Source organism: Bombus bifarius, unplaced genomic scaffold, assembly GCF_011952205.1.
Source record: "Bombus bifarius isolate JDL3187 unplaced genomic scaffold, Bbif_JDL3187 scf7180000009243, whole genome shotgun sequence".
In the NCBI taxonomy this organism is placed as follows: domain Eukaryota; kingdom Metazoa; phylum Arthropoda; class Insecta; order Hymenoptera; family Apidae; genus Bombus; species Bombus bifarius.
Genome location: NW_022884989.1, coordinates 168,063 through 240,151, shown reverse-complemented (window position 1 = coordinate 240,151; position 72,089 = coordinate 168,063). Strand labels below are relative to the sequence as shown.

At 37.4% G+C, this 72,089-nt stretch overlaps 5 protein-coding genes across 5 annotated transcripts; 2 read left to right on the top strand and 3 right to left on the bottom strand.

Moving 5' to 3' along the window:
* Positions 1-29,578: 29,578 nt before the first annotated feature.
* LOC117214778 (trypsin-1-like) lies at positions 29,579-32,399 on the bottom strand. Its single transcript, XM_033461100.1, has 7 exons — positions 32,300-32,399; positions 31,523-31,629; positions 31,344-31,453; positions 31,091-31,229; positions 30,338-30,451; positions 30,080-30,263; positions 29,579-29,883 (listed from the first exon to the last, which is right to left on the bottom strand). Exons 1-7 carry the CDS (start codon positions 32,382-32,384, stop codon positions 29,780-29,782), a joined length of 843 nt encoding a protein of 280 aa, XP_033316991.1. The 5' UTR covers positions 32,385-32,399; the 3' UTR covers positions 29,579-29,779.
* Positions 32,400-39,934: 7,535 nt separating this feature from the next.
* LOC117214746 (trypsin-7-like) lies at positions 39,935-42,281 on the top strand. Its single transcript, XM_033461053.1, has 6 exons — positions 39,935-40,166; positions 40,241-40,329; positions 40,450-40,591; positions 41,374-41,487; positions 41,690-41,839; positions 42,041-42,281. Exons 1-6 carry the CDS (start codon positions 39,981-39,983, stop codon positions 42,188-42,190), a joined length of 831 nt encoding a protein of 276 aa, XP_033316944.1. The 5' UTR covers positions 39,935-39,980; the 3' UTR covers positions 42,191-42,281.
* A 3,859-nt stretch (positions 42,282-46,140) lies between these two features.
* Positions 46,141-51,655, top strand: LOC117214739 (trypsin-4-like). Its single transcript, XM_033461034.1, has 5 exons — positions 46,141-46,170; positions 48,817-48,905; positions 49,036-49,237; positions 50,081-50,344; positions 51,361-51,655. Exons 1-5 carry the CDS (start codon positions 46,141-46,143, stop codon positions 51,505-51,507), a joined length of 732 nt encoding a protein of 243 aa, XP_033316925.1. The 3' UTR covers positions 51,508-51,655.
* An 878-nt stretch (positions 51,656-52,533) lies between these two features.
* On the bottom strand, positions 52,534-61,108 carry LOC117214750 (trypsin-4-like). Its single transcript, XM_033461055.1, has 7 exons — positions 60,660-61,108; positions 60,131-60,183; positions 59,574-59,662; positions 59,343-59,481; positions 58,578-58,694; positions 57,426-57,572; positions 52,534-52,905 (listed from the first exon to the last, which is right to left on the bottom strand). Exons 1-7 carry the CDS (start codon positions 60,703-60,705, stop codon positions 52,750-52,752), a joined length of 747 nt encoding a protein of 248 aa, XP_033316946.1. The 5' UTR covers positions 60,706-61,108; the 3' UTR covers positions 52,534-52,749.
* Positions 61,109-62,764: 1,656 nt separating this feature from the next.
* LOC117214756 (trypsin-2-like) lies at positions 62,765-67,452 on the bottom strand. The gene is made up of 5 exons (XM_033461065.1): positions 67,320-67,452; positions 66,179-66,347; positions 64,738-64,873; positions 63,841-63,948; positions 62,765-63,076 (listed from the first exon to the last, which is right to left on the bottom strand). Exons 1-5 carry the CDS (start codon positions 67,363-67,365, stop codon positions 62,780-62,782), a joined length of 756 nt encoding a protein of 251 aa, XP_033316956.1. The 5' UTR covers positions 67,366-67,452; the 3' UTR covers positions 62,765-62,779.
* Between the last annotated feature and the right edge of the window lie 4,637 nt (positions 67,453-72,089).

Here is a 72,089-nt window from a genome sequence, read left to right as displayed (position 1 = left end):
ATAACTTGTATGATTTAGAATTTCAAGATTCAAATATTATTCTCAATGCGAGAATTGATCGTAGATATCAATAAATAAAAAAGAAAAAGGAAAAAAAGGATTCAAATATTTCAACGTATCTTGAAAAACGAAGAAACGTTAGTCTTCTTTAGCCTTTTCCCCGATAAAAATCTCAACGAGAGAAAATAACTCGATCAAGACTCGAAACGTAATCAAATACACGTACCTTAATCCACGCATTGTACGCGACAACCGTTCAATTTTTCTCGAAGAACAAACTCCGTATAAATGTATTTATACGACCGCCGTGGGCGAAGAAAAAAGAAAAGGGAGATTCGTTTCGCAACACGAACGTTACGGCGACAAACGTTTATGGCATATACGAGCGACTAGAAAGATTTGATTGGAACGCTGTGGCAAGACTGCGCGAACGGGTAAACGAACGAACGAAAACATTGAATATTCAGGTGGACGACAGATGAACCGAACGGATCTGCCGGTGAATATTCAAAACGACCGAGGCAACGATAAAAATTATTCTAACTAGAGAAAACGTCGTGTCTCAAAGATCACCGTCACCAAGATACTGATTCGACATGGCACTGATTGCGTGATGAATTCCAAATGACTCGGTCGTGTAAAGATTTTCAAACTGAAACGATTCATAAATAGAATAGTTGACTGATGAGGGAAAAATGCATCATTCAATGGTTCATGCTCCTGTTCCATATTCTATAACTGTATTCATCCTTACATCTGTTAAAAAGTCATCCAAATGGAGAGCTAAGTATTTAATCCTCTTATACGGAGAATAAAGCATCGATTAAACAGTTAATTGAACATCGTGGGATTTCGAGAGATGGAAACGTGTATAGAAACAGGTGTATTGCAGTTTCACGTGGAAATATTGTTTTGGAATTATTCAGAATAATTTGTCGATACATTTACACGCTGTTGGGGAACAATTTTTTAATTTACCAGATGTACAATAAATGAAAAGATTTAATAGTTTCACGTGTGTAATTATATAGTCACCATGAATAATCAGAATATTTGTATTGCTTTCTTCTATCAACTTATACTCTGAAATGATATAAAAATTGCTGGAACAATTTTTTATTGCAGCGATTATTCTATTGAAAAGAACTGTTATTCTGAAGTAAATAACTGATATTTTGAAGAAACTACGTTTGCGGTTAAAATTTCAATTGTAAAATACGTTTCATATCCGCCAACCTAATAATAACTAATTATCAAAATAAACAATATCTCCACGTCAGCCTTCGTATTTGAATTATCTTCGCGAAAGCTCTCTAGAAAAAAAAAAAAAAAAAATAACCGAGAACTTCTTGTTCAAACGAAAACGACGAAACAGTGTCAATTTCACGGGGGAATAGAGCGAAAACGTCGAAGTAAAGGCGCCGATATTTTTTCTGTTAACCGAGCGTGATCGATGCTGAAGAACTTAGGAGTCCCAAGCGTAGAGCGAGTCTCGTTGAATGTTCGTGCAAACACCTTAAGGGCATTTCGCTATTGGCAACGGCGGGATTAGGGTGTTCGAGCCGTAAGGGAAGCCATACTCGTGGGTCGACGTAATCAACTGAATGAGCAAGTGACTCTAGAGAACCGCGTAAGCCCGTCGCTAGCTACGAGGTTGGTCCTCTCCAGTGTGGTCATCTGAATAAACCATGAGTGCTGCCTTAATGACGGAATCGAAGCTACAAACGGTCTTGCCGTGCTTGAATCGCCCGTGCTGGACGACATAGGTGGCAGAGATAAATTGCGGTACGTTCTACGACGTGTTAGTGTCGAGAAAGCCAAGCTTACATCCAGTCTTGATGCAACGCTTAAGCGTGACTGCTTCGATTCGCGTGACACCATGAGAATTATCGTACGTGGCTCGCTTCATGGCGAGATCGCCATTTTCGTTGCGTACTGGGTGCGTGTTAAAGAACCGATCATTAAGGATCGTTAGAAATTTACCTCGGCGGGAACTTGAGATTACGTGAACTTGATGCTTAAGCTGACGCCATTTTATGGCCGGCAGGAAAATAATAGCGTAATTGAGCAGCCAGTATATATAAAATTGAAGGAGTTACTTCTTATTTAAGAAAAAATTGCTGCAGATTTTATTACATGGCAGCGGATTTCCGTTTGGTTGTGTAACAATTTGTTGATATGTTATATAGTTATAAATGTGACACGTATACCGTTGGTCGTAAGTATTAAGACTCATATTCCTCGTATTTATTGAGAAAAGAATGTGATAAATTGTACGTTATTTGATACTTTATATCGTAAAACACGTATGATGAAAGGAAAGGCTGTGAAAACAGTACCAAACAGTACTGAAATGACTGCTTTTAAAAGGGACTCGAACACCGAAATATTTAGATTCGATTTCTCTCTCGATCGTTTTTCTTCTCGTGGGAAAACACGCGATTCTAAATTACATCGCGTCGAAGATACAGGTAAACAAAGCAACAGCAGCAGGACAAAAAATCCTCATTTAAATAGATTTCTTTCGCGATACACACATGCCAGTCTGTTCAGCCAGTTGTAATTAATTGCCGGCCGTGCGATCCTCATTAACTGCAAAAGTTCATATTGCTTAAATTACCGGCTTAATTGTCTTACACCAGTCCGCTTTGAAGCATCAACGCCCAGAGTTCACTAAAGCGACGATTTGTTCGAAAACTTCCACCCCCTCCCTGTTTTCCCCACTCTCTAGCTACGAAATAATTAAAATACTTCAATTAGTCGGTTGCCTATTTTCCTGACTAAAGTTCGTTTCCTTCGGGTGGAGGCACGCGTTCCATCGCACCGAGAAAAACTTACTCTAAAAATCGATTTGTTCGTCTCTATTCGCGTGCTACGTCGTGAGAACGGACCAAATATAATCCGTTTACACGGACACGCTTCGCTGTGTTCGACAATTGTTCATATATGAACAACGATGATCTGATTTTCTGTCAGTAGGGAGTGCGAGCTAAATCGAATTAGAACTAGCTCATGAAAGTAGTCAAACACTACTACAATGATTTATACGAATGTGTTAGTTATGTTATTAATATTATATTCATCATTAATGATCATTGTCAATCAACCGTAGACTTCATTTCTTAATCTTCAGCGGTATATTTATAACGTGATGCTTGTCAGGTACTATGTAAATGTCAATTTTCTAGATGAGGATAGTATTTTAATTTCTCTGCTAACTTTGAACGACCGAACGAGGATCTTCTGTCAAGTGGCGCAGGAATTGAAATATAAAATGATGAAAAGTACGGTTGAGCGAAACAGGATCGAGCGGATTAAAAACACGTGAATAAGTACTTGACGAATAATTGATGGAAACCATTAACAAGTTGAACGTTGAATGAATTGCTTTGGCTCTTCATTAAACGAACGTCACTATAAATTTACCTGGAATAATTCTATCAATTTTAACAGAGACTTGATTTATATCTCAGTTATATTAGCTGTATTACATCAGATTGTAGTTAAATATTATGTCATTTATCTTCCAATATATCTTTGCTAATTCTTCGATCAATGATTCGTAACTGAATTCTATTGCATATTACTCGAACAATATATGTGCTTTGTAAAAGTAGGCAAAAAATATATAGTAACAAAAATGAGACAATCTCGCGAGCAGCCTACCAACTTCCTCGAGTTTTGCTAGTCCAACCATCGACATCTTCAGATTCATTCACGTCTTTAACTATAACCGGGTGTCTTTTGCTCCCATGTCACGATACAATTAACAGTCGTCGCTCGGATTTTGCGACGGGGTTACGTTTCCCGTGGTATACGTCGGACTTGCGGGCGCGAGCGTATATTACGGGCCAAACTCAAACATAATATCCCGGGAAACACTCGTAACTCCATTCCGCGGGGGCCACCGTGGAACTCATACATTGGCTGCCCTGACTCGATCCGACTTACCCCCGAATCAACCCTGCTGCCGGTTCATCCCTCTCTACCCCTCTTGGCTGCAACAGTTTGACAGGTGTTTAATATTACTTGAAAGTTTTGAGCTGCGCCCATGCACGGACGATACTCGCACTTGTCCGTGACGAATGCGCCGCAACTATATATAGTACGCGGAGACGCTTCGACAGAGCACAGTCAACCAACGAAGGGGAAAAACATTTGAGGCAAGGGAGGCGATCTGTTTGACCATGCGGCCAGCAAACTCTGAGGCTGAATATTTTGCAGACACGCGTCACCGAGACTTTCGCGCGACCGATTTAAGCCGGTCGTCTTCCTTCCCTTGGATTCCCGGTTCGTGGTTTTTGTCGCACGCTGGCCTCCGATCCGTGGTTTTCGTTGTTCGTTGGCCCCCGATCCATCTAATCGCCGCTTAACCCGTGAATTATGTTACGCGATGGAACGAAATTCTTGCGCAACTTTTCATTAATGCCTCTATCCTAGCTTTAGCGTGCATGGACAATGTATTTGGAAATGGATAAAGTTGTGTTGGTTTGTGACTGTTGTTTAGAATTTAATCTCGAAATTAAGATCAATAATCTGTGGAAGACACAATGTTTATGCTGAAATAATATTATGTGATATTTGTTAAACAAAATTACAGAAAATACAAGTGAGTGTTATGGAATGTTGACAGTTGGCTAGTTATTCTCAGACTGATTGACTTAGTGACCCATAGTTCCTGAAAAGATTTTGAACCCCACTCTCTATACGGTAATGAGTGTGACCTGTGTAAATGCCCTGTTCAAATGCCTGTGTAGATGCCGTGTGGCGGCACGTGCCACGGAACCTTCCAGCAGCTTCGCGATACAAAGCGCTACACCGACGCGCTTTATCCATATCCTTACGCTTCTTCCGCCGAATTCTCGGAAGAGCATACACGCGCCAGCCGCCGCGGTACATCTAATGAACGCACGCTAGTGGGGATATCGAAGAGCAACGAAGGAAAGAATCCGTTCGATCGATCACCTCGTCTGTATAAGATTAATATCGTTGTATTCCAACAGTGACCGTCGAAGAATCGGTTAGATGTTGGTCGTGTAATTAGTAAAGTACGTTTGAGATGAGCTTTTTCGAAGATTAGTTATGACATGCTATGGTGATTGCTGTGTGTGTTGATAATGGCTATACTGGTGACTATGATGGATATGGTGAGTGATGAGAGTTATGAGAGATGATTGTTTTGATTATATTGGTAAATGTTGAAATTAATCTATTAATTAATCGATTAAGATAATCATATGGATGATTACAGTGCTATTAACATTTCAAAATATTCTTTTTTTTTCAGTGTTGAAACATTTTGATGAAGGTATATTTGTTGATCTTTATTTATCTTCAAATAATCGTAGAAACGTGTAATTCGTTGCTCTGGAAAAAATCGTATTTGCGTTTTGATTTCCCAGTGCTACAAAATTATCGATCCTCTTAATTGTCATGTGCGCAAAATGCACAAATTTCATCGTACTCTTCCGATATTCGAGCGTACCAAAGTGTTGACGTGAAAATTTACGTTGGTCACTATACCATAGTGAGTTCGCAGTTATATAACGTGTTTACGAATTTACATATTTTGTCGATGTAACGGGACGAACGTAACGCAGAGGCAGATAATTTTAAAGTAAATAGAGGTGTTCTGAATGTTGCTTCCGCAACAGAAATCTGCCACAGGAGAGTGTTTCTCTTGGTGTTGAGACAGCGTTTGTGTTGCGTTTAATTGCAAAAGTAATTGACGTTTCCATAATTTTAATATAAATCTTTTGTGAATAAAAATAAAAAAATTGAAATGCTTCGAAGAGATCGAAAAATATTGAAGTAGATTGGAAGAGCTACAGATTAATGTAAAAAGTGTAGATAACGTAAAAGCTAGATTTTTGTATCGAAATTTTTATCAAAGAGATATTCTCGAAATATGTAAATAAAATAATAGCTCGTTTTTAATACATTTAACGAGTCCAGTAGGTTTTCCAGGCTTTCTTCTATTATTTATTGCAAGCCACCATTTATGGATAATTATAAACAAGTATTTTCGTTTGTATTTACAATAACTTGAATTTATGACATAGTTACGATATATTCTTATATTTCAATTTACAAATATTACCAGAAATCTTGGTTACTCTCAATCGTAATAATGTACACATGTACGTACACACGTATATATGTTATTATTAAAATATTCATCTTATATATTACCTTACTGTCGATAATGCGTTAAGCGTAAAGAACTGAAAATAAAATTTAAAAAATGTCAATAACTGTAACATCTAATCTTTCGTGATTCTCATTAACCATGATTTTCGCCGATCACGTCGCCGTGTTTAATCTTTCCTGAACGTAGCGTGTCGATACGCGATAAATATAATTAAACAACTGCTATATTTATCGAAGTATTGAACGAGAGAGAGAAAGAGAGAGAGAGAGAGTGAGAGAGACTGAGAGGAAGACTCGACGACTTCAAATTATCTCGTATAAATAACATGAAACGGAGTTCGTAACTTTCAGACTTCTGATGTCAAACTGTAGTGTAATCTAATTAAAACTAATGCACAATTAGCGAAAATAATTTGCTTTCGAATACGATACGAAAATAACAAAGAAAGAAACAATTAGATAGAAAGTAATTTCGCAAATTAATCATGAATTTTTACGAAGTAATGAAAAATGTTCTAACGTATTTCCTATCGTTCGTTGTAAATTCCTACCGTTTATACAGACTGCTGCTGTCGATATCTATCGTCTCCAATTCCAACGAGTATAAAAAACACTTGTAAAAAAACATGAAATATCAGTGAACTGAAAAAATTGAAATTTTTACTTAAGATTAGTTCCTCGGATTATTTTTGAGTCTCATTTAAAAAATCAGCAATTCAGAAATGGAGAGGCTGCAGAAACAATATCAAAGAAGTTTTTTAATTCTGAAAACAACCATTTATATAAACGTAGGTAATTATTTGCATAAATAAATTATTTTCCCTCTACAGTATTCCCGTATTTCTTTTTCAACGTTACCGACGTTAGAACTGCTTGGTTTTCTAATAATTTGTATTCTAGTTATTTGTTCAACAAACATATTTTACGAATTGCAAAGCTCAAAAGAAATCGTTTGTTAAATTATGTCGATCATGGGAGGTATGTACGTAAACCATGTCAGCGAACATACAGGATCAATAAACTTGCATCGCTGAGGTAGAATACTTAATTTTTCCAAAATCGACGAGAGAACAGCTTACGAGATTATTTACGAGATTATTTATTATAATCGATAACAGAAGTTAATTTGAACCTATTTAAGCTTATCAATGATAATCTAACAATTGAAGCTTCAACGTTGCTTCGAATCCTGTGCATTTCGTGTCTACCAAAGTTTACATTCTAACTTAAGAGAGTTTTCATTGTCAGCCAGCCGTACATATATATCTTGTTTTATTTATGGTTACAGAACATTCTGCGCTTGAGAGTTTACTTGCAAACATAATATTAAGTATAAAATTAATTATGGCAAACTTTTGAGTAAATACTAAACAAATGTTTCAAGTTAAATCATCGCGAAAGTTGTTGTTCGTAAAAGATGAAATTCTAAGGCAACATGTTCAAACGTGGCATAATTTAATTAAATATGTATTCCTTGCTTAGGAAATTTATTATATGATAAATGATAATAACTTATTATCATATGATGAATAGATTAGATACGCTAGTGTAGCTTTTAAACTACTGTGGTATTTTACCTTCACTACTAAATTAACATTCTTTGCTAATTCGTTATTAAAATAAAATATTTTATAATTTTTACAATACTATTAAATACGTGTATTACTGTTCATTTATTTCTAATTGCGAATAAAAAATTAATATATTTAAACAAGCTTGAAATATATAAGATATAAACAGAATTCTGTAACGTTACTGCGCTTGATAAAAAGACTTCTACGAAAAAGCGGAATTAACTTACTAAATTTGGCACAATTGCGGTAGAATTACAGTAGGATGCCAAAATTTAAGAAGCGTCCCACCATATCCCGCTTCAAGCTTCTTTTCGTCATAACCTTCCGAGTAATTCTTCCCACACATCGACGAAGAATAGGCAGAAAATATATATTGAATGATAGTTGGAACGTTTAATCCTATCTATCTCACTCGCCATACATAGCATCATCAAACTATCATTTAGTGTAGTCTTTGTGAAATTTTTTTCTATAATAAGAAGCTCGATACTTTAAACTCTAGAAGTTTGCGAAAATTACTTCAGATAATTCATCGTTCAAAATAATAAACTTTTAGGAAGAACGATCGTGAAATTACTCGATGTATGGGAAAAGATAGCTACAAAAGATGTGCACACATCGTTTTATAAAATTCTGATTCTACGAGAATATACTGGCCCAAAATTTGTCTTAAATTTCGATACGAACCTTCGGAATAACTCAATAATCGTAGATTGTACATTATGTTTTGAAAACACGTCGTTTTTCGTCAACCATACTCCGAAAGCGATTCGGATTCATCAGCCGTGGTAACACCCAGGCTTATCCAGTGCAATCGACTTAACCTGAGCTCGATGGAACTTTCACGAAGTAGATTATCTTAGCTGGTACTGGGCGAGACTCGCGTACTGTGTCCTAGGCAACACGATCTTCAAATCGAGGAATGGGAACTCCAAATTAACACGGTATTGTCTGTCTACGAAGTTTTGTTATTTTACGACGGCGCAACAGTTTTGATTCGATTCGATCAACAATCCCATCATTCGCTAATTCTTGCGTCCGAAATAATAGTAACGAAATTACCTGCTATCCTCATAACTTGAGATCAATAATTTTTTAATACTTAAATGACTACTGAAACGAGGAAAGAATTTTGTTTTACGGGTTGTTTTGTAATTATCAAATTCATTTAAATTGTTAAAGTTCTTACTAGGCAGAATAAAGTTCTTCTTAGGCAGAATAATGTCCAAATGACTTTTGTAATCGTATACTTTTTTATTTTATATCATTTTAGAATATATCACAAGTTTTTTAGTATAGTGTCGTATATTGAACTATGTAACAGAAATGCTTTTTACGAGAATCTGAATTTCGAGGGTGAATATGATTAAACAGGTTGTTACATGATTTTGTACGAAAAAATAAAGTATATGTGAAATAATACCGAATTTTAGGTAGTTAGTATCCTGTTAGAAACCTTTTTACATGATTAAGTTAAAGGATCATTATCGAAAGTCGAGTAAAAATCGAAAAGTAAATAGTATCGAATTTGTTCTTTCTCCAACGACAATCCATCGTATATTATTTCATTAATATTTAACATGGTTACTCGCGAAATGGAGAAAAACATACGTTTTAGTGGAACAATGGAGAACTTGGATAGATATGCTGCAACCTAGGGACTATCAATAGGAAACGATGTTTCTTTGGTAAACTTTAGTAAATGTTATTGTGGCGGAAACTCTGTTTGACGTCGAAACATTAAAATAACGACGATATTGTTATTACGAAGATATATACGACATCGAAAATATACGGATTTTGTAAACAGTACATTGAAGAAAACAACGATAATAAATCTGGTATTGATTTGATTTCGTACGGCGTACTACACGCTGTATTTTATGTGTGTGTGTTTCTCGGTCTTTGGCGATATAATACATTATATTCCGTACCTAAATAAAAACAATATTTCGATTTCATATAATCCTTTGAAACTGTATTTTAATTTTAGATGTGTCTCATAGAATTTTGTTGAAATTTAGGTATCTCCAGGAACTTTTCTCTCCATAGGAAGACTTTAGGGTCATTTGTGAGTCAAAGAAACTTGTAGCGTATCACAGATAAATGAATAAAAAAAAAATATTCAAATAAACTCCAATTGTCAGAAAATTCGTGAGTTTTATATTTTAAGTCTTAGAGTCAATCGATTATTTGATGTTTATGAATTAATACTGCAGACGATATAATATTGATAGGTATCATTGGTATGCTAGAATGACATTGTCTCTAAAAGTGTATTTTCTCTCAAGATAACAGTGCTATAATTATCCGAAACAGTTCTAGTTAACGAGAAGGACTATTTTGAAAAAACTCTTCTGTATAATTATAACGAATACAAGTAAACAATATTCTGTGAGAGATTCTTAAAACTGAAAAAATATTATCCAGATCGTAAAAGAGAAAAAAGAAAAATCTTCTATTTCAAACCAATTTGCCGGAAAGTCTTTTAGCAAGCCGTCGACGTGTAAATTTATAAACGTAAAAGGGTGAAAAAGTCTTTTATAAATTTATTTAAAGCGTAATATATTATACCAAACAGGTACAACATCAAAATAAGCAACCTGATGAAACTATCTTCCAATATATCAAGGCACATTTACATTCCGTCCAACGTATTTCGTAGTCTAGCAATTTGCAAGTTGCTAAATCAACGTAAGTATAATCAGAGCGTGCGATATAAAGCACGAGCTATTAATTACAGCAGCGACGACGTACTCTTCTTAATCTTAAGGTAACTGTAATTCCTAATCACCGTCTGAGACGATTAAAACCTCTCTGGCTACGTTTTGCTGGCACGTTCGGCGGGTTGGGTGGAGGAAACAAATAATTCGAGAATTGCTGCACGGAAGCATTGAGACGAGAGGGAGTGAAGGGGCTGAAGTAGAGGATAAGGGAAGAGACAAGCGGCGACAAGGGGAGACGTGTGTGCTTCTGGCGTTCCACGTCACAGAAGTTTCGTCTTTGCCTTTAACGGCGTTCCGCGATGCATTATGCAGGGTGGCAAGACCCCAAGAAAACGAGAGAGACAGAGATACAGATTCCCGTGGTTCTGTCCTCGTTCCGACGATCGTCGGACTGATTCGCGTCGCTTTCAACGTTGGAGAAAGTTGTTTCGGTCCTCCGTGCTTGGAATCGACGGAGGTATGCATAATGATTCAAAGTGTCGGGGACCAAGATCAAACAGGAATTCTTAATTTTCGAGTTACCGAATCTTTGAGACGAGCTACGTTTAAGGGGTTCTTCGTTCCTTCCTCGAAATTCTTGACGTATCGATTACCTCTCTTTTACGCTCTAGGGGTTGTTTTATATTATGCTGAAAAAGTTAATATAAAGTTTATGTACGTGCTTCGTCCATAATACTTATTGTCGATCCTTTACTTGATATATTAGGTTGTGCGATAAATTTGTTCATCCATGAATATAAATGTTGCATTTTGCAAAGATATTATAAAAGCTGTGTTACTTACTCGTGGTATTAATTTTACAGGATCAATCGTGTGTACGTCGTATCTTTCAGTGTTTTTAGATCTGGAGAAGAACACTGCAACGTTTACGAAACATTGGCGCAAAACACATTCGATTGCTCCCGTAAAACCAATAATAATATATCGTTTTACAATCGTGAAGCTTCGAAATCTAAAATTTATGTACTTACGTTAACCGTAATGGACAAACATACGAGTAATATGAATAAATATTGTTCGTAATTGTATTACTAGTTTAACTAATAATACAGTAATATAAGCGATATGAGCGTTTTGTAAATGAATGGTTTGTTAGATGAAAAATTTCTTTTACGGCGCGACAGAGATTATTAAGCGGCGAAATTTCACTGAGAAAATTCGGAACATTCCGTATATTTCTGTAAACGTAGCATAACGATCGTTGGAATCGTCGGAATCGGGATCGTCTTCACCTCGGCACGCGCTAAATTCTCCAGTGAAATAACTTCGATCTAACTACGATCCCATACATACAGATCGTATCTGCACATAAATCGAGTTGCGTGGCCGATTGGGGGAGTGTGACACGTGTCGCGTGTCACGCGTGTCGCGCGTACTGCACAGCTCGAAGGCATTCGATACTGGCCGCTGTATAGTGTGCAACGCGATCGGTGCGACAAGCTACGTGCTAATATGCATTTTTGTTCGGACCCTGGAGCATGCCTGTCTTGCAGCCTGATTGTTCCACGCGCATTGAACAGGATACGTTCTCGGACTGGTTAGCTTGAAATTTAAGTCTTTACAGCTTCGTTTAAATTCCGTGAAAGAGACGTAATTGACCGTGACTTTGAACGAAGCTTTTGGTTAAAGAATATAACGAGCTTGTAAAAATAAAAAAGATACAAATAATCTAAATCTCATTTGAGTAAAATATATTTGTAAATAAAAGATACGTACAGCCATCAGAGAGTATAATTCGAAATACGTAATGTACCTATCCGTAATTCGAATAATTCTCGCCTAGCTTCTAATGAATAATTAACATCGCTAAAATTAACGTGGTACGTTTTATACTTTCGCTGTATTATGTTTACAACGCGACACTCAGCTCGGACTATCCGCTAAATATATTTCCAACAAATTGGATCGCTCGTTTGTTTATGAGGGAGCAAATGTTTTTCCATAGCCGCAGTAAATTGTTTATTCGTCGAAATAGCCACGGTATGCGCTTTTAATTTACAGCGTTATGGTGTTGCTGGTAAATCTCGTTTTCGCGGAATGTGCGCGTGGTTGATGGGTAACTTTTAGAAACCAGCTAGACAAAGAATCGTAAACAAATGAAATCTGCCGCGCGCGTAGACAGTTTTAATTACAAGATAAATTTCACTTAGAGAAATATATATTTTATGAAATTTTATTTCGCGAAAGCTTGAGAGAGACGAAATTAAATTATACCAAGTGCTAAGTAAAAATAATTAATATTCTACTCTAAAAGTTCCAAAAATATAATGTACCTATCGGTATTTTAAGCAATACTAAAATTAACTGGGATTTGCGGGTCGATGATTGAATGGAACGTGAATGCAATTTCTTTCAGCATATCTGGTATATCTATAATTGATTACTTTCCTCGATAAATACGAATGCAAATCCTTTGGAATACATTTCTTTTGGAAATCCATTATTTTATTATCTCTGACAGAAATAAATATTTATTAACCACTTGATGTATAATTTCGTTAAAAGAAATTTTCCATACGAATAGTAGTTAATTCCGTTGGTATCTCGAACCAATTTATACCATCTTGAAATTAAAACGGTTTTATAAAATGAATACACGTGATTGATCGTTTTTCTCATTAACATGAGAAATACATCGCGACGATTCTCAGACGTTATTCAACGTCAAGGATCAATTTGCTGGTAGCTTCTAGCATTAATTGTTTCTAGAAACAGATGTCGATTTTATCTAAGCTTATTCCGATATACCGAGATCTTTGGCCAGTACAATCCAACTGTACATTTAGAACCTCGATTTCGTGAATCTGTTTTCGACATTTGTGAAAAGTTGTTCAGACTTCAGGCACGTTTCGAGCGAACGATTATCCTAAGCAAATATTTCCCGTATCAAAGTATTATATCACGTTTGTCGTCAAAGCGACGGTTTTAACGCGCATTTAACGACCACGTAATTACGCAGCTAATAGGTTTTGTCATTTCGCTAATAAAACACCGCTCCTAAACGTGTCTTATCGAGAAATCCGTCGACGGTAGGTTTCTGCAAACTTTGCAGTAGGGATAGTAACTCCGTAGGTCAAAAACGAAACGTGAAAACCGCAAGAGCGATAAAAACACTGCTGTTCATTTAGAAACGCGGAAAATTGACGAAAAAGCGACCTGTGTAACTGACATTAAAAATGGCTATTGACGATGAAACAACAAGACTATGGTTACGATCTATGTGTTTTTTTGACAGACTACTGTTCCTACGAATACCTACATGTGCCAAAATAATCAAATATGTATGTGTAGTTGTATTAAAAAAAAAAAAGAAAAAAGTTACCTTGAGATTTCGAAGACACCGCCATTGAGACAAAATTTATCATAAATCAAAATTTGACATAAGTCAAAATTTATCGCCCTCCCCTTCCGAAACAGAATAACTTCCGTCTGAAACATTTTATCGAGATATGTATAATTTTCCGTGCTACACTAGATTGGCCGCGTAGTAGTGACACACGTATGTAAATATGAGTGTGTAGAAATGTGTGTGTACGTGGCGTCTCGAAAAACAGACGAATGCAACTGTTCCGTTGGCGGTGTGGTATGGGAGATGGTGAGACAAAGAAAATGCTGAGACGCGTGCAAATGTATATCGACGAAGATCCTGGAAGTCGTTTATTAAATAAATCTAAAACTATTTTAATATGAATTCTAAGTGTAACCTTAGTGTTCCTTTGCTTTTATTTCGGCAATTAAGATCCACAATTCTTAACATATTCTTTTAAACAATGAATAGTTCAGCAGATAATTGCATAGATGCATTAAAATAAAACACACTGTAGAAAAATTTGAAATATCAACGATAAATACAGGTACATTTCCTGTGAGACATCCTAATAATTCCTCGTAACGAAAGAAAGATTCATGTAAAATGGTGATAGAAAACACGGTGTGCGTGACGTAAGTCATGCATGTTGTAACGAATGGACGGAGGCAGCTTTCAACGTGTGGCACACACATTGAGAAACATGTGTAGACTGCTCGCCACGAAGATATAAAACTGCACAAAATTGTTGCTCCCCTGACGGAAATAGTGTACACCCCGTTTCCGGAATTTGGGACGTTTTGTGACGTTCATTATTCAGTAGCGGTCGCACTTAAACGAGACCACGTAGCCACTGTGATGTATATGTCGCAAAGGAAATACTCGTTTTTCTCTCTTTCTCTTCCTCTCGCGTGGCTGTAACCACGTGCAGCAGCTCTAATAACCTATGTTCACGTAATATATTATTCACACTTGATTGCGGCAAACGTGAAAACATTGAAACGAATATTTCGTAGACGCGTTAGAACCTTAATCTGCGGCAACTAGAGTAGTCGCGAGTCTTTTCCACTGCAAGGAAAATTTCATTATTTTGAAGGAAATGATTTATGATCGTTTCACTTACATAGAGATTTGTTTAAATAAAACAGTAGGGAAGAAATCAAGAAAAAAGGAGAAATGGACAAATAAGAAAAATATACTGCTCGAAGCAAGCAAAAGATCGTCCTCCGTCTTACTTTGATTTTTATATTCGATCCTTATATCTGTACATTTTTTTGTCATTATCTCCAAGTCAACCTTCGTTATAGTGTCGCATGAACGATACGTCGATCTCTCTTTATACGACATCTCGGTGTTTGAGAAGCATAGTCAGATATTTGAATCAGAATTTTGATTAAAAATGAAATTTAAACTACTTATCGAAACTCATCGACGAAGTGAAGGTTACGAAAATAAATTTGATACGATATTCTCCAATCGCGATAACAGTTCATGAAGTATCATAGAATCGATAAAATTAATTCGCGCAGGTCCGATTGCAAATAAATTAAATGCCTATGAAACAACCTTTTCCGTAAAAGCTTTTTAAATATTTTCATAAAATCGCTGACCCGCTTCAATAGCCGCCAATCACCCCTGATACACGTTTTAGAAGAGCGCGCGCGTATTGTTTCGTCCAGTCTGTTAATTAAATAGTATTTTCGAGGCACGAGAGGCAACTTCCGAACGAAACGCGCCGCTGAAATATTACGGAGACGATTCCATTGAGTCACAGAGCACCCTTCGTTCCGTATGGTCGGAGAACCAAAATAAATTACAGCTCGTACCCGTCCGCTTCGTTCTGCGAGACGAGATCTTTACCGATTCCAATTAACCCTGACCTATCGCGCCTAACTAAACGAAATGTCACGAATGAGAAGCTCTATTCAATTCCCTCTTTTTTCGATATACCGTTTTTATAATCGTCGAACGAACAGATTGTGTATGAACCTGCTAAGAAAAAATTATTTAAGTCTTTGTTACAATTTCATTTTTATGTACATAATTCTAGAAAAAGAAGGTTAAAGTACGATATTTTGTATATTTTGATATATTAAGTGCACTCTTACGCGTTTAAATTTCCACTTTCTGTATAAAAATTCGTAGTTCAGCCATTGGAAATGATACCATCTGATATGATTAATGTTCTTTTCTTTTCTCTTATTCTAGATATATTCTTTTCTAAAAATTGGATATTCTTTAGTTTGGAATTTCATAACGACTATTTCATCTCAAGCTTATTTCTAGAGTTATTGATGTATCTTTTTCCAAAATGAAATAAAACTAATACTTCGTACCACGAATAAATGTAATTTATCTGGTAGAATGTAAGAAGATGAGAAATTTAAAACGAAGCTGTAGCAGCTCACCTGCACTTGTCGCTAGAGAAATCCCTATCAGCAGAGAATTCTCAAAAGTCCTCGTCTAATCATCGCATCCATACGAATAAATCGTCTGACCTCTGCTATCGCTGCGTCTACTGATTAGTCCACTAGCTGGGCCCAGAGGAGAACGTTCCTTTTTTCTTTTTCTCCGACCCTTATATCTTTCGTCCCTTCCTTCTTTTTATTACAACGCTACAAGTTCAATCGCCTAAACTTCCTTCAAATTTAAATAACAATTCATAACTCGGAAATAAATCCATTGAAAATGTACAATTTGCTACAAACGGAGGAATTACTAACACAAATTAACACTATTTTAGATCTTAAAATTTCTTTCTTCCCAATTATAATTTTGATTCTGCAAACTATAGCTGAGGTTAATTAAACTACAGTGCGTTTCAAAAATACATCAACCCCGGTATATTTGAATTTTCTGGCTTTTCTGTCACCTTGCATCGATACCTACTGTCAAAAGATTAAGTAGATTATGATAAGGTTATAAAAAGTAAGAGATTATAAAAAAAAAGTCACAGCTAATTCTTGCTTCTCGTACCATTGAAAAGTGTCAGTAGCTTTTATTATAAATGAAATGAAAAATACAGATTACACTACAACTCTAGAACAGAGTTCATTATTATTTTGATGTAGTATTAGCGAGAAAAATCACATATCTGTCACGGTGATTCGCAGAAAATAATGTTCTAAATGAACTGTGATTGAGAGCTATATGAAATTGTGCTTGTCGAGAGACTTTAGCACCTAATGTTCTACCTTCTATCGCGATGCCCTCAATGCGATTTATCTCTGTAAAGGGAACAGAGGCTTTCTACCATAGGGGTGGGTGAGGGGGTTCAGCATCCCACAGGGTTCGAGCTAGTCTCGAAAACCTTTAGGTATTCAGGTATCGTCGCAAGAACCTCTAGAAACTTCGTAGTTTATGACAGAATATTTGTTACTAAAGCGCGAAGAAAATAGGAAAAACTAAAGTTCATTTTCTAAATCCGATAAATAATTACTCATAGTTTATTTTTCGATGCGATCGAAGTTCTTAGTAGCATAGTCTGATACTTTTTGTGTAAAAATTAACGATCAACTTATATATTAGGCCATATTATAGAGCAAATCGAGATTTTTAATATACAGGGTGGTGGGTAACTGGTGGTACAAGCGGAAAGGGGGTGATTCTACGCGAAAAAGAAGTCGAAAATATAGAATAACAATTTTTTTTTTAATTTTTCCATCGAGACAACGATCTACAGTGAGATCCGTTATAACGTACCGCACGCGTACCGAGCGAAAATTCAAAGTCGATTTTCTCGAAAACGAAGCCTCGAACGAAAAATTTTTATTCTATATTTTCGACTTCTTTTTTCGCGTAAAATCACCCCCTTTCCGCTTGTACCGCCAGCTACCAACTACCCTGTATATGTAACATCTGCCGCGTTAAAGATAAGCAAATTTCTAATTTTTCTCAATAAAACTATGATTTTGACAGGGCGACAGTGGCGGTGACCATGAACAGTCTCTATTTCATTGAAAAATACAAAAATTATTATACCCCAAAAACAAATATACAGGGTGGTTGGTAACTGGTGGTACAAGCGGAAAGGGGGCGATTCTACGTGAAAAAAGAAGTCGAAAATATAGAATAAAAATTTTTCGTTTCAGGCTTTGTTTTCGAGAAAATCGACTTTGAATTTTCGCTCGGTACGCGTGCACTTTATCACGTCTCGTTATAACGGATCTTACTGTAGAACGTTGTTTCGATTGACGTTATTTTTTAAATTTTTAAAATTTTTAAATGTTTAAATTTTTAAATTTTTAAATTTTTAAATGTTTAAATTTTTAAATTTTTAAATTTTTAAATTTTTAAATTTTTAAGTTTTTATTCTATATTTTCGACTTCTTTTTTCGCGTAGAATCACCTCCTTTCCGCTTGTATCACCAGTTACCAACTACCCTGTATATAATTTTATATTATAATTTAATATTTGTAACGAACGAAAGAGGTACGGAGTGCAACGAATTTTCCGGCACAATGAAAAATCATGAATATCTTCGTTTTTCATCGAGAGTCATATGACCACGTTATCCGCGAAAAAGTGATCGATTAGATCTTCGAATGATCGTAATCCTACCTCTCCGTACATACACGGAGTTTCGTATGATATGTTACGACTATATGAGAGAGAAATTTGTTGAGACGTGAAACTGGAACGAGTAATCCCGCTTCGTAAGTGATTGGGAAACTCCGCGAAGTAACCACCGGAATAATCAAGGTTCGCGCTTCGTATGTCGGTTCTCGATCGTTCGACCGCTGCCACAGACATTCACGCTGCCGCGCCGTCAGCGTGTAACTTGTAAAGTGTAGATTGAAAACACGAATCCGATTGTGCGAAATACCAGCTACCCGCACGTCTGCTAACAAGCCAATTTCGTTTCACCTCGCAAACAGATGTAAAAGGAACTTACAATTAATAGATTTTGCTTATTGAAATGATTTGGATAGCCTGGAAAGTAAGTTTTAATTAATACAATGCGTTTTATAAATACAGTAGCTCGCAAAAGTATACGAACATCTATAGAAACATTTTATGAATATATCGTACGTATTGTACGAAAGATTTTGAAATTTCATTCGTGAATCAAATTCATTCACATTTCGTAATTCAAAAATGAATAATCATCGAATAATAAAACAATCCTACAAGGTTTTACGATTACAAATATCATTTCTGTTATTGCACATTGTATACGTATAATATATTATACTTCGTGCGAGTTATAGCGACCACAGTTTCCATTTGTATCTCGATTTACAATCGTAATTTTCTACCTAAAGTACATTTTTTCAAAAGTAAGCGAGTGTCTAAATACTTTCGAGAAAAATATTTCTCGCAAGCGGAAATTCTTACAAGCTCGAACGATCGTTTAAAATCTATCGCGAGCTGTAACACATCGCTTTTTACGGTAAACGAAACATTAGTCGCATTTCGTGGCCCTCTCGTTCGCTATAGGATAAAATCGACGTGGAGAAAATATCGAGCTGATATGCGTACATATCGGTCGTGTTTCCTTTTTAATTCCATTCGTCAGCATTTGCAGAGCCTGTCAGTTTTAATGAATTAATTTAACCGGACAATGACAGCCATGGGAAATAACTGTTCGCGATGCGACGCGATACGTGCACGAGCGGTTTGAATACAAGGGGCAGCAAATCGATCGCGGTAGCGAATAGTTGGTCGCGAGCCTCGTTGGGAATTGAAGCTAGAATCGAGGAAAAGTTTCGTAAAAATATGAGACACGACTAGTGGGCTTAACGAGGCACGGAAGCTAATCGTCGATAACGCCATCGTGTTCAATTCTGCGTTATTATGGTAGATAGAAATGAGCGTTGCGCGATGCTACGTCAAATGTAATTTACCATCGCATATTATGCAGAAACTCGTGACATTGGTGGTTGTGGCGACGGCGAAGTTAATTAAATTTTATTACAAATAATATTACGTAATATCACGCAGATGTACGCCGAATATTTTAAGGATGTCTATCAGGCTAGCAGGAATTCGGTTGTGGACAGCTGAAATATAAAATTGGTCGCGGGTAAATTATCTCGCGGTTCTATCTAGTAAATCAAACGACCATTCGCTCTGTAATTAATTAGCCGTCACATCGTTACATTTTACGTGCTTCCGGATACCGGATTGCATCGCCCTTTGAAGCATTTGCTCAGATGTTAAGATAAACGGTGACAAAAAAAAAATCGCGACTTTGCCAATAGATATCATCGTTGAATTTCGCTGACGCGACTTGGATTGGAATGGGACAATATTCGTGCGACCGATAGTTCAAAGTCTATCAAATATTCTGCATATCTAGAGACACAGATAACCCGAACTCTGAAGCGTCGAGACACATACACTAAGTTTCGAGGATTGGTAGATCGTACGATATCTCGATGTCCCTGGAATTCATGTGAAATTACCAAAATCACTAGACCACGTACGATATAAAGTTGTGCGATCATTAAAATCCATAAAGTAAATCCTGAGATCATTAAAATCTGTACAGTAGAATCGGAACTTTGAGATTGTAGAATCCCAGGTGTCTCCTTAAAAAATAGCTTTCGATGAACTCATGATTCTAGTATTTATGGTCCACCGGCCTTGGATTGATAGTATTCGGAGTGCACTATTCTTGAGATATAGGATTCAATCACCTTGGGATCCAATGTCTTTAAATACTTACCCTTGGATAACAAGGTACTAATGTAGTATCGTGAAAAAGGGCCTAAGAAACATCAAGTTAACCACGAACAATGTCGCGAGAGCCGAGGCGCCGTCGGGTCCATCAATGTGTCGTCGGTCTTTAAATTGAATAGTTTTGTAGAAAAGGCCTATGTGACCATGGCAACGATCGTCTGCGGAACACGTGCGTGGTGAGCCTAAGAAAAGACAAAGGGATGCTAGAACGGTCAGAGAATGAGTTTAGAAGCGACAGTGTCGATGAAGAAGTCAGTTGAGAAGTCACAGAGTGTGAGTTGAAAAGTCAGAGAGAGAGTCAGTGGAGGAGCCGGAAAGTATGAATCGGGAAGTTGAGAGCCGAGTATGATAATAAGACGTACGACGATATTGTAATCAGTTTTTTGTGTCGAGTATTACTTGTTAAACTAAACTTAACTCCAAATAAAACATCATTACTCGTCCTTACTGTAAGACCCATTTAAGTTACCACACTAATGTACTGGTATCAACAAATCGTAGTCTCCATGGATATTCAAACGTTTGCCAATATGACAAGAGCTGACTCAATTATTCGGCTGAACCGCAGAAAGCACAGTCTTAACTTTTTCTAGCCACTGAAAATCTTATTTTCAGACTCTTTCTTGCCGATGTAGGTTAACAACACCTACTAGGAGGCAAGCTCGTATTTCGTAGAAAAAAGCAACTAATTACACAATCCCTGACACCAAAAATTATACTCGAAGATTTCTTAAAATCGTGTCAACTTCGCGAACACCAAATTCTCCGTCATGCGGGCCACCAAACTAATTAGAAATATAACATTTTTATTTAATCTAAATGGCTATTAATTCCTAATCTTCCGCTAAATTTCACATTTTTTAATTCAACTCGAACGTTTTTAGAACCTCGTACACACGCAACATAATAATTGCTATATATGTATTTACTTTGACTCTTAAATTTCTCGATCTTACTTCGTAAGTAGAATAACTCAAGCTTTGAACCGCCACTATCTTCTGACCAAGGTTGTTGCCTTAAGTGCTTGGTTTCTACATCCCAGTGATAAAACTGTCCTAGCAGTGGACGAATTGTGTTAGTCGATAGTTCGTATTCCTACTGCCGAGACCATGCCATATTTCCAACAGCTAAGCAGGAGGGATAGCACTACGGAGTGGAATCTCGTCTGTGGGTATGTCACGCACGACAGAAGCCACCAAACTGCTTGGTTTTGCGAGGGTCGTCCAAGTGAAATAGAAGGAAGCAGACGGCCAGAGGCGAAATGTCGGGGGGCCTGCTGGGATTATTTGCACATCATGTCGTCGGGGAACTTTGCCAAAATCTCCGTGATCGTATACATCAATCGCGGAATCGTAAATCTTCGGCTGATTCGGGTTACTGCTTAACCGCGTGCTCCCTGTCGTTGTGTACTGTTTCAAAGCAAGCACTCGGCGTGTATCGATTTCGAACTATGAGTGGCTGGGTTGCCTTTCGACGTATCATTTTCTACGTAATACATGCTGATAACAATTTGGAGAAGCATCACCGATAAGTTTGTAGTAATCGAAACCAAAGTACTTCGGCTAATATTTGTTCGATTCTGTTTGACAAACGGAAATCGAATTACATAACCTTTTTTTTTTTGTTAAATATGGGACTACGACGAAAGTAGTTAGATCACCGCGTTTCTCAGATCGTGATGCAAATATGCGTATATTGATCGTATAAGAGTGTTTCTGGATGAAAATTCTGTAATTAAAAGGAGATAGTTATCGTGATATAGTTGTGTTTTGAGAAAGATGTTCTTGAAAATGCAACAAAAGGTCTGCGATATAATAGAAAGACAAAAATAAGATCATTTGAATACCTGCTAAATATATTTGTGTATATACGAGAATGGTAAATATGTTTCAAGACGAAAGTGTCTTCAACAGCGTCGTATCTTACAACTTTTCTGACACTACTATCGCGTTCTAGTTTTTAAACCGTATCTTAGTCTACAGATAGCATTATATGTTTTCTCTTACGTCCTATTATACACAAGGTGTTGACCTCTATAATATCGATTTCACATCGGAGTAACGAAGAACTGTTTAGATAATGGAGCGTTTAAGTAGTAGAATGTTCGAATACTGGAACATTTGGATAGCAGGAATACCAATACTGGCAGTTCTGCTGTAATTTGATCTCTACGTGCGCGGAATGATAAATTTTATATCAGAATTTCCGCACGTGGAGTCTACTTAAATAAACTATCCAGTAGAGGTACCATGTTTACATATCAGTTCGTACGTATGTATCTACATTAAAACGCTACCTTCGACCTAGATAGGAGGATTTGTCAAACTGTCGTCCACTGAAAAACTGTACGTACGTTTAAATTTGCGCGTATTACGTTTCTCCGGTTCGTTCCACTTTTTCAGTCGGTCTATATCGATACAGAGAGCGCAGTCCGGTATTTCGACTAATTATCCCTGCCTAAACGTACTTGCAAAGAGAAATATTTGGATATTCTCGATGCCCATTCTTTTAGAAACGGATTCGTTTCACTAAATTTCCATCCGTAGGTCCGATATCGTGTTTTCTCGCTTTCCGGATAAAGTTGCAACGTGTACGGATATTAAGTATCAATAGGTGAAACATAATGCGCAAGATCACTGGATTGAAAACGACGTCTGGTCGCTGGCTGGCTACTTTTCATACAACATTAGGATTCGACTCTTCCTCGATGGATTCGAAACGTATGCCGATATATAGGAGCGAATTCGTCCACGTATCCGCCCCAACGGACTCGCTTCTCTCAGTTTTAATATCATGCTTATGATTTATGCATCAAAATACATATTGCATCGGGTGCGTTATGTCGCGTTATCGCGTATCGCATTAACGTCGATGTTGGTTTCGGCCGGAGGACGTTCCTCATTTTCCAACAACGGCAAATTACATGGAAACATCATCGTTGTGGATGAATTGTAAAAGATAAATATGAAAGTGGTATTCCGATGCTTCGAGGATTCTTCGAAGCTGGACACTTTTATTTGTTCTTATATCGAAGAAGAAATTAGATACGTTCTATAGAGAAATCTAGATTCTGCGTGGATTTGCTTAAACGTGTGATATTCTAGATCAATCGAGTAAGATTATATCATATTATCAACAAATTTATGCCATCTATTTGAATGCTCCTGTATGTTATCGAACGAAAGGATAAAATGTTTGGGTTGATGTATTGGAAATATGACATATAATTGTCCAATTTAAATGCCATATATTACCGTCAATTGTTGCATACAAAAACAATCTATTTGAAACGTTCTCATTTTCGTTGATCAAAAGCATCTATTTATCTTCAAGCGACAGTGAGAAGCGACACGGAGGAACGTTAAAGTCTTACAAAGAAGCGGGCAAGCGTAATCTTAAGTAATGCGTGCCATTCGTCTGTTGTTAAATTTTTATAGCGGCGCGCCGACAAACGGCCAACGGGATGGAGTTGCAAATCAGGAATTTGTCACGGAGAACCACTCTTAAACGAGTGTCCCCGCTTTCAGAAGTCGCGAGCATCCCGTCTGATAACGCTTTTAAATTTTCGTTAGCGCGTGCCGCACGCCACGCCATGCCGCATCGCCCCCGCTTAAACGACGTAAAGTAAGAAAAACGGTCACACGGCGGAGAAACACACTAGACATCCTCCGTTCTATTCAGCAACTCCGTACATTTATATTGCTCGTTCCACCGAGATATTCTCGGATCTCGAATGGAGCGGCATCTATGGACCATCGTACGAGTGGATTTTCGCGAACGGTACGAATGTCCTTTGAATTATCCAACGCGCCCCTATTGTAGCCATATACCGAAACCAGCGACATTTCGGAGCTCGATGATGCTCCAACTTGAAATGAAAGTTATAAGCGAAATCTTGCCGCGAGACAGTAATCGTAAAGAATAGGAATAAGGGGAATGAAAATTGAGGACTATTTTACTCGAATAAAATTTCAGTCTGTATCTCTTTGTTTATCGAAAGATTTGAAATAATCGGTATATACCATTCGTGACTTATTTCTGCGCAAACGGTATGCATTTGTATCCAATAACTTTTCAATAGATTGCGATATTTATATATTAATATCTGTAATTACATATGTATATAAATTTTGACGAATAAAATAATCGGCGATTAAAATTAGTTCTTTAGAAAAGTCCAGAAATATTTACCTCTGCATCACTGAATTTCTCTCTGCTCGTCAAATCCTACGCGAATATATCCGTATACGATATTTTTATAGAATTATTACCTATATGCCTTTTGTTGCTGCACTCGAAAATAATTGATAGCGATCGCTATTATCCACTCAGGTTTTCTCCGTTAACAAGATATACGCAACGGCCATTCATACGAAACCATTTCGTTCTTTACTCTCCGTTCTTTGCTGCCCCATAATACCTTTTATTTGCGTAGCAGCAAATATGCAAATCTGCCAGCGAGCTGCGCCACGGTATATAACGGACCAATATTAACAGATACGTATCACGATCATTGCATGGAACCAAAAACGATAAAGCACGGCACAACCGGAACGTATCCATTCCGTGCACTCTCAGCGGGAGCAAACAGTAATTACAGAGCTCGCGTAGTCTTGGTCAACTCCGAGAAAATTCCGATACAATCTCCAGACCGTGCAAACTCTGGTCTCTACCTACAGCTTTCCTCTCTTTTATTTCTTCAGTTGCGACCGGCACCAACCTCAAGATGGCCGGTTTCTTCATTGTGCGCGCCCGCTGTTCACTCGTTGCTTCGTTTTATATTATTAAGTTTCTAACGTACCGAAAAGAGCCAGGCGAATGTGTTCCGGGCGTGGGATAACTCGAAGCAACGCTAATATTGCCGAAGATCTTGCCAAATTGTCGCAATAAGTGTCCCCGGCGACGGTGTGGCTTCTTGCGACACCGCATTCTGATATGTCCTAGTCGTGCTGTGGATGTTGCCGCGCAACCTGCTTCCTTCTACGGAGTGATTATCAACCACCCCGCGCTCTAGAGGTTAATCGAGCCACCACAGGAAGAAATTTCGGCTTCATTGCTCGTCGAGAAACTCCTTTCCCCTATCGTACGCTCGCGATAAAGCCGGCTCACCGACTATTTTCTCCACGGCTTCGTGACACGACTTTCTTCTTCTCTTTGCTTTCCCCCACGAGAAGTCTGATTATCAGCGAGATACTTCGTGAAAGGCAGGTCGAAACTGTTGTCTAAGATGCTTCGTTGGAAGCATCGATACAATAGGACGGTGAGATTTGTAACTAACCTTCACAAGTAGTAAAAGATGTACGATGACTCATGAAGGTATTTGCATACTCGTGGAAAGCTTTTATGAATGTGCTACGTGTATCGTATGACATTTTTTTAAATTTTGTTATTGATTATTAGGTAACAATTTAACAACGATTATCAATCGTTGCAAAAATCGTTCTATTGTAATATTGTGGCTTATTGGTACAATGGGTAATTGACTGTTCAAATATTAGATTTTGGTGATCGATTCAAGCCCATTTCAAATTTTGCCGATATAATTATGATAGTCGTGTCTCATTAAGATGAAAATAAAATTCGTAGAAAATGTCTTAAGTATTCGGATATTTACTCCAGTCACTGTACATTTGGTGGAATTGCTAAATGTCCTACTTATCTTAGTATAGAATACGAGCAAAATACTTTGTATTTATTTATTTTCGCAACAAACGCTCGAAACGACTATCTCACGGATCTCCACTTATCAGTTTTGTAATACTAAAATTAAAAAGTTAAATATTAGTCATAAATTATTGGGCAAAGCCGACAACTCGTATCGGCACAGCTGATCAAACAGAGTATCGGAATACAAAAATACGAGTATTTGTAATTCAAGAACTTCGAGCACACACATGTGAATGAAATACTAAATACACTAATACGGTAATCTTCAGAAATAATCACAAACATGCGTAAGTATAATAAAATTATTTATGCATGTACCGAGTAATAGATCTATCAACTGTATCGAAGGTACTGCTATTTAAATAAATTCTTTTCCTCGCTATACCCATACTAACGCAAATCGACGGTAAAAAGTATTAATACACTCTCCAACGATAATTATATGCTCTCCTCTTCGATTTTCTTTTCTAATTACAAATATCGACTACTTAAAACACATACCCGTCACACATGCGAACATTAATTTAGACTGTTTTTAATTTAAGCGATTATTTTAGCCTTTGATCTCTTTGTAGATCCAAATTACGATACTTCGTACTAAAAAGTACGTACATCCATATTACGTTATAAAAAATATATATTGTACGCCGAATTTCATTCTCAATTGTCTTTTATTACAAAAAGTTTGTTCAGTTTCACTGTTAAATCAAAGAGAAATTTATATATTAAGGGATTTAAAATACCAAATTCTCAGTACAAATCATATTCAATGCACTATTCTCAAAATACGTTTCTCCAAGTAAATATCTTACAAAAAGCAATCCTCGAATCCTCATTTCACCAGCTAAATAATTACACCCAAAATATAAACAGCGACCATTACCATGAATTTTCCATATCCTCGCCAGCAACTGTCAGTTTTTGGATACAGAGAGAGCAATGTTTTCCAGCTTAATGCGCCTCTTGGCTAAGATTCTTACCAAAACGAGGCAACGCTCTCATGCGCGCTACCATTCTGTAACAGGCGCGTAATACGCATTGCGTCACTTGGACGTAATGACTCTGTCGCAATAGTCGCGATGACATTACCGGTGCATTAAGGTTAATTCAATATCAGCCGTAGTTTCTCATCTTTGGCATCTTTGCTCGTCCGCATCCTCGCCGGCGCGGAGTATCGAACCGTTTCTCCTTTGTCCTCTGACGCTGCGGAAATAGTCGACCGAGTGAAACGAGCTTTCGCGACTAGCGCTCGTAAATGAATAAGGTGTCGGAAAGTTTATTGAATCGGAGCCATGGTTTTCGGATTAATCCTGCGGTTCGCTGAGACGCGGTAACCTGGCATCGACGAGAATTAAAACGCTCGTCCAAGATTGCTCCAACGATTTTCAATGATTTTCTCGATACAAAAAAGATCGAAGGAATCGCTGCTTCAAATTATTTATGGAACGATTTACTTTATACTTCCAACGGATAACTTCAACACAGTGCGTCGTTGGCAATTGGCGCTTGTAAATTGATAGTGAAAAACGGCGAGAATGTTTCGTGACAGGGGTGATATTTCCTTCTAATTTTATATTTTGTGCGCTACTTTATCGATTTCAGAAATTATGTTATTTAAGGGATTAAGGATTATTACAACTTATGAGATCCATATGGTTCTTCTTCTTCTGGTTTTGTGAAGGAAAATTGAAAAAATCTGACAAGAAACGCTAATTCTTTTTGTTCGTGAGGTGAAATATATAAGTGTACTAAATAATGTTGTGCTAGAATAGAAAATTAATATTTTTTATAAAATTAGTTTATTTAAATAAATTCTACTCTTTGAAATCGTTAAATGCGAACAATCTTCGAGCGTTCAATATTTCGAAATATATTGGATAATAAATAATAGATGGCGAAAGTCGACGAAAAGATCGAAATTTTATATAAGCTATATAAGATTCAAAATCGTTGAATTCGACTTTACCTTTTATCGTTCTTCAGTTGAATATTCGAAATCGTACGAACCTTAACATTACAATTAATTTCCTTCTCTTGGAACGTTATTTGATAAAAGATCGCTATCAACCCCGGAAAAATAATTCTCAATAACAAAATCAAATATAAAGAATAGTTGCATCTTGTTTTGTGCACAATTTTCTTCGTTCTCATATGTTTACCTAATTTCCTTCTTCTTTTCCCAATTCTTTACCAATCTCGATTACTCGCATCCATTACCTTTTACCATTAATTATGACGTCGCTTGAGCTGTCAAAGGAAATGATAATCCAGCGTTGATTTATTTTAGCTTCTCGCGTATCCGTATCCTGAGCGAATATGACCACTGGATCGCGGAATAAAAATAACAGTCGAACGGATGACGGTGCAAGCAGCCAGTGACAGAAAAGTTATTGGATCGTGTCTGCGGTTTAATAGGATTATTGCAATGGCCAGTCGAAAGCTATCAGCTCACGCCGCGACGTCTCGAGGAGGTTCGAAATTAAACATTTCTTTCTCTCTCTCTTTCTCTTTCTCTGTGTCTTTCCAATGTCATCCTGGGAAATGTTTCTCTTCTCGGCTTATACGGATTTCTATCAGTTTCCCTGCAGAAGAGCATCGATATTTTGTCTCGTACGTTCTACACTCTGCTTCGATAAATCTCTCGACACACAGAATGTTTAAAACATTCTATTTCTCAGCAAATTTTCTCCCGCTTTTTTTTCGAAACACCTCGTATATCTTCATAATTCTTGTTGAAGTTTTATTGATTTTCTAATAAGAAAAATGTTCGTACAAATTCACTAGATTGTAAAAATATACAGGGTATTTCTTGCTTTTCTCAACACGTTGTAGGAACATGATCTAAAGACGAAAAATGAGGAAAAGAAGTTACATGGAGTTTAGCTGAAAACATTTTATTACAAAGTTACAATCAGATATTAAGTGGAGCATAAAATGAATCTATACGTATTACGGAATACAAAAAATCTACTGTGTTTACTCTATCCGTTTTTATATATTAATATCTCGTCTCTTCAAACAATTTGACACGACTGATACCTAATATACTTAATTTCTCGTATAAAAATGACATATTTTTGCGATGCCACTGTTGATAGGGATTAGACATCGATAATATAGAATTTATCGCATCTTGGATTTCTCGAAAATTTTTGCAGAATATCAACATCCGACTGAGTCATCTATCAACTTTCTAAATATTTTGCAATACAGAATCCGTTACTTTGTTACAATATCCATTGCATGCTACGTTCAATATTTGCTTATGACTTTCTAATAAAGCGTTTGCAGCCAAGCTTCGAGTAAAATTCTTTTCATACTCTCGCACGAGAAAAACGGAAAACAGAGAAAATCGTCACGTATATCGTGCAATTATAAATACAGGATATATACATATTTTATTTTACAATACATATTTCATACAGTGATATTACTCATCGATGATACCATACATTTACCTCTCCTGAAAAATTAATTCACATATTCTCCATTATTTTAAGATGCGTTTCAAATTCAAGACATTTCGAAGAAGACTGTTCTACTATAAAATCTACGGGAACTTGAAATTCTTTCAGAATATCACAAAGGAAGCTGCATTACAATGCAGCAAATATTACAAGTGAGTCGTAATATATCCTACATCGCGTTACGATCTCGAATACACGGAAAATCAAGATATACTGGTTATGTCGGTGATCCAATCTTTCAGTTCTGCTATAGCTGTAAAAGCAGTTGGATACTGCCTGTCGCATGATCGACTCCAGGATACCACCCCTGTAAATGTCAACAACGTCGCTCGTAATCGATAAACGTGTCGAATATCGAAATGAGACACGATTGATATCGATTTAAAATAATTAAAACACACGGCTGAAGAAACAAGCATGTTCAAGAATGGATCAGTCAAACAGAATGTGCTCCATATTATGAAGAAAAGGGAGATCAAATTTTAACGAATATTCAAACTCACCGAATAATGTGCCCTGAAAAATGAGAGGCGAGCCAGAATCCCCAACGCAGGGTCTAGCAGTGTCCGATAAGGCACAAAACATCCTGTTGGTTAATAAGTCACCACCACTAGCTTCCTCACAGTCCTGGTTATTAATTTTCCGCATCGTACTATGCAAAAGTACGTCCGAGACCGGACCGAATAACTGTAATAAACGGCAGCGTTCCTATATTCTGTTTCGAAACACGTTAATCCGAAAGTTTTTCAGATTGTAGTTACCTCGAATATACCCCAACCGAGAACTTTAACCAGCGAATCGTCGTCGATCATCGAATGTGTTTTGGGCAATTTAATGGGCTGCTTCGTGCTATCGTACGTTATACTGTCGGACAGCTACGTCAGAAGAAATATTAGTGTAGTATATGTTGCAGGAAATAATAAATGATAAATGTAATCGATGATTTATTTAACGAGGTGAAAGCGAAATATCTGTCGAATAATTCATTTTATTATTACTGAATTATTATCACATCTTTTCAAGATGTTACTAGATTCTTGTTTGACTTTAGGATTTATTCAAGGGAGATTCAAATTCAACGAAATCGAAAATCACGATAAACGAAATAGTCTTCAGTGGCCATGAATAATTAAAAGTGTAATCTCCGATAGATTCTAACGCTTAAACTGTCTGTTTCTGCTTAATGCATTGTGACGCTAAATACCATTTCACGGTGTTCAAACTGATTCAATTTAAACTGATAAAATGAATCACAGAATTAAAATACACATTTACGATTACGAACGAAGATAACTAACAGCAAAGTGCACATTACAACCGATACGAAGTTTCATTTTTAACAAAAATATCAAAGATGTAAAAAAACTAGTTTTGGAAGTAACGAATCGATTATTAATTACACCTTTTGATACGTTCTCCGCTTTCAACGTTCGTTTCGATAATATCTTGACACTCGTAGCGGTCACTAAATAGCGATGACACGTACAGTAACGCGACAAGCGAGAATGTATTACCTCAACGAGACCAACGTCGTAGTCGTAATTAATTGCGTTAAAAGCGGGATGTATCACGACGCTTTGGACACCATAAATGTCACCACCCTCGTAATAACGCGACGTGCCCGCTCTCACGTGAAATGCCTTCACTTCTACCCTGTAAAGCGATAAGGAAAAGGAAATGAAAAAAAAGAAAAAAAGGAAAGACGCGTGTACGAATCGTGTGCACATGAAAATCGTTCGTCGAGAATGCGGTATGTATTAATCTTGCCTGAGAGCGCACTGCGCCGACGTTATTATCCACTTTTCCCCGACGATACCGCCGCCGCAGAAATGCTCAACTTGGTGACCGAAAAACGTACCATTGTTCTGCAACGAGACCTGCGACGAGAGGCAACGATTTTCTAAATGCCAAATCGACCGTGAAGATCGATCGCACGTTATACTAACCGCAAATGGATATTCCTCTATGGCGACCTTCTCCCCTCCAATAATCCTGGATTCTACCGGTCCCGGGAATCTCGCTGACTCCGAGACGATTCTTTTTCCGTAATCGGCTGTACAACATTCAAATCAGACGAATCGTTTAATGCGTTTCGCGCGATATCGATACGTTGATAAGTTCGCTCGGTTAATTCCTTTGATACGCGCTCCGCATAACTCTGTTTCCTTCCGCGTCTTTCCATTAATTTTCTTAATTATTTGCAGAAAATATTAATTTGATTACGCGGAAGATAAAGTTACGATACATTTAATTGAAAGTTTAAGGGATATGGAAAATATGGATCTAGTTACAATTTCTGCCTCCAACGGATAAAATGAAATATTTGTTAATTTCGAAAAAGATACCTCTATATCCTACCTATGTTTTATGCAGCTAACTAGAAGAATTAAACACGATAAGAAAATTTAATGTTGTAACTGATGCGCCGATACTATAAAAAAATTAAAACGAACATCTGTTCAACATAAACGTAAACATAGTACACATAATTACTAGCTGTTCACTTCGTTTTATTTAAAGACACAATGTATCTTAATGAATCGCTACACACATGATATACCTAACAATTCGTTAATAATCAACACGTTAATTTATTATCGGAACATTGATCGAACTTAATTGGACAAATTTTCAAATAATCTGTCGCAATCTTTCAAACTTGCCATCTTGCAGAAAATATATAACGCAAATAGTATTAATTATAAAATAAACTTCACTCGAACCATATGTGGAAACCGCACAGAATATCGGCGAACCAAAGGCAATCAAGAACAGCAAAGCGTACATCGTTGCAACGTTTGAGGTCATCGAGGGAACCGGGTGTTCCTTATAAAGCCGCAAATACGTAATTTCTGCATAAACAATGCATCCCCGGAATTACTGTCTCTTTCTTGCATTTATCGGCAGACTGCTAATGCTTTGACATTAAGGCTAAGGCTACGATATTAAGGGCTAAATCGCCATTCATAACAAACGTGTTTTCCGCGTATAATTAGAGAATGGCTCAAGTTATTAAGATAACGCTGAGAAAAAGATCCGTTGGTCGCTCTATGTCACAACATGTCATAAATTGGATGCTTTGGTAGAACCCATGCTTATAAAATTCTGACGCTTGTTTAATCTAATCGGACAAATATTGATATTACGTCGTTGTACAGACTATTTGCATTATTAAATGGAAGCAGCTCTTTCTCGATTTGTTAGAAAGATGGAAAAGTATAAAGTTTTACTGTTTCTTATACATAATACAGTAAATTGAATAAAATTTGTAAATCTGTTGTGCTCTTCGAATAACGATAGGCAGAAACTGAAATTGATAATTATAATTTCGTGTAAATGAATTAACTAAATGGAATCGGTTGGCCGAACACAGTATACAACATAATATTACTCGATATTACTAAAATCCAAATGAAGAAATTTCTATTGTACTGCTCTCGATGGATTTTATAATCGATAAATGTAGTCATTATAAAATTTGGAAAATATTTACTTGACTCTTATACCTCAATGTCTTCGAGCTGTATTGTATTCGTTCCAATACTTATTTTCAGACAGCATAAGAAAAATCATAGTTGACAATATAAAAATATACCTACATCGCTCAATGAAATTTATAAATTTATTCGCAAATGTACGATTTACGAGAGAAACTGTGAAAACTGTTATCGAGTTATAAATAGCTTTTCATTTAAAATCTTCATTTGCCCCATTTTTGCGACGACACGTTAGGGTCCTTCGTTTGATCGAAGATGATGTTATCGGCGATAGGAAAAATCGTTTTTAACATCAATATCGCGTTGAAAGAATCGTTTTATTATTCATACGATTATTCATCGCGGAGCTAATTGACCCGTGTAAATGCGGAGTTAATGTACAAGCCGCCACCGACTTCGTAAATACGTAACGCATCTGTAATTTCCGTCGTTCTCACTTGTAATGCCATTTTTTAGCAGGAGGCATCGAATTAATTAACCGGTCGCGCGCGGACGCTATTATCCCCAAAAATAATTTCAATCACACGTCACGCTGCACACATTGTCGTAAAACGAATCGTTAACACGAGATAAATACTGGATCTGGCAACGACAGATGGAACATGTATTCCCATATCTCTGATTGTGTGTTTCTCGCGTCAACGAGTACCAAGTAACGCGATATTTATTATTAAATTAACATATATCAGGTTCGGTTGGAAATTTGTCGCGCTGATCATCGTTCGAACATTCTAATCCTACATGTCAATTTGACCGTTCATTGTTTTTGCTCGTACAATATTCTTATTATCGGTTTCCTGGGATATATTTTGTTTGATAAATCGACGATATAGCGAGAATTCCCTGCGTACTGCTTTATTTTATTTAATCATATTCAAAATATCATTGATAATCTCGTTCGTGCTCCGTTTGTACCATTCATTTAGCAAAGTATTAATGCGAACGATCGCTGCTTCCATCGATTATACACGACAATGAGCGAATTATTATTTCACATGTTTAATTTCGACCACCGTTTTGAAACTCTGAAACGTAACGTTTCAAAAAAACGTTCCAAAAAACGAGCTGAAATATTTTAAACTGATTAACGCGTTCATGGTTCCTATGGTTTATGGTTTACAGTTCGTTTATTAACCTTTTGTGTTTTCCGTGGTAGTTGATCTTTCGCATATATATATATAGATTCACTGTGAATACATTTGCCGGTTATAACGTAGAATCCTTCTAATTATTCTCAAATGTACGTTAAAGTATTTCCTATTTCAGTCTTCGCGTTCTTCCATCTTTCTCAAACGTTTCATCGTGTACCTATAGATAATATCGTTCAGATACAGAAAAAGATATCTAACTGAGAAGTTCGAGCAGCGATCGATAATGACTGATAAACACATTTTAACGATCAAACATAATACTACATAGAACATCGCACTCTTATATAAAACAGTAACTTCCGCAACCTCGGACAATTAAAATTTGATCGTTATTTATCTTATTATTTCGCACAATGTTCCTACCGATATTTATTTCAATATAATTGAAAATAATTACATACAAACGAACGAGTCAAATATTCTTTGAAAAAGGGCACAAAATATATTTTATGTCTTCTAATTCGTCTAACTCGTTTATTATCAATTACCAAAAGCGTCGTAGTAGTACCATGAAGATTCTATCGGCAAAATAATTCACAGGAAAACTAAAAGCGTGCAATGCGGAAAAACAAGATGCTGAACGAAAACCTTTTGATATGAGTAACGTGCCTAATGAGTCATCAACGAACGCGGAGAACCGAACGCAGACGTTGCGTAAAGAACGCATCGACGTACTTCCGGTTTTGCAAAGTTGGTGAGTAAAACGCGATTTAATCGCCGTTCCATGTTCCGCGTGATATCGTTGACCCGCGAAACGAACACGGAGCTGGTTGCTCGATCGTAGATGCCTCAGCAATTTGACCTCACCGCCGCTCGATGAGCAAAAATTATCGCAACGATTCTCGTAACACGTCGGCGTATTTCATTCGGTTGTTTCCAGCTGGGACACTCTATCCATTTGGCCTTCGCCAATCGGCTCTGCGAAAATATTTTAGCGGGATGCGAGTACCCGAAACGCTTGAATTCTTGTAAAATGTGCATTCGTAATCCGGCGTAGACGCGAATCCGCCATAAATTTGGATAAACGTCGTCCTTCTCTCCCCCTGCCCCTTCCCGTATCTGTCGTTCACCGTAATTTCAATAATCGTATCGCGCCGATACGACGCACACTTCCGATCAGCGTTTTTCTTCTTTCGTTTCTCTCTCTCTTTTTTCTTTCTTTTTTATCAGAAATCGGATTACCGTGGCTGATTGTGAGTCAAGAATCGAGTAAACGCTCCGACAATAAACAGAGTTACATTATTTCTCTTGCGCAATGCTGTCATCGTGATGTGCATTGATTCGTTCGCATTCATGAACTAAAAAAGAACGTGGTTCGATTTGTAAATATACCTACATCCATACGTTGATTCGTAATTTATACATTTTTACACGAATGTTGTGTTACAGGTGAACAGCAGACAAAATATCTCTTGGAGAGGAGAGATAAAATCTCGTGTGACCTTTTTTATATCACCGATATATTAATTAATATTCTTGTAACTAATTGCTTTATTTGTATTTAGATATTGCTCGACTCGATATAACTATCATTGTATCAAATACAACGTTTCATCTCAATATTCGATATTTAACACTAAAAATACCACACCGGTATAAATAACTGGTTCTACAATTTTATAAATGCGTCAACCGTCCTTTAGGGATCGTCGTCCCAGATGGATTAATAATACCAAAAATGTACTACATAACATGGAATTCCTTCTGTAAGAAAGTAATAAATCAATAAGTATAAAAATATTCCGTTATTACGTATTTTTTAAAGACCAGTCATTTTGATTTGTTTTGATAGAAATAGCTTCGTGTTAATTATCGGTAGTTCTAGCGTTAAATACTTCATCTTTACGAAACAGAAGAATTATACCGATACTTTAAATATTCCCAATTCAACTATCTTTCATTGTTCTTTCACTGACGTATGCTAATTTAATCGGTGATAAAGGAAGAGAGGTACATAATTGAATTAATAACCCGACTAAAAGTAGCAGTGAAACTGAGTTTCAAGTTTGTCAAATTTCCTTCCAAATATTCCTAAAGAAATTATTAAAGGAATATTCCTCGATGAACTTAAATTAAGCGAACAGTTTAAGAAGCTCGTGTATCAGCCGAATTCGGCGCGAACATACGCCGTTGTTACATGTGCGTTGTACAAATTTCGCTATCGTATAGATCGCCTAAATATTATCCATTTTCTGTTAGGAGCGCGTTGGAGGCGCGTAAAAACGTATATATGTATAGCTATCAGCGTATTATGATAAACCGGAATTTCGGAAACTCTAGAGCGTTCAAGAAACTCTTGTGTGTTATGCGTGTGTGTTCGTGTTAAGCCTTCCGTGCAGTGCGTCGTGGGTAGAACCCAAGTATTAGAAGTTGGAAATTTCAACGAAGAGATTACAACGAATTAACCTGGAAGGAAGTTCGCGTATAAGAGGGATGCCGCGTTTACTAGAAGCTCACCGAAGGAATATCGTTCTGTGAAAACTATTATTTCGCAATAGCGAAACGAATTTCGATTAAATTGTCGGCTCGTTCCGACTACAATGTCCCGACACTGAAAGAATCGGTGGATAAAAAAATTGCAGATGTCTGATAAGCGAAGATAACTATTCGTAATAAAATTATATAGTGTAATATACAGAGTGTCCCATTTAAATCGACCTTCGCAAATTATTCATGAAATTATTCACGATTTCGAACAGAATACAGTAGGTATGTTGTCAGTAATTTTTCTATAGGTAGAAACGCAGAGGACACATGAAAATCGATTTTATGTTTACCATAGAATTTGTTCAGTTTAATTTTTAGTTGTTCAGTTTGGTACATTAAAATTTTATATAGATATTGAATTTTACTGAATTTACCGTATGCGGTAAAATTTTCCGATGAAATGTACATACATAAATTGTATTTATACTATAAATTAAAATTATCCTGTGATATCTGCCTTGGTTTCTTTATAATTACTGAGTTTTATTGTCTTTTAACATCTACATTTTTTTTCTTCAGTAGAATTTCTATTTTTTTTTTTTTTCACGATATAGAAATATCTGAAACATGTAACAACTACCCCTCGTCGACTCTATCACTGTTAATTGCTGTCTCACTTATTGAAATTTTTTTAGAATATGAATTTTTATGTCCTTGTGTAAAGTTGTAAATCGGTAGCGTAGTCCGCAGTGTATATTTTTCCACCTTTTCAATCCATATTGGATATTAACTATCAAATACATTAATTTCTGCGGAGTTCTGTATACTCGATTTAATAATACATCGAATTCACATTGGCTGGTTTTGTATATAGTATAACGAATAACGAAATTTAATACGGAAATTTCGATGGAAGCTTGAAGCTAAATAGGGATCTGAGGAATGTTTAATCGAAATATAAATATTTAAGTACAAACACCCTATTTCGTTTAAAGTTGCATCATGTAAATTTCCTAAAAAAATTTTAACATAATATAAAACATCGATAAATGAAACGATCTTACGATTTCCCGACGCTCTTCAGTTGAAAAACACGTTATCGAAGCATAACTATGATGCGTTCAACGTTAAACAGAGAAGAGAAATATAAAAAGATAAATCAAATATATTTCGATAAACATGATTAATCCTACAAATGAATTACTCACTTGTATAAACTAGAATTCGTACAGGATTTCGACACCTATATGTCAACAGTACCAGACTTTACATATCGATAAATTTCATTCGTCGAAATTTTCCCTCCGAGTCACTTTCGGTTCGAGAACGTCCCGATGTAACGTGTCAGAAGGATAATGGTAACTAAATTCCGGCTGAAACAAAACTGAAACAATACGAAGTGTCGTTCTCGAAGCGAGAGGGTTTTAGCGCAGTTAATCAAGGGCTCTCGTCCCATCAGTCGCGGAAAACGCGTGGCGGTCGTGGTCAGGACTGAAATTTAAATGGTAATTTTCAGCCGGATTACACGCTGTGGAATTATTCGTGGTCCTCACTTTCGCAGCTCCGGCCGGCTAATGCCGCCTTATTTTCATTGCGTTCAGTCGGCCGTGCTATAAATAATACACGTTACTTCCTTTGCGAGCCGCGTTCATCACATTTATAATACACTTGAGATAGGTATCCGCCGTGCATTCGTTGGATACGGCCATCGTATAATTTTAACGCTACCGCCTGGCCTTTTACGTTTACGAGGGTCGTTTGCCATTGCATTAATTTCTGCGTTCGTCCCGCAACGTTTCGAAACACGTGTCCGCGTTTCTGAAACTAGGCGCGTTTCGCTGTTCGCGCCACTTCGTATCAGCCCTCGGCTGCAATCGATACAATACACATCCGTACACGATGCCAAACTGTACGCGTCCATAACGTGCGTTCATTGAATAAATCGCGTCTGTGTATCTTTTCTCCGTTACTCTCTCCCGTTTTTTCTTCCTTTTTTCCCCTTTTTTAGCTTTTTTCGTTAGCAGGCTCTATTACGTGTGACAAGATTTGCAAGTGTTGGCGTGTACGCGCGAATAAGCAACGATACAACGACGTAGAAAATAGGAGAGAAACCGAAAAAAAGGAAGAAAGAATGATACGCTTTACCAGCCACAAATGGAACACCATTTGTCGTCGTTTCAATTGTTTTATTTCCGGATCGGATTTTATTTACTGCGGAGTAATCGAAATTGCAGTCGGTCGTAGTAAAAATTATATAGAGACCGCGTACGGCGAGAGCGGACGCTGTCGCGTCTACGTTACAGGGTGAAATGTTGCATGGATAAATCGTAATCCGTACGAGGCTAGTTCAAATATTATTTTTCCGGTGTTTGTTCCACGGTCGAGTTCACGCTGAAAATGTACACGCGCGGATTAATCAAATACAAGCGAGACTTGTAAAAGCGAAGTTACGATAACGTCGCTTTTTCGGAGTCGTCGTGAAATTTTTTGGAATAGACGATGTAGCATTCTTATTCGTAAAAAAGAACTAGACGAGAGTAAGAGGAGGGCATTGCCAAGGATGTCTCTGGTTTTCGTCTCGACTCTAGAGGATATCGCAGATATGTGCAAGATCCAACGATAACTCGATAAAAGTTCATTTTTATGGTTCGAACACGTTTAAGCGATAGGTCTAAACGTGGACCTGGCAAAGCCTGGACACCGTACAACATACCTAGATTTACAGAAAAAGAACGTGATAGAATACAATATTGGTATTCTTACTGTTAATATCACTGTCGGATATTATCGTAATCGTGCGCTCTATCGTAATCGTATCTCGTGATTAACGTGATTTCACAGAAGTTGATATCTACTTAAGCTAGTACTCAAGCATCGATTAATTTTCCTTCCGCTATATGTTTTTCCTCCTACGACCGCATCTCCGTTTCGTTCGTCTCACCAACTCTCGATTCGCTTCCTTTTTCGGCTCACGGCTCTTGTTTCACGCGAGTTTCTACCTACCGGAAATGAAGAACGTAAGTTCGCACCGTGAGAGTGGTTCGCCAACCTTTCTCGCCCGTTGGAACAAAGAATCAAGAGATAGAGTCAAGAGAAAATTTTGTTACGGGCAATCAATGTAGACGCGACGTGGACCGGGAACTATCGGAAAGTTCGCAGCCGTGTGAGACAACGACGAACGAGCAAAGAGCAAGAGACGAGAAAAATAGGAGGAGGAAACGTGATCGAAGTTTGCCACGATCGTGCGACGGCGCTTACGCCTACGCGACGAATCCACCTGAACGACATAATTTATGTAATATTTCAATGCTCGTATCAAGTCATCGTCGATGTCTTATCAGTTCCGCGAAGAAGTTGATTGCTCTGATTTAAAAGCATACGGTATAGCGTTGGACCTTCAGTCGAGAACCATGTGGCGGATGTTGTTGTTGCTGTGCACGCTGCAATACGCGCTCTGTTTCCAACCTCGGATTATAGGGGGGCAGGACGCGTACATCACCGACTGTCCATATCAGGTGAATTGATCACGGTTTACGCAATTTTGTCGCTAAACATTGAGGAAACCCATGACCAAGTTTCTCTGTGTTAGGTATCCATTCACGATCAACAAAAACTGTTATGTGGAGGCTCCATAATCAGCCAAGATTGGGTGTTAACGGCGGCACATTGTGTTTCAAGGTTCGTATAAGTAGAGTAATGGAACAATCCGGCATCGAATAGATAATTTACTAATTATCGGGACGCACGATAGTCGCGTAACGATGACTATTCACACGTTAAATTGTAATTCTCTTATAGCTTAGGGGCCTGGGAACTTAAAATTCGCTTGGGTAGTACTTTTTACAATAAAGGTGGCACGGAGATCAAGCAGGGGCTTCAGGTAATTCGCCACCCACAATACAATAGCAAGACATTGGATTACGATGTTGCTTTGATAAAGGTACGTTTCTTCACCCCTAATTTTCCAAGTACATTCTAATTTTTTAAGCGTACGGCGTTTCATCGTGTTTGGTGTCTCCTTTTCGTTTAATCGAAATTTATATACTTAAATCAACCTCTGTTTATTTACACTGCGGAAATTTCTTCCAATTGTTGATAGGTGTTTCCTTTTACTAGTCAAAAAGTATAAGATACGATGTTCGTGTTATAATATAGAAAAGGAAATGATTTCTGATCAAGAGCATTTCTAACGATTATTCGATAACATTTTGTTAGTCTGTTTTCCGGTTGTAATGCGTACGTATAACCAACCAAATGTTTCTCAAACCTGCCAAAATTTTTCTCGAATAACTTTAGTCACAATATTTTGATGACCCAAACTAATATACCACGCACTGTGATAAACAAAATTCTACTTATCGTACATCTAAAACACGCACAAACAGTTGTAACATTTTCAGTCTGTCAACATTGATGAAAATTAATCCCTGTTACGTTCCTATCTCTTATCTACGATACATACAATAGTAAGTCACGATCGAAATACAAACTTTTTGAAGGAAACTGGAAGATCTTTGGTCTAAACAATATTTGTCGACTACACCTTTACTTTATTCTCTCGTATCTTTTCCGCGAGAAATCACGTAATTCTACAAGTACACAAATACTTGAAAATTTGCCATTAAAAAATAGAGATAAATCTATACCGTGACCTTAAAGGATCCTACTCGATCGTAATTTGTAAATTCCATAGCTAAACTTAAAAACGATATCTGTTCGTAGTTACCGCAGAAGATATCTACGAGCGAAACCATGAAACCGATCACCCTGGCGTCTTATTCGAGCTCGGTAAACGCCAGAGAAAAAGCAGTGGTGACAGGATGGGGATATGTGACGGTAAGTTCTTGGCTTACCGTCTTGGATAAACCTGCGTTTGACGCGATCACTTGACAGTTTGGTCAACGTTCACGTTCGTAAATATTAAGATTTGTTTGTCGATCGGTTGACAATATTCGCCGCTTCGAACGCGCTTCACAGACGTTCTGCGCTTCGGAATGGTATATTATTCGGAAGATAATATTCCATTATGTACTTGTAGGAGAACGGCCCGATGTCGATCTCGTTGAGAAAGTTGACGTTACCTGTCCTAGACCAAAAGGAATGCAAAAAGATTTATAGTAACGCAAACATCACGGTGACGGACAACATGATATGCACGGACAGTCCGAACAACGAAGACGCTTGCAAGGTAAATTTCTAAAAGCGTTCTTTTATTCTTTGTTTCTTTCGTTTCAGAAAGTTTTATTGTACCGTCGTATTGCACTATGATATCGAAAGTTTGCTAGATGCGTTACTATTAACGAAACTATTGAGAAACGAAATTTATTTTTATCGATATTTTTAATGTCGCACGACCCATCTTTGTGACTTACCTTTCCACGTACCACAGGGTGATTCCGGAGGACCGTTAGTGTATAACAAAGTCCAAATTGGCATCGTGTCTTGGTCCTTGGGCAAATGCACAGATCCCAGGTTTCCCGGAGTGTACACGCGAGTTTCTGCTGTGCGACAATGGATAAAGGAGAAAACGCAAGTGTAAAATTAATGTCCCTCGGCGTACAACAATCCCGCAAGTCTTAAATTTACAAATAGCGTCAGTAAATTTTTGATAAAGACGGAGAATAAAAGTACGTCGAGAAGTCCTATCTATTATCCATCCATCAAATTAATGTCCTAGTTTTAGCGATTCAGATTTACTCGCGTCGTCATTTCGAGATACGATGACACTAATTTGACAGTATATATAGAAAGATAGAAGAAGTTATATAGGGAAAATTCTCCCTACACTTAGATATATCTTGTTTTGTTTTATTCTGTTCTGTTTCCTTTTCTAGAAACGAAATATCAGAGTTCTTTAAATATCTCAAATATTGATAATTAAAAGGATTCATAAAATAAAAAGGATTAAACTCCGATGATTATCGATCTAATATCAAGTCTTTTTTTACTCTGGCTTATATACATACGTCGGATCGAATAATATTCTTATGGGTCCGATACGAATGGGACTTTCAACAATTGCGCGATTCAAATCGTGATTTAGAAGCAGAAAACGAAAAGAAAAGAAAATGAAAAAAGTTAGATGAACTAGACGAACTCATCAGCGAGGCTTATTTAGCAGACTTCGACGTGAATGCGGGAACGTTCAATATTGAAAGGATTCTTCTTTTCCGAGCGTATGCGTGATTTTACTGCTGGTTTGCAAACATTCGAAATTTCGACCGAATTGAAAGTAAATCCAGTGAGTTCGAAAATTTATAGAATCGCAAACAATTTCCGAACCGTGTGATTCAAATGACTCCCATGCTGAAAAATATAACGTTTCTATTCGTTTTGTTTCCTCGAACCTTCTGTAAGAAACTAAAGGGAAACTTTCGTGGTTTCGTTGCTCGCATTCTTTAACGGAAACGGAGCAATGTTTCTCCTTGTTACGAGAAAAAGAGGATCACAACGGATCGAAAGGAATTTAGTTATTAATAAAGTTAGAGTTACTAGAGATTGGAAATTCTATTTGTTCGTTGCAGTTTTTGATATTCAACAGACACGATGCGGCTGAAGCGAGACAACAGACTTGCAATAACATACGCTCGATTTAATCGCTTCGCTTGAGATCGAGACAGAAGCATGAAGATTATAAACGTAACGTTAATAGTCACGTTACTTTCGATTAACACGTTGTTAACAACCGATTATGTACGTCTTTATATACTTATACATACCTACGTACAGTGGTTCACGAAAGTAGTAGACACCTTTTACGAATATACTATATGTTTTATAGGAGATATTCTGAGACCCGATTAACGTACCGAGACACCACTATCGCGATTATATTCGTGAAATTTGAAATAAATCTGACAAATCTATCAAAGTATAAAATTGTCTAAGTTGTTATTACAGGATAGTTTATAGTATCTGATATTATTAAGCGTTCGATAAGTTATACAGCTGTTAAGTCATATTATTGAAATTTATATTCGATTTTTTAATTATAAACAGAAACAATAAAAAAATGTTATGGATTTCTGTTATAGAAGAAACATTGAATAAAATGAAAACTCGATGGTTCAAATCTGAAACATTCCTCGTCAACGTAAACTTTCCCAACGAAAATTTTAAACAATTAGCGTCGCTGCAAACTCTTCGCCGACATAATTGTTTCCCGTTTCAACAATTAACGTTCTATCGCGCAATCAAGCAATCTTGTCCGAGGCGCACTTTTCACCGGCAAGCGTAACCATCCGAAAACCGTTCGCTCGTCTATTCTCCGCCATTTAAGCTTAATTCTTGCGTTAACTCCGCGGGCGTAGAAATCGGGTTGGATTTTAAAACACGTTAACCGAAATTTGAACGTCAATTAGCGGGTACTTTCCGAAAGTTTTCAACTTAAAAGCGAATTAACCGGGGCACGGTCGATTGTCGTTGCAAACGAAAAATAACTCGACGTAACTATCGCGAAATTCTCGCATCTACGAATAATGAGACGAGCACTTTTCATTGGAAACTGGAAATTTAATTTCGGTATCGCGCCAATCCGCTAACGGCTGATAGAAAAGTCGATCGTTGTCGAGAATGAACAATAATCCCATGCGATTATCGCGATTTTCGTATCCACGAATAAAACTATTTTCGTTACATTAACATAAAATGAAGCGAACACTTTCGTTCTTTTTATTTCGGGAAGTGAACATTTTATTTCTCCATACGATGCCAATTAAGCAACGGATACAGAGGCGTTTGCAGTGCTAATAAATTATCGGAGGAAATATTTCGCGAATGCCCTGAAGCAATTAATGCTTCTTGCATCACGAAGTACGACGATTAAAGCAGTTTACTTTCCATCGGATCGGCCAGACCGCAGCCGATATCGCGATACTGTTCATTTTCTTGGAAGAACTACGCAATTTTAAGTGCCGTCGAACCATATCGATGAACGGTTACGACATTATCTTAATGGAGGCAGAACCGGAAGCAATAATAAAGGCCATTCGCCGCGATAATCAATTCGCCACGGATGCCTTTGCGAAATGGTGCTACTGTTAGCTGAATGAAAAACCTTTAGCCTTATGAGTAACCATTAATTTTACAAGAATAATGCAGAGTCTCGATCGATAAAATTTTAAACCTTCTTTTTATTCAGCTTTTTATTCACCGAAAAGCAAAGAAAAAGGAGTTGTAGTTTATCGTAAAAGAGAAGAAAAGATTCGAAAGGAGTGAATGATAGCTGATGAATGAAAAGCTGATGTCTGGAAGGAAAGTGAATTAATAATAAAAAATAAAACAAGTTAATTTGCAGTTCGAGAACTTTTCCATGTGACTATGCACCTTCTTTTACATACCACAGTATACAAAATGCGGATTTTTAATCGATAAAGTATTTTTATATTTAAATCTGAACATCTAAATTTCATACGTAATTTTTTCATCCTTAAACGATCGCTTTTCTTTAACGACTAAAAAAGGTTTCTTAATCCAAAAAAGATGTTAATTTTCTATTACATATTAGTAAATATTTCCTTATTCATCAAAATATTTGCTAGTTATAATAATAAATATTTAGTAAGTTTTTGGGAAATATGAACTCCTTAAAAAGTGTTTTCAGTTTTAAAACAGCATAGGTACACATTGATATGAAAATATGCACATAGTTACTGAATTTCAACGATACATTTTGAAGAGATAAACTCGTTTAAATATATGAATATATGTACATTTACAAATTTCTTCCATTACATGTTTATGCATGTAACCGTGCGGTGCGCGTTGTACGATTTATCTTTTCCACATTTACAAAATGCAACTTTTAATGGCAACAAAGTATCCGTTATTATCGTGTAACATTAATCCTCTTTAACAGCCGTCTTGTATTTCCAAAACGAAAACGTCAGTGAGTTAAAATCAAAAACCATTATTTCATGAAAAACACATTGCGACACACGAAGATGTTTTTAGGTTTAATTCGAGCAAACTTTTTTTACGGCTAAGTTCGTGTTTCAACGAATAAAAATGTGTATTCGAAATCCTTATTCTATCATTCACAATACGAAACGCTCGAGTAAATTATTCGCGTGAAATTCGTCTATTCAAACACATAGTCTAAGCCTTTTAAAGCTAGAAATTACTCCAATTCAACAACTTATGCGGTCATTCAAAACTTTGGATATACATATATGCTCCGTTTTTATTTTATATTCAATCGCAGATTATACGAAGTTTGTATGTTTCAATGGAAAGAAGAAACGAAATTCTCAGCGTAAAATTGAAAGCATAAATCGCACGTACCATTAACGATTCCCTCGTATTCTCCTTTAACTTGACAAATTCTCTAGCAAAAAGCACGAATCGATCAAAAATGAATCCAACGAGAATTACGATATGAAATTTATAACGCTACAGTTCACAGTTTCATCAACTCTCTCTCTCTCTCTCTCTCTTTCTTGAGCTCTCTCTCTCTCTTTCTCGAGCTCTCCTATGAGAAAGTTAAGAAACATGCTGTACGTATGCAGCGCGATGCTGCATGTAAGTCGGTTCTGCTCGTTCTCGCCTTTTCTTGTCGGAGGCAGAAGGCCGTTCGTTATCGAGAATTATTAATTTTACGACTGACTCGGACGTGCTTGAGACCTTCCGTCGGTATGCCGTTGCATAAACGATTTTGCAGCTTTGCACAGATGGCTGGCTCGTAAAGGGCGGCGGAAACAAGCGTCGCCATTGTACGTGCCGGCGTTGATCGGCATCTTCGTCTCGTAAAGAGAGCCCGATTCTAACAGAGAATTTACCCTGGCCGATTGCGCGTTCGTAAGAATCATGTCAGACTCGGCATACTAATGCAACGGGCATTACGTTCCCCGAGCAATCGATATCCTTTTAACAACAGTCTGTCGTTGCCTGTCGGTTCGTCGGTTTCTGCATCGTGTGCAACGAACTTGCCTAATGACTATTCGATACGTTCCGTGTATTTCGAATTTTCCTCCTGATCCCACGGGTCGGTTACTACGATTCTTAAACGAGAGTCGAATTGCTGTTGTTGCTTGCGTCGTTGGAAATCGATCGTCCTTCGCGCATATTTATGTCAGATGTCTAAGGCATACGAGCAATTACGTTTTAAATGTACGCACTACGCGATACGTTTTACGCTGTCAAATTATTTTCACTTAATAGAACGATTTCCATGGTTAGTATACTTTAACAAGTTATAAATTATAAATTCGTATATAATTGTCTTGTTTCTTCAGATTCCATCTCCAAGCTTCGTTGCTTCACGCAAAGCAGCAACTGTCTCATATTTTTCACGTACATAGAGACAATTTCCAGAGGAACGACTTGCTTCTTATAGCATCAAAGATATAGTATAACTTTAGTGGAATAAATACACTGCAATTTTAAACATCTTTAAAATTCTATTAATTCGATGGTATCAGAAAGAAACGCGTGAAACGCTTGTGCAGAAATTATTGATCTCTTGGTACCGTAAATAATCGACCCACTAAAATGATTCTAAAATGAAACTCTGCATGTTACATACGTTTTTTACTTGTTATAATGTTTTTGAAGAAAAGAAAAACAGTTGTTTCCAGAAGAAATAACGTTATCGTGCGGTCACGGCGTTGAAATTTTACGTTAGTCTTGCTGCTTTTACGTAATCGACGTGGAATTCAGGTCGACAGTCTGAAACTTTCGTGGATCGGACATTTTTCTCGTGTTCGGGTAAATTGATACGAAGGACAATTAACCCGAATATCGAAATAAAAGAAGGGCGAGCCTTATGGCGACCAGGTAGTTCTTGAACCAGGTTCCCAGCATGTATACGCCGCTGTTGTTATTGCAGCTCGTTCTACTCGGGCTCTCGCAGAATTTTTTCACAGATCGTACGTACGATTGGCCTGTAATTCGATAAAAAAACACTTTGAACGCTTGAAGTACTTAAGAAGGAAAAAGCATATCGTTATAATTCATACTTTCCTTGCTTTCATTCATCCCACGATTTACTACATTTTGTCGCTGATTTAAAAAAGATTCGAAGGATTTTTAAATTTCTAGTTAAATAAGAATTTATTAATTCGTATGGATTTCAATTGGTAAATTCGGCAACATCTTATTGTACAATATTAATTGTTTATTTATTCGGTCAGATATATTAAATTAGTGTTTTCGTATCGTTCGTTTATAGTCTTAAATTATTTGCACGTTAAATTGCCTTTATTTGTACGATAAATCTATTAAAATTGTTCTATTATTTTTCCGTAGCTAGATTATTGGCTCAATTTTTGATTTATTAAACCGAGACGAGCACGCGATGCTTTTAACAGAGTGCAATTGTCTCTTACTCACGATTATTCGATAGTTCTCGATTTAAGGGAAGTCATTAAATTCTATGGAAATTCATCGAACGATATCGCGCTTTGATTAGTAGTTTTTCAACGAGCAGACAAGTGGAAACGCAAATTCAACTATTGATTCTTCCAGCTGACGAGAGTCGCATCGTAGGAGGCCAGCCAGCAAGTATCGATGAACATCCGTACCAGGTAAGTATTCGAAACGATCGTTCCCGCAATTGGCGAAGATTAATTGGTGGAAATCCGTCGAGTGGAAACATTTCGTCTCGCGGCTTGCGCCAAAACAGCCCATTAAGGACCGATGTATCTTCGTGTACAACGATCGACGAAGCTTTACGTTCGTTCACCTTTACCTGTCGAAGAAAAACATCGTCCGTCGAGTCCATCTCTTTCCTTTTTTCCACGTATTATCTCAAGTTGCTCCCAAGTTCCTCTTAAGTTCCCTTCTTCAAGGCGAGCAAAATTAACCATCCGGAAATCCTCGACTTGATTCTTCCTCTTCGAGCCGCGTGTCATCGAAAGAAAACGAAAAATATCGCGAACGTTGCGTTTTAATTTTCAAATCCTATAAATTTACAAATACTATAAATATGAAAAAAGGGAATAATTTAGCTCGAATGCAGCTGTAATTTTCTGGTCGTGACCACGGTCACGAGTTCGGCATTTTGAAACCCAGTCGCTCGCTCGATGCAGATATCAGGAAAGATATTAATCCTCGTTTAACAGGCTGGTCGTGTTCCGTATTTCGACGATATTTTCTCCATCACAAATTTCACAGTTGTTTCTGGTCTGATCGTCCGCAAAATTGATACACGCCGACTGAAATTTATAGGTGTCTCTTCGATTTAACAATCGTCACGTATGCGGTGGCTCTATCATTAGCGAGCAATGGATCGTCACAGCCGCGCACTGTGTCCAGAGGTACGTACCCTAGTACTAGTTTCGTTAACAAGCACCATCGATCTCGTTATGCAACGCGTGTGTATCTACGAATAGCCCTAGACGCGAACGATGCGTTAATGAGCGTTCTTTCGTTCTGTTCCGATTTCAGCCCCTTGGTTCGTTTCTTTTCGATCAAGGCAGGCACTTCCGACCTTACGGAGGACAACGCCACTGTAGTCATCGCCGAAAAAATTATCACTCACGAGAGCTACGACAGAAGCATCGCGGATTACGATATTGCTCTGATTCGGGTGAGTAGGATTCCTCTGCTATTTTTTATTCGAACGTTGCCGCCCTTTTCATCGAAATTGGTACGATTTTAGGCTGTAGAATTGTTCGTAAAATTGTTTGTAAGTAATAGTAAAACGAAAGAAACGACAATTCTATATGAGAGGTTAGCGAGCCACTTCTGGACACTGAATCGTCGAATTTCATTGTACACTACTCTCTTGTATTTCTGCGCGTGCCTTTTGAACTTAATACTCGTATATCGCGAAATAAGATATTTATTTTTTCTAAATCTACTTTGTTTAACCAGAAATTCGAAACAGTCTCATATCGCCCAATCGTATAACATCCTGTAGATTCTAAGATACGGGAAATTTCGAAGCGAATGAAGAATTAAGAGAATTAGTTTTCTACAAAGATTCAATATCTATCCGTACTGATTTCGAATCGATTAATCGAAATTCTGATTGATATTAAACACTCGAAAATTCCAATAATACCTGACTGATCTTTTTAAAGAACGGATTTTCACGGATACCTTGTTGCGCGTGATACAAAGTATGACTTTCTTAAGAATCGACACATTCGCGTCTCAACGTATAACCGTTTCCTACAAACTAAACTCGTAAACTATTCGTAAGACTGCAACGATGATCGAACCTGCAAAAACTTGGGTATCACGAGCAAGGTAAAAGCGTGACGACTTCACGCTCCATTTCGAAGCGGTTGAAAAAAGCAAGCGGTAACGAAAATCCGGGCGGTCGGTGAAGTTAGGTCTAGGGCAAACCGAGCGTCGATCGACAAGGTTTATTTATTAACGGGCCTCCGTGGAATAAAGCCGAAGAATTCAATTACCGTTTCACAATCAATTCCGCAATGCACAGCCTCTCAACGGTTGGCACCGTTCAAACCAATTACAATTTCAGTTGGAAAAGCGGCTGGTGTACAGTTCGCGGGTAAAACCGATCCTGCTGGCACCAATAGCCGATCATTATACGGCTGGCAGCAATGCGATGGTTACCGGTTGGGGAGTTTTGAGAAACAACGGTCCACTGACCACACGGTTACGTAAAGTGCAAGTACCACTCGTTTCTAGCGCTCAGTGTTCCCGTTTGTACATGACCAGACCAATCACACGAAGAATGATATGCGCTGGTTATGTGAATGCCGGAGGAAAGGATGCCTGTCAGGTAATTCGATGTCGTTAATTTGTTAGTAGCTTTCTTCCATGCGAATCAATACACTCGTGGCATTAATTCTATTTCAACGTAGTCATTAAGTTGATAATGTTTCGTCCCTCAGGCCATGATCGATCACTTACGATTAATCGATCGATTATATTAAGGTTTAGACCAAGCGGACGAACGTTCGCTCTTCTTCCACTTTGGTATACTTTGAGAATTAAAACGCCGCAAACGAGCATTCTTTCGCCATTTGGCGAATGTTCGGAAATACCGAATCGGAAATCGAGCATTCGCAGGACGTTCGAACGCCCGGTTGCAACTAACAATGCACCAGAGAGTTTGTTCGATTCTTTCAGATGCTCCATTTAATCCTTACGAACGTCCGCTCGCGTTCTTGTTGCGTTCGAATGTTGCGAATATCCTGTAGAAGCAAGAATTCTGGCGTTATAGAAGAAACCCTAGTAACTCTGTAATTATAATTATAATTGCAAAAAAAACTCTGCATACGAGAAATTTGGGATTAGGAAAAGAATCTCCCAGGGAAGAGTGACATGATTATCAGATATCAGCGTTACGAATATTGAAATGACGTTCCATTGAAATAAATTCCTCCCCCAATAACTTGAAACCGATAAATAATACCGTAAACTTATGGTACAATATACAGGGTGGTTAGTAACTGGTGGCACAAGCGGAAAGTCAAGCGAAAATATAGAATACAAATTTTTTTTTTTAATTTCTTCTTTTTTTTTTTTTAAATGTTTCCATGGAGACAACGATCTACAGTGAGATCCGTTATAACGTACCGCACGCGTACCGAGCGAAAATTCAAAGTCGATTTTCTCGAAAACAAAGCCTCGAACGAAAAATTTTTATTCTATATTTTCGACTTCTTTTTTCGCATAGAATCACCTCCTTTGCGCTTGTACGACTAGTTACCAACCACCCTGTATATGTAACATTTGCCGCGTTAAAGATAAGCAAATTTCTAATTCTTCTCAATAAAACTATGATTTTGACAGGGCGACAGTGGCGGACCGTTGGTGCAGCATGACAAACTGATCGGAATCGTATCGTGGGGCTTTGGATGCGCGCGGCCATCTTATCCCGGCGTTTACACGCGTGTGACAGTCCTTCGAAGTTGGATCACCGAGAAAACCGGTCTGTGAGCGTTTTCTGTTTATCCTAGTCGCGAGCACAGAACGTTATCGAAGCAACTACGATCTGTGAAATTTTTCCTGCAAACAATTCGCGTCGCTACCACGGCCGCCATCCCCTTTGTTTACAAAGAGAGCGGAACGCGTTCGACGAGCACGAAAACCACCACGATTCGCGGTTGCTTTTTCGCAAATAATTAATGTGATCTCGACGCGCTGAAATGTCATCGCCGACTGCTTTTTGTTCCACAATTAGATCACGGGTTATGAGTATTCGATAATAAATGGTGTTCCGTAGCCCGACGTGGCTCGTTCCCCTTTCCACCACTCAATTACCGCGTACGAATCAAACGTACCAATTATCCTTACTCGTCGCACAATTCTTCTCGAATATTTTATCTCGACGATTGTTAATAAGCGACCAATATTTACGTTACGTTTGTAGAGGAAATAAGCACGAACCGAGGAATTGCTGTTCAGCGTTGCTCGTTTAACCGTGGCGAAAGCAGCGAAATCAATAACGAAACATGCGTAAATCCTAATACAAAAACGTAACAAGTGGCCCCATAATTGATTCGGTTATTTCTCATTGAAAACGTCTAGTATTTAATCGGGAATTTCCAGCATAAGAATCCTATCATTTTGCTAATGAACGATCCGCTACGCAGCAGCGGGCAGAAATAACGGACAGCTCCGTAAACAAACCATTTCTGTGTTTTATCGTACGAATTTGGTATTCGTTATAAGGTGTACGTACTCGGTGAAACCCGCTAATTAGTTTGTTCGATGGATGTTGCTTCGCAGTTTAAATTCCCGATTTATAAATTCATCGTGTAACAGTTATTTCGGATTTTCTGTCTCTTCTACACGGAGTAGTATTCTCCTTGGAATTTGAACCAACTTATTAGTTTCTGTTTGTTCGTTCGAGCTGAACCAAAGAACGAAGATATAAAAGATGGAAAAATTCGACGAAATGAAAGTGTGCAGTTATACGCGCAATACAGGAGAGGAAAATCGTTCGCGAAGAAACAAAAGACGTACTTTCTAGGTTCGTTGTATTTTCATAAAGCCCTTTTACTACGTTCGACAAATTTATAAAGCGAGATAGCTTTGACATCGCCCTGACGATATACGAACGGGTAGAAGAATCTTCCAGCCATTCCGTCATTCCTTTAAAACGGTAGAAGCTTCAGTTTGCCACGACTTCCGGGTAAAGGTTAGCGATGTTGACATTGTAGTTTCACGAATATCATCTCATATATAGTGGATACCGGAATTTGCCGAGATCCAAGCTAGGTAACTGCTGACACGAGTGTATACACCCGGATGTATCATAGTTTTACATCCTAATCCGTAGGATAGAACACCAATCAGCGTCTGGCCTTCCATCAGCGGAGCACCTGGATCACCCTGCAAGCAGACGAGGGTTGACGGTTTCAGTGATTACTTGTAGCTCCGAGTTCTGTCTTTCTCGCGTACAATATCTATTTCTATTGGACAGAAATAGATGCAGCCGTTATCGTTTGACATTTATCATTCGAAATTAAACTACTTTGTCAGTTTATTTTTAGGTATCGAACGATTTTAAGTAAACGTTTCTGCGTTTCAATGGGGGGAAAATAATTATTTTGGGAAAGGTATTCGAATATGATAGAGATATATAAAAAAAGAAGAGTTTTTAAGATATATTGATAATAATAATTACAGAAGAAAACAAATAACCCAGTGAGAAGCGAAAGCGAACTTTGATTTCACTCGATTATTTAGATTCAAAGATGTGAATATAATTTGTAACTTTTTTCTAACAACAGTTGAAAATATCGTTCATACGTGTGATAGAATGCACTAAAAAATAAAATTATCGAGATTGAACAATTGTGGAAGAAGGAAGATAAAACGACTGGTGTCAATAATGGCAGAAGGTTATTTCGAATTTTAAAATCTAGCATCGCCTAGTGCGTTCTACGTATATGTATACTATGCGTTATGATACTCGCCAATAACCTCGAACAAAGAACGCGAAAATTGCCACTGAAGAACGGTTTGAAAATTTCGCTTAGTTTTGCTTCGTTTAAACGCGTTCGCATTCAAAAATTCAGCGTTCGAAATCTCCATCGCGTTTATCTGTTTTGAAAAGACGTGCAACGTTACATAACTTTCGCGGGATTGTATTTCCAATAGAGAAATATTCATGCGAAAGGGACAAGGGAGGGATAAAAAAAAATGGAACAAAAATTGGAATCTATTGGCGATAGAGAACCAACCGAAAGATATAGATTTTTCTATCGCTCTGGCGAATTTTATTGTTATTACTATAACGACGGGGCGTGTAGGAATCTCCGCAGCTTTATGACAATTTTCTATTATGCACGATGAATAATGTTCACTTTCTATTCAGCTGACCGTATTCAAACGTTGCTTATAAACCCGACGTATCTTTTGTGCATTGTATCGGCGAACCGTTAGCACGACGATTCAGTCAGAAATGGAACGCAATGTCAGATATTGGCGTTAACGATATCATCGATGGTGCCTATAATTAATTGGACTTGTTTGAGAATTTGCCAACGTTCTCCCCTTCGCAGAATGAAAAATAAGCAAGAAGATTCAGGAGTGAAATAAATCTTCTGCCAAATCTTAGAAATACGACGGTGTAGTTATCGAAGATACTTTCGGCTATGCGTATATTTGAAATCAAAGCCAAATGAAAATTATACGAGCTGTTCAGAAGTCATATCGATCACTTCCATAAATTAAAAGACAAGAATGAGAAATTATTGAAAGTTTAAATGTAATTGCAGGAATTGAACTAGAAATTATTTCCAACTTCGCGAAAGAACAAGATTTCAACGATGTCGGAATATATGAAATTTTTATTTCTCACTTTAGATCTGATCTATCTTAAAGCACTCGCCCGTGTATGCAATTAAAATCCTTTTCTCTCTTTAAAATACTCAAATCTAACTAACATTAACGTGCGAATGCTAAATTGCGCTTTTCCAACACACAAATCGCAAATGAACTTGCGACGAACCTATAATTATCTGAAATTCCTTGACCCAATGGATACCAAACGTTCGCCGTTCGTTTCGCCTGCTAATTACGGATCGCATAAATTTTCAACCTCGATGGTCCGGTTTATCCGGTCTTTTCCAATTCTGTCCACGTACGAATCGTTCGAATCTAGATCACTGGATTTATCTGCCCGACGTTATCTTTGCGCTCGACTCAAAGCCTTGAAATCAGGCGCATCAGTTTGCTTGACAATTTGATTCGGTCACCGCGCCGCCTGAATTAGTCGAACGTGTGTCTCGACCCGGTAAACGTTAAATTGATCGTTGATTAATTGTACGACCAAGTGTAAGCAGCCAGAGTACGTGGAAAACAATTATAATCGACTGAGACTGTGAGATTGCGTGGAAAAACGGTGCAAATGTGTCGAAAGTTTTTGAAACGCAAAATTAATTAATAAGTAGGCTGCGGATATTTACGTAAATTCATATTTTTATAAACACAACCAAAGAAATAGAACCTATACAGAAATTTATTTAAATATTTTAATTACTGTCTTAATTTGCATACTTCTGCGCGTAAACTAGATGCATTTTATGCGCTTTTACATCTTCAGATTTGCCAGGAAATGCAAATCAAGTACAAATGAAAATTTCTAATGAATCCGAATTCTAATGAAAGATCGCATCAATTAATAGAAACGCTATACGTAAGACCATTTGTGTAGAGAATTTCATTGTGACCTATAAATTTTCGAGCAATTAATACGTTCGATAATTTCTTTAAATTTAATTTTATTCATAGCTTTTATTAAAACAAACCTCGTCGCTTCTATGTATGTATCTATCTAAGCTTTTCAATTACACGATAATAACAAATTCAGTGATTTAATCGTTATACTAGCGACAACCATATGATTGAAACGTTGATCGAAATGTTGACTCGTTGAATTATTATCGCGAACGCGTTGTTAAGAGAAGTTTACAAAGGAAAACTCGAACGAATGCTCGTGTTAATAAACGATAAACAATGCCAATGGAATCCAAGAAATTTCAATAGCCATTGAATATTCAGAGGATAATGTGGTATTGGTGCATGAATCGGGCATTGTTGTTTCACGTATCATTGTTCGTCAAGAAGTACCGTTTCTAAAATTCCAGCTGCATTTTCATGGTAGTTCAACGAATGGACGATTCGATATAAATTTACGATCCTAGATATATGTGTCTGGTTTATGTGATTGTCTTTTAAGGTTCATACTTTTCGATGAAAATAGGTAAAAGAATTAGCTGGTTACACACGTGGACCCTAAAAGATTTTACGGATAATTTCACAAGTTGTAGGTCACAAGTTACTAGCGCTGATAACGAAAAATCGAGGAAAGTTCAGAAACTTATCACGAAATATCCGAGAAATTAATTTCTGCTCTCGATTCTTTAACAGTACCTATATCAAAAAGAGAAGTAGAGTTTGCAGACGATGCGTAATTTGCATTTCAATGATCTTGCCAAACTCTCTTGCACTTCAAAACTATGAAACTATTCGAACTCCTTAACTCATTGTCAGAACTTCAAAAACTTGAAATATGCAATTCTCAACCCTGTACAGAATCCAGTGCTTCCTCGACGCTTCTACCTCGTCTTCGTTTACAACGAACCATAGTAAAAATAACTCGACTTTGTTAAACGACTTTTCTTTGCCTAAGATGCTATCTTCGACGAACAATTAGCTCAACTTTCCCTAAAACATCCACTCGATCATTTATGCTGAACAATCAACCATCCTGTTCGATCCACTAATTGCACGGCAAACAATGACCACCAAAACAAAGTGATCCGTCTTCCTTACCGTCCAACCTGCCAAACCAACCTCCGGTGGCACATTTTTGGGGACTCGTGCTCTGTATTTCGGAAACGGTTGCGGCTAACATCACCGTGTCATGCAAGCAACATGTACGTAACACAGTGTCTCGCATAACTGGGTCAATCACTGTAGCTCGAAAACGGTAGAAAATAGAAAAAGTTTCCGTCAGGCAAAATTGTCTACGTTGGAAACGGTGGTGTTTCGAGGATTTTAGGCTCACCCCTATCTTTTTAAACGAAACTATCGATCTTTTTATACGATCTGTGCGTTTTGTTATTTTCTATTAAAATGCCTAGCATTTCGTGAAAAACAAGGAGAGACATACTCTCGAGTTTTCTGTTATAAATACTACGAAATTAAACGTCAAAAATATCTCTCACGCTGATCGGACTTTCGATCCAAGCGTCTTAATATCGTTTTATACGGAATACAAAATTTCGTCTGTCGGTGCAGAAAAACAATTTTTTAACTCACTAACCCTTAAATCTTATCCATAGGGAATAAAAAGACGCGTCGATCGATTTACATACAAAAAGAGATTTAAAAATTAATCGACTTTCATAGAGAAATTCTTAATACGTTTTCGTAGAAAATAAGAAAACGCATCGATTAGTAGAAAAAGAAACTGGTAGTTCCATTAAGCAAGGTATAGGTGACCTCAAAATCTTTAAAGCTCCACGCCTGTCCAAGTATTCATACCGAGCAATGTATCATTCGAAATCATTTAACTGTGCCTAATGAAATTGTTTCTCATCTTCTGTCCTACCAAAGCTATAATCTATTCCAGTAGCATGGCATATCCTGTATAACTACGTATACAGGTAAAGTGGTGCAGCGTATCAGCATCACACAGAGGCAAGCGTCGAGTGGCATCGCATACGACGAGGTCGAGGAATCTCCTTAGCAAAACCCTTCAGGGCGCTTAACTGCCGCAGGGATGTCGCGGCTCGCGAATCCGCGCATCTCTCCCTTTCCTCTGTCTACGATCTCAGTTTCCAACCGCTTTCTGCCCCTTGGATCTGCTTGTAGGCCACGTTCTCTGATCTCCATCTTACCTGACACGTCTCTACCCCGTGGGTCATGTTACCAGCGCAGAGCATCGTCTGGAACACTGGCTCGTAACAGGGCATCGTCGAGCTGCAGGTACTCTGATTCACGAGCGGTACAGCTGTCACCGTGAGCCGGGATTCCACCGGACCAGCCTGAAAATCGTTGATCGATCAAACAGATCACATGGTGCTTCAGGATAGCTAAGACAATGGCTTGACTGGATAGAGCGTAGTGTGTACCATCGCTGATGTGCGTGGATCAGGATATCGATTGTCGTATGAGAAGATCGATACGTGCAGCTTTATTCGGATTAATCAAGCGACTGAATTGCAACGAGCCAACGTCACGCAAGGCGACGAAAACGCAATTCGATCAATTTGACTAATCCGAACGAAGCTCGTGCTAAGAACGACGCTTTGTTTGTGGGCAGTTTTTAGAAAATTTGAGAAGGTTAATTTGAACATGGAAAAGTAAAAAGTGGAAGAGAGAAGCTTCGATTTAATTCATTGACTATCTTTAAATGTCTCTTTGAACGTTTTCGAGCGAAGAATTTTCATGGAACGAATATCGTGTTGTTACGGTAGGATAAAAATCGTTTGATCTATTGCTTTTGAAAATATCGCGAAATATCGTTCGCGCAATTTTGCCCGGGCGTTAACGAAATTGAAATGCGCGTTGTTGCTTGTTTCTTTATTCGGCAATTGAAAATTGGCCATCATAAAAGGTGTATACATTTGTTTTTTCCGCGTTCGCCAGATATCGTATCAGGACAAAAATGGAATCAGATATCGGGATGAAAGTGAATATTTAGTGAACGAGTTTGCGTTTTAATGATCGCACGATGACACGGAAAGATAATCAGCGCCGAGCATAAAACGAATGTTCGTTTGCTACGATTTTCCAGCGCGATACAATGTTAAAAACACGGCACATTTTCATCGTATTTTACCGTGTTATCGGTAGAAATATTTTTGCCAATTTATATCCGATTGTTGAATATAAGAATCACGTGGCACAGCAACGTTTCACGATACATCAAAATTTATAAAATTAGAAACATAGATAAACGATTAACGAATGGTGCCGACACGTTTTACCAAACTTTATTGACAGCACGAAAGTTTTATTTTATTAATAACATCAGAAACACTACCTACCAGAGTGTGCCTCCAGCCTGTCACGTAACACGTCGTTCCATCATCGAGCTTGTAGTCTTCCTTTTCCGGAAGTTCTATTGGCAACAATTTCTCGCCGAATTGTACGGGGATTCTCAGCTGTGCTCCAGAAAAATACGACATAATTAAATATTTATCTCGAAACGTTTTCTCAATGCCATTTTATTTAATACGATGTTTCCCTCATAAGGATAGAATTTGTAAATATTTTTTGAAAAACTTATATTTCACTTTTCAACGATATTCTCGGGAATTAACATCGTAAACGTCATTGGCACGTTTCGTCCTCAACTTTCCACTAATGCATCATCGCCAGACGTTTATTGAACTTTTCGCGCCTACGTTGAACCGTTCGTTTTCGAGTTTCTGCCACAACAGCTAAATATTTCTATGCCATTTTATCCATTTGCAGAAGAGACAGGAGATATTGGGTTTAAAATCGTTGAAAGAGAACAAAGTAAAAGTATTTCGACGATATCACGGAAAATTAGTTTTCTATAAATTTTCTATCGTTTTGTATCATGTGGGAGATCGATAGTTTACCGTACTTAAAAATAAGTGGAATCTTCACAAGGCGGATACAATTTTAGTGGTTTAGGAAAATCTTCAAAAATGGAAAAATACGTTTAGTAAGAGCACAGCGGTATTAAAAGGTTAAAACAAGTATATCATTTGACTTCAAAATTCTGCCAAAATGTTTAGCTTTCGTTCGACAAAAATCGCCATAACAAGTCAAATTGTTCATACCTTGATAAGCGCGATATCATTGAGCAGCACGTACTTATCAAAATCTTCGTGTACGACGATGTTGGCCACTTCCAATTCGTCTCCTTCGACAGAAAGCATGGACGAACGTACTCGTACAGTCATCGTAGCCGGGTTCGAACTGTAAGCAATTACGTTCCGTTATTCGTTGGCTGGTTCGCGCTGATACGCAATTTCTATAAAACCGCGTGGAATTCCGTGCACGATACTCACCCAAAAACGCAGGACGCCACAGTCATCACCCATGATTCGTGCATTAACGCTCCGCTACAAACATGTTTCCCGTAGATCTCGATGGACACCTGTATCACGCGAGCAATCACCAAACGAAACAATCATAAAACGTAATAGCGTATTTTCTATTCGAGACTATTGCACGTAGAATCGCAAAATTGAATTAATGTACTTAAATCACCATTTGTAAGTATTTGCATGCGTGATGCAATTTGATCGAAAAATGTATATTTTTCTAGAGGTAGTGTTAATTCTTTGCTTTTTGTCATAGTTGCGATCAAACGTTCTTCTAAATTAAAACTCAAACGAACAATGTCTCTACATCGTTCTAACTTCGTGCTTATCTATAGTTGACAAGTAAAAAATATTAGAGTAAATTACTCGGTTTGCACATGTATGTACAACCATACTACTGAAATGGCTGAAGTGTGAATACGTACTAAATGAGCGTTGAACCGAGTTCTTTTAATCTTATCGTCTTAACTATGCACAAATGTTGGCAATCTTCAAATGTTACGATCAATATTTTGACTTACATGATAAGGATACTCTGTGATGTCGGCGTACTTGAAGTTATCGGACGCAAGAACTGCACAGAAAATACAAAATATTTTGTCTGTTAATTCGACACTATTAACACTCGACTGTTATCGTTCACTCGTAGATAATTCATCACGGTTAAGACGCAGTTTACACGCAAATTAAATCAGTTAATTTTAAAGTACATCCTTCTAATTTATATGATAACAATCATTAATATGATTAAAAATTGAACTTTAAGTAATTAAAAATTACATAAAATTAAACAACTTGATACAAATCTACGTGATACAAGCGTGATACAAATGTAGTTAAATGTAAGTAATAAACAAAAATGTATTTGCGATACTCAAGAGTATGGATGTTTGTCCACTTGTGGAAAATTTCGAGGCGTATAAATTTAACGAGACACAGAAAACAAGAAAAATTAAGTACTCGATATCTCTATTTAGATTTAATTGCTTCGTGTTCGCAATTAGCTTTTTTCTGACCCAACCGTATTGGTCTAGAGTTAACGAAACTTACCGTTTCCAAGAAGGATACAAAATAAGATCAGAATTTTTGTAACCATTTTAACACCGATCGATGAGAAGCAACGAGTAACTGGTTGGGTTGTAGAAGCTATGACCAGGTTAAAAGTTGTCGATACTCGTGCGGGGCCAAATATTCCGTTGATATCGCGACGTTATCGATCATTATCCGATGTCCAAGTTCGTCGTCGTTGGAACTTCAAAGGAATCCATTTCACGTAGCCCGATAAATTCGGCGGAAAAAAATGAAACGTTCACAGATTTCTGGTAAAACAGAGTTTCATCGACGCATTCGACCATTCGAGTGAGATCACGATTAGCGATATCGTATCGAGTCTCGACTCGAGATAATGGAACAATCGTGTCAAGATTAGTCACATATCCAATTTGGAGCAATTTGCAACTAATCGATCGGACGTACTTGATAAAACGTATTTCTTGTATTCATCGCGTGTGTACTTTGTGAGCTTTCGAGTGTCCGACCGCTCACGTTTTATATTGTTTTATCCGTGTCTACCTTCAATAAAAGCTTTCAACGCATTTTCTTATCGAAAGGTTCGATCGAACGAAATGAAACGTCGAAGACCGCCGTCAATTAGAAATAGTACGTTAAATAAAATATATTATCTCGCGTCACTCTTCTTCCTTCAGATCCTCATAATTATAGGAATTCCTAATTTTTCGTAATACGTAGATCTCGAGTGAAACTTTATACGATGAATAGACTCGAGATTTTCATGCATTCGCGAGAAATGCGAAAGTGCGTAAATGCGTACGATGCGCGTGATAAAATAAGATGTAGAAATAGCTAAAGTAAAGTAATCATCGCAATATTTGGATAATAAATTTCTAATAAAATTTTATATAATAACTTCAGACGATAGAAAAGTAAACTAGATTAAAAGTTATTAGAAACGAATATCGAGTAATAGAGAGAGAAAAGAAGGAATGAAAGACATTTCAAAGAATTTCAACGCTAGTGCAGATCACGGTAACAGTTATCTTGATCGAACTGTCCAACTGGATAAACTATCGGAGAAAGTTCGCGGTACTCTGGGGATCAAAGGTAGCCAAACGTAAAAAGCATTTCGCGGTTAAGCAAACTATTTCATCCGTCAATCTGTCGTCGAACGTCAATATTGTATTCTCCCTTTGTGAAGCGATTGCTATCGCTCTGTTTTACAATTATAACGGAATAACTAAAGCAAAAGTACGTTCGTACAGTCCGTCGCTATTTCCTTTTCCAAGTTGCTATAATACGAATAATATGGCAGAATATCGGAAAGAAAAATATATCTTGCAGAAAATGACATATTAGGTTCGAATAAAATTTGCGAACATGTGCTTCTTTCCTATTACAAGCTGCGATAAAAGATCCAAGTTATAAAGGAAACGATTAATCGTTCGACGTTTGCGTTCGTGCCTGATAATGATCTAATTGCAAGAACTAACGAACTAGTTTCAATATTATTTCTTTAAAAACTTATTATCGATGGTATTGCGCGATAGCGTTAGTTTATTGTCGATAGCGCTACTCTTGCTTTTGGTTCATTTTCAAACGAAAAATTACCAGCCTTGAGTTGCACGAACCAACGTTGAACTTTTTTAACGCTTACACGACCTTCCTCAAACGCTAAGTTTACGTAATCGGTAACGTATAATTCGTTACAAATTGATAAGTATCAGCTGTCTGTAGTCGCTAAGGTTCGATGCATGTGTATTATTGCAAAGTGTTTCTTCTTCGATGTAGCTGCTAACCACCAACCGTTGGATAAAATTTAATACGTAGTGTTCTAAAAAGAATACATTCCATACGAATCAATCAGAAAATTCACCTCAAGAGAACACATTCCATTACCATTTTGTACGCGTATAGCTCACATACATATGAAACTTGTATTTTGAACATTAAATCAATCACTCTTATTTTTATAATGATTTATATTATATTTACGCAATAACGTTTACAGAAAAATATTTATCAAAAGTATAATACATTCTCTCCTTGAGATATTAACAATATTTTAGGAATATTATTATAGCTACATAGTTATATCAATATAGTATTTTATCGACTACATTGTATTTTAATTACAATTTAAGGATAATTATCTTTTAAACTCCACTGTGGGTCTTGATCCAGGACCGTAGATTAGCAACGTTCGTGTAAACACCAGGATATTTGGGTTTGGCGCACCCATAGCCCCAGGACACGAGCCCATACAGTAATCCATCAGCCGTCAAGGGTCCACCAGAGTCACCTTGGCAGGCATCTTTTCCACCTGAGGTGTAACCGGCGCATATCATTCTATCGGTGATCTTGTTCATGTACCTGTACGCATCTGCACACTCTGATTTGCTCACTATCGGGACCGATACTCTCATCAACCGTGCAGAAGTCGATCCGCCTTCCTGTAACCATTCAGGAATTAACTTTCATTTATTTTATGCGAGGAAGATGAATTTTGAGCGATTAACTTTTATTAATTTTATATGAAAAATAATATAGATACTGTAAGTTTGGAAAAATACTGGTTGATATATCTAATAATTATTGCTTCTCGATATGAAATTTAAGTTGATATTTATAATATACAGGGTGGTTGGTAACTAGTCGTACAAGCGCAAAGGGGGTGATTCTACGTGAAAAAAGAAGTGGAAAATATAGAATAAAAATTTTACGTTTGAGGCTTTGTTTTCGAGAAAATCGACTTTGAATTATCGCTCGGTACTCGTGCACTTTATCACGTCTCGTTATAACGGATCTCACTGTAGATCGTTGTCTCGATGGAAAAATTAAAACAAAAAAATTTTTTTTTAAATGTTTATTCTATATTTTCGACTTCTTTTTTCGCGTAGAATCGCCCCCTTTCCGCTTGTACCACCAGTTACCAACCACCCTGTATATAAATATATATTTCTTCAATAACTTTATCATTTTTATATTTACAAAATATTGTAAACAAAGGTTTCGTTACGATTCAACTATTGCGTTTACCACAGTCCTATAAATTTCTTTTTACAAAGTTTCTCGATCAGGGTATTAAGAAATCTTTTAAGAAAGTAAGACAAGAGCTTGTTTTAAAGAGTAACAGTTGGACGTACATTAAACAACAAATAATCTTTTAGATAAATAGTTTACTCTCGTTTGAAAGTTAAATGGTCGACCCACGTACCGTAAGCGCACCCCATCCAGTCACGTTCACCATCTTATTAGGCAAAAGTTCCGTGTTTGCCAGTTTTATAGGTTGCACATTCGTACCAAACTGGACTGTGCCATTAATCTGAATCACAATTTTTATCGCATTAAGTTCAACAGTTCTTTGCTACTAAATTAAAATGATCGATAGTATGACAAAATTGTAATCAAACTTATCTAAAAGAAATCACGATCAGTAGGTGATATCAAGATTTTTACATGCCAATGTATTACAATTAATTACAATACAATATAATATGTTATTGAAACGACTCTCATTTAATTACAAACAAGTATTTCTGATTATCACATAACAGCGATACTAAACGCAGTTAATCAACAAACTGCAAATATATTCGACGCTTCGTTCGAAATCCGTAGCGATAATTAAAATAAATATCTCATTCTTGGTAGATAATATTTTAATCGCTATCATTTTCATTCTATTATTGCTTTTCTCTGTTTCCTTATATCGTTCTACAGCATTGGTACAGTGTCATGTACATCTTGTATGTAATAACAAGAGCATTAAGTTTTATGCGTATTTTTTTTAATTTAACGCGAGTTTTATGAGTCGAAAAACGATACGAAGAAAAATCGTATTGACGATATTTTGTCAACCGAGCGTCTTTCGTACGTTAGTATACCGTTTACTCGATAAATATTGAAAATTCAAATTCATTTATTTCACATACATACGTATACATCAGATACTTTCTATACATATACATGTGATACTTTACATAAACACATACATACGATATTTTACTTTTGGCGATTTTTGTATGGAAAATTCAGAATCGGCATCTTTCGCCCAATTACCCTGTCATGATCGTTTTATAATATGCAATTATATGATATTTTTTCTACGTACCTCCAAAAGGGCGACATCAAAATCGATGGTTCGCGCATTGTACCTAGGGTGTCGAATGATATTTTTTATTCCATAAGGAGTGCCCCAGTCTTTGTGACTGCTACCAATTCGTATAGTATATTGGCTCGGAGATGATCTGTAATCGATAGAGCGTCAAAATACCAACCAGCCCGGATTTCCCTCGTACACGATGTACATACAACGAAATGCACTTTGTTGGTTTTCCAAAATATGCGTATGGTGTTTAACGACCTTATTGTTATTGCATAATGGCCGGCAATCGGAATGGAATGCGAGCCACAAAGCCGATTTAATATCGCGATAGCTTTAATAATTATTATCGTAATGAGCCAGTGAACATTCCGATGCGCGAAAATACCCGGATCATCCGTATGATCGTATCATGGTACTTCATCCCGGTGTTCGGCGGATTCGATTATTCAAAATGGCAAAGTAAAAGTAACATCGACTCGTTGACAAGTATAATATGGCGTCATTACAGCGAAATTGTGACGTTGCCGTGTAGTTGAGGAATTTGAACGACCATCCTGTAATTCTGCTCTTCGTGTTACAGATTAAAGCGCGGAAAAGATCTTTAATTTTACTAGAAGAATATTCGTTGCCAATGTAATTGATTATTATTTTCTAACTTTTAATTGGTAAATGGTAAATATGGTGGAAACATAGAAACCGAGAGGGCACATAATTGAATTTTAGACAACTGTATCAGAAGTGGTTGAGTTCGACAAATTCAAGTTAGCGTATTTACGATAAACGAAGAAAATGATTTGAGAATTCTAAAAATAAATCCTGTAATTCTGTTCTTCGTGTTACAGATTAAAGCGCGGAAAAGATCTTTAATTTTACTAGAAGAATATTCGTTGCCAATGTAATTGATTATTATTTTCTAACTTTTAATTCGTAAATGGTAAATATGGTGGAAACATAGAAACCGAGAGGGCACATAATTGAATTTTAGACGACTGTATCAGAAGTGGTTGAGTTCGACAAATTCAAGTTAGCGTATTTACGATAAACGAAGAAAATGATTTGAGAATTCTAAAAATAAAGATAGAAAATATTATAATTTACTTTCGACGGAACACGATCTTAGTTGCAAACATTCCTGCAATACCCTGTATCAACAGAATGTATATAAATTGAATTTTATGAAAAAAATCCCTAGCTAAATTCTTCCTACGATAAACGGTTTTCCTGTTAATTAATTGTAGCATTTCGTCCGCAAAATATCGATTTAATGGGTAAGCCAAGAGATTATCGCGCGAAGGATAAATTCAATTAAAGTTCGTTGAACGCAATCAAAGTCGAGATTACTACGTTTTGGTCCGGAAGATTCATACGCCACCAATGTGAAGCAGACGTTTATTCACGGTTGCTTAACGCACGCATTACTGTTAACTTTATGTATTTGTGTTATTACCCCACGCAATGAGCTGCAGTGATGGCCCAATTACTACTGATGATCGAGCCACCGCAAATGTGTCCGCTAGTTTGCAAACTCAGTTGATGCGGATGTTGACCTATGTCGACCTGGCTTCCTCCAATGATTCGAGGGTCCGGAAACAGAGAGAGCGGCTTCGGCACAGAGCCTGTGGCATTAAATTAGAGAAAATGAAGTAAGGAGATTCATTGGAGAAAAACACGATGGATAGATAGCGATATTTGTTATTCTTTTGATTGTAATACCATTTGATGATTATGAGAGAAGAATTTTAATACGACATGATGAAAACAACCCGTTATGGATCTAATCACGCGAGTCTTTTAAAAATAGCTTAGTTCAAACTTAAAAATAGCGATAGTTGACTGTTGCGAGAAGCATTTCTTTTTTTTTTTTTGTTGAAAGAACATATTTTTAAAATGTTTAAAGGAATGAAAAAAAAACACATACACACCCCTTTCTATTTCACCCTCGCATCGATATATCACATGCAGCGATCGTATCTAATTACACAGTGCGAATCAGAAAAGGAACTTATTTGAAATATTCTATAAAGTGTACGACGAAAGCAGTTGTAAGATTTCAATTGGATTTTTCCATCGAGCCGCAGCAATGGATTACAGGCACTTTAACAGGACTGTTGCGAGAAGCTTTTCGAAAGAACACATTTTTAAAATGTTTAAAGGAATGAAAAAAAACACATACACACCCTTTCTATTTCACCCTCGCATCGATATATCACATGCAGCGATCGTGTCTAATTACACAGCGCGAATCAGAAAAGGAACTTATTTGAAATATTCTATAAAGTGTACGACGAAAGCAGTTGTAAGATTTCAACTGGATTTTTCCATCGAGCCGCAGCAATGGATTACAGGCACCTATCATATTTAATTACTCTATGAAAACCAACAAATTATTTATTACTTATAGTCTATAAAGCATATAGTAAAAGCAGCTTCAAAATTTCGATTCGATTATTACTCCCGTCTATTTTACTTTCATACGTTACAATGTAATTACACAGCGTGAAAAGCAGGAAAGAAACGATACGTTTGTAACGCGGAGCGATCGTATAAGAGAATTAAAGGGCGGTGGAAATCCCTTTGCTCGCACTCACCGAGGCAGCCGACGATGAAAGCAGCGAGTAAAACGATTCGCAACATCTTAGAACAATATGAAGATTACGCGTAGCGAACAGCTTTTATACGAAAAACTTGCTGCACTGATTCAGCGAAAAATCCTTATCTGAAGACAATGTACCGTGTTTTGTCCAAGTAGCACATGGTGCAGACATTCGTAACGTGGCGAGGGATGAGCGGGGATAGAAAGCATAGGGGACAAGGGGGATGGCAGATCGCGTAGGAGAAGAATAGCTGTGCCTTTTCGTAAACGCGATTGCAACGATATCACGAGATAAAAGTCGCGTCGTAGTATGCGAGAGGCGCGATAGGATTTTGAATAAGCGCACACTTCGCTCGATAAGGAATCTTCAATGATCTTGCTGCACGTCGCCCCTGTGCACGTTTTCTGATCGCAATGAAGCTCGGTCTTGCGACGAGCCTTCGCGACAGATTGCTCGAACCATGCTCCGTTATTACGATGAAATCTCCTTAAGAATCGAATTTTCCTTGCTGCTGCGCAAATTTTCCATCTTTTTCTTATAAGCACGCTCGCGTTACAAACGCGAATTATAAGCTATGTTGCTGGGCGTAGTGTGTAACGCGTAGACTGAGGATTTTTACACAAATCCGCATCTTTGTAAACACGAACGACGAAATAAATTCCAAATAGCGATTCTCCACTTTACATAGGATAATTCATTTATTTCTACATATTAGCTATGTATATTCCGTACGTGTTTGGATCTTTCGATTTCCTATAAATACATAAATACCTCAGATAGGTAATATGGAAATCAGGAAGAGAAGAAACGATAGAAAGAACATTTCTGGTTCGGTCGTGGAACTTTGAAGTTGCCGGACATTTTAATCCCCTCGTCTTTCATCCCGTTACTTTTAGAATATTCATATAAAGTTACGAAATTTCGTAAGAGTCTCTTGCGATAATTCATGCAAAATTTTACGGTATAGAAATAGATTCTACAGGCAAATTATTTGCCATTGTAGTATGTACTCGCATAGATAATGATACATTAACAAGCAAGTATCATGTCAAAAAATAATTTATTAGTCGATGGAATTGAAGTTGAATGGAATCGAAACGACAAACTATGAACTATGAATAAAGAAATCGATAAAAATATTACAACCGCTGAATAAATTATTATTTCACCCTCTGTGTTAATATCTTCTATCGAAGATTAATTTTATATTATTTTATATTATATTCAAGTTTATATACATATGTATATAACGATATATAAAAATCGATGTATTACATTAAACGTAAGATTTGCCCCTTTACGAATGAAATTTTAGCTTGATATTTCTGGAAAAATCGTTAAATTATTACATCATAAATAATTCAACGATTATTAAATATTATTACATCACTCTTTTCGGCATGTTCTAATTTAGCCTAATTGCTTCAACGACTGACAAAGATATACGATCTCGACGTATCGACATTTTTTATCTGTAATAAAGCTAAATCATCTTTAAACATCCTGATTTATTTAAATTTACAATTGACAGCGTCGCTATTTTCATAGGACGTTATTAGCAACCGGGGACCGATTGCTCGTTCGCGGTTGGTCGTTAGAATTTGAAGGCTAATTGCACACGTTGATTTACACATTTTGTCAGCAAATATATGGATCACTAACGATTGTCCTGCGATTAAACATCCTGCAACGACCGATTGCCGCACGCCACGATTCCATGAAATAAAGCGCAACACAACCAATGTGTATTAGCTTGTAGCAATTCTAAAAGTTAATCGTGTAATCGGTTTCCCCGGCAGCTTTGTACACTTTGTCATCGAATTTTAGTTGCTATCAAAATTAATCATGTTTTTTCTTTATTAATCTCCCTTCGATCAGTCGCAGGTTACATTTTATTTCTCGATAAAACGACCACGAGACGATAATACAGTATTTTCTCCGCGGTAAAGATTCGCGCTTCGATTTTCAGAATTCTTTATCCATCTGTTTTTACGTTGTTGTTTGTTTACGAAGATCAAAGCTTCGTTAGAACTTTGTTACTCCGCTCGTATCTCAACATCCTTAGCTTAATTTACTTTGTATCTACGATTCCATCTCTCTAACACCTTTACGCTATTTTTCCTTCTTATCTTTTTGCGCTACTAATACTAACTTGTATACTGTAATACGAAATGCGATTATCGTTCATTGCATTACTACGGATATGCTGTGTCTAACACAGTCCACCAGATTCGATCACCATAATAGTATCTAACGCTAGGAACAAAACACGAAGCTCGGAACATGCACCGCTCTACCTCGTACCCTTGTCAGCTTTTCGCGAGAAAACGCATTTTCCAGAGGCGCCGTTAATCGATAGAAGCGCGATAAAGAGCCAATGACACGTTTCGTAACCACGTACAGCTACTGCCAAACAATTATCGTATCTTTCATATTTATCTCTTTCAATGCTGAAATCAATTATTCGCCGCTTAATCTCCGATTAATTTCATCTGTATTTTTCTGTCGTTTTGTTCGCCCAAGTCGTTGCAGTCAATCGAGATACTTCAATGTTATCGCTGTAATCTATTGTTCCGACTCCATACGATGCTTCGATCACAGATACGTATCTTGTTTATTTAGTTAAAAAATCAGTCACGATCGATAAACGAAAAACTGTTTGAAATATTTAGGACAGTTTCGATAAGATTTCCTTTTTATAACCGCATCGAGGATTAGAGCGGATCGATCGACTTACACGACAGTTTCTTCGTGCCCCGTTATCTCGTTACTAGTTAGCCAAACGTGGCAGAAGAGGAAGATCGGTAAAATTGGTTTTCATCGATGACGATCGAAACGATGTTCGAATTCTTCGACCGGTAGCTCGATTCGTTTTCCTACTGACGTTCCTCGGGACTTTTAATCCGCAAAGAGAAGCGAAACCGTGAAGACAACTGGAAGAGGAATGGAGCGCGAGTCCCATAGCTTTAGTAGCAAAGATTCCATCGACATCGTCTGGTTCATTGCTAATTAATTAGTTTTCGATCCGGCCGACTTTCAATGGCCGCTCCATCCGCTTTTTTCCCCTTCGACGATAACCTCGCTTATTCCACGGGAGAACTTCTCTAATAGAAATTCTTGCTGCAATTATTTCACAGGTAAAACGAGTTGAAAGCCGGACTTACGATCGAACGGAACGAGTCGCGCTGCTCCGGATAAGGCACGAAGAAACGTGAAATGTTCCGCCTTTAAGGGAACACTTTCGAACGTTCGCGTTGAAAGCAGAAGTACCGTGTCAGAGAACGTTCTTAGTCGCCTTTGCTATGGCTGTTTTCACAAAGCGCTTAGTCAGTCGATCAATTGGCGAGTGCGTAATTAGATTTACGGACTCTGCATATGCGGCGATACTTTAACCCGTCAACGGAATCGTATCTTAAGTAGAAACTTCTCTAATCACGGAATTAAAAGTTAATAAATAACAAAAAAAAAAAAGAACAAAGAAATAAACCAAAGAAACTACATACGTGTTAAATTCTATGTAAAAACGCGAAGTTCCATATCGTTGGAAAATTACTTAATTTTAAAGATGACAAGAAAAAAATAATTATTCGTACGCGTGATCTCTTGTTTCAATTTTACGCTAAAGATTTTGTTGAAACATTGGTAGCTCTATTTTTTCCGCGCCAGAGTTAAACGCAACAACTCCCAAACGCATCGCGCACAAAACTTCGAAAACAAACCATTCGCATGAAGAAAAAGAAAAGAAAAGAGAAATCGCGGTATATAAATATTTTAATCGGGAAGCAAAAATAGATTCGACATCTCGTAGCAATATCTTTAAGACAGCACAAACCGTACCAGGTCAAACGTTGCGCAATACCCAGGGATATGCGGATCGCGCGACAGCAGGCAGCGCTGTCTACTTATACGCCATATTTCGAGGATTGTTACGACGGAATAAAAGAGTAACACGACAGGCTGTGCACTCGCCGACATCGGTCTCGCCACCAGCGATTAACATATAAATCAAATCTCTGCCGGTGCAACCCATCCGCCGAAACCTCGACCCGAGCTACCCTTCCCATCCAAGCCTACCAGATTTGCCAAATCTCGCTGATGCCAGCGTAAGATACGTGTCTCTGGCAGCCTGTGCTCATCCTTTGGATAGCTTACGAACTTTCGTCCCGTCGCAAACCCGAAACTCGTCGTCGATACAACCTACGATCCTGATTGAATATGTCACGGAGATGAAACCGGCCGCCTGTCAAGAATCGACGAGACTTTCGCGACCAAACTTCCTGCAACTTACCGCCAGCGCGCGAGCAGCTTCGCGAAAGGTTCGAGAAGAAGGTGAGTCAGTTTTCGTAGCAATCGTCGAAAGAGGTCGTTTTTCGAAATATCGGATAATTTAAAGAAGGATGGAAGCTCGAGTAGTTTGTACGTCGTAGATCGAAGGCGGATCGTGCGCTATTTGGGTGTTAAGTTTTTTGGGTACCACGATGTCATTCGATAAACGCGGAAAATAAAGTCCATTGCCGTCGATATTTTTTTACGTTCATGCGACCTAGCGACTGCAAAAAAAACGGTTCTCTAACGTAGAATAGTGGAAGAAGAGAACGATAGATTCGAAGCCTTTTTCAGGATAACTGATAAATTCATAATGTTTTGTAAGAAACGAATATTAGTTTAAATGTTAATTACGCTATTTAATTCAGTTTGTTCGTTAGTAATATCTTTCAAACGTTCGCGCACTTAATCTTGAAATCAAATAAAACGATAGTAACG

Coding starts and splice junctions, on each gene's coding strand:
- LOC117214778 (XM_033461100.1), bottom strand. CDS start 32,384: ATGACCTCAAACGTTGCAACGATGTACGCTTTGCTGTTCTTGATTGCC. Junction 30,264..30,337: donor TCGGTTGGGGTATATTCGAG/GTAACTACAATC, acceptor CGTTTATTACAG/TTATTCGGTCCGGTCTCGGA. Junction 29,884..30,079: donor TTTTCAGGGCACATTATTCG/GTGAGTTTGAAT, acceptor TGACATTTACAG/GGGTGGTATCCTGGAGTCGA.
- LOC117214746 (XM_033461053.1), top strand. CDS start 39,981: ATGTCTTATCAGTTCCGCGAAGAAGTTGATTGCTCTGATTTAAAAGCA. Junction 40,330..40,449: donor GCGGCACATTGTGTTTCAAG/GTTCGTATAAGT, acceptor ATTCTCTTATAG/CTTAGGGGCCTGGGAACTTA. Junction 40,592..41,373: donor ACGATGTTGCTTTGATAAAG/GTACGTTTCTTC, acceptor ATCTGTTCGTAG/TTACCGCAGAAGATATCTAC.
- LOC117214739 (XM_033461034.1), top strand. CDS start 46,141: ATGCTGTACGTATGCAGCGCGATGCTGCAT. Junction 48,906..49,035: donor GCCGCGCACTGTGTCCAGAG/GTACGTACCCTA, acceptor TTCCGATTTCAG/CCCCTTGGTTCGTTTCTTTT. Junction 50,345..51,360: donor GAGGAAAGGATGCCTGTCAG/GTAATTCGATGT, acceptor TGATTTTGACAG/GGCGACAGTGGCGGACCGTT.
- LOC117214750 (XM_033461055.1), bottom strand. CDS start 60,705: ATGGTTACAAAAATTCTGATCTTATTTTGTATCCTTCTTGGAAACG. Junction 59,663..60,130: donor TCACAGAGTATCCTTATCAT/GTAAGTCAAAAT, acceptor CGCGTGATACAG/GTGTCCATCGAGATCTACGG. Junction 57,573..58,577: donor CAGGCTGGAGGCACACTCTG/GTAGGTAGTGTT, acceptor AACGATTTTCAG/GCTGGTCCGGTGGAATCCCG.
- LOC117214756 (XM_033461065.1), bottom strand. CDS start 67,365: ATGTTGCGAATCGTTTTACTCGCTGCTTTCATCGTCGGCTGCCTCG. Junction 64,874..66,178: donor ACTGCAGCTCATTGCGTGGG/GTAATAACACAA, acceptor TATCGATTACAG/ATCATCTCCGAGCCAATATA. Junction 63,949..64,737: donor TTGATGTCGCCCTTTTGGAG/GTACGTAGAAAA, acceptor ATTGTGATTCAG/ATTAATGGCACAGTCCAGTT.